The sequence below is a fragment of the Quercus lobata genome, chromosome 11 (assembly GCF_001633185.2).
Source record: "Quercus lobata isolate SW786 chromosome 11, ValleyOak3.0 Primary Assembly, whole genome shotgun sequence".
In the NCBI taxonomy this organism is placed as follows: domain Eukaryota; kingdom Viridiplantae; phylum Streptophyta; class Magnoliopsida; order Fagales; family Fagaceae; genus Quercus; species Quercus lobata.
Window position 1 is genome coordinate 55,632,701 of NC_044914.1, and position 70,997 is coordinate 55,703,697.

Genomic DNA, 70,997 nt, shown 5'->3' on the forward strand with positions numbered 1-70,997 from the left:
GAGTCTGCTCTCTGATACGTATGTGAGGAATATAATTGTGTGTGATAGGGTGTATGGGTTTTTCATTAAATGTATGACGTGGCAAACATTGATTGGTGGTGTAAATATGGCCTTTTACGCCAGCCCCTGACCGCATGTTTTCTCATTTATATAATATAATAACAAACAAAATAAATTGTAGTAACAATCATCAAATATAAAATGATAACACCTCAATGAAAAATTATCTTCTAATATACCTATTGTGCTATAATGAGACATGTAGTTACATGTATTGAATTGTTTGCATTAGAATTTTGTATTTATTGGATCAACAACATTGTTTAGAGTTTGTACTTGACTTTTGTTGATTGTCATAGCATAACAGATTTTTAAAGGAAACTAGCTTCTTTTGAGGATGAATGTTCTCTTGCACAAACATTCGATTCTTAAATAATGTTCCCCCCCCCCCCCCCCCATTTTAGAGATTGAATTTGTAGCTCTTTGTCATTGTTCATTCATAATGGATCTTCGTCTTAATCTTGTACCTCTTGTTATTTCAATGTTGTTCAACTAATTTAAGCAAAAGGAAAAGTTTATGCCAAAAAACTATTAATTATTAGGCTCAAAACACTTGAAAACAAATTTATTATGAAATAAATGTGCACAATTCAAGCAGATGAGTTTGTAATTCGCTACTAATTTATTGTGTAAAATGAATGTATGACTATATTGGTACCTTCAAATGTTTATTGCTTATATGGTCTGTTGTAAGAATAGTTTATTCTTTGTCTTTTCTTGACTGAATCTACAGATCTTGATTAAATTTATAATTGATCTTCATTTTATTCTTGTAACTCTTGTTATTTCAGCATTGTCAACTATTTAACCGAAAAAATAAAATAAAAATAAAGGCAAACAACTATAGTGTACACAACCAAACTAACCGTATGTATATTTGAAAGATAAATCAAGTGCATCTAAAGTGTAAAATATACTTGCCTATAGGTCAGTGGTGGTGGTGATGCCTCCCATGTCCTGTGTATCTCTAAAATAATCAATAAATGATTTTCTCATACTTGCATAAATAAGGTTATTCTGAAAAAATGAGAGAAGACTTAATAAAAATAAAATGAAATATAATTGTATTTGAAGACATAAATGTAATTTTATTATTTTACTTTAAAACTTACCTTCTCAGGAAGTAGCACCAAATCAAGACTCATAAGTTCATTATTTGCTTTAATATTAAGTACCTCCCACATTCTTGTGACTCTTACTCTATATTCCAATCATCTTTTACAATGTCGATTTCATGATAAAACACTATAAGCAAAAAAAAAAAAACAAAAACAAAAAAAAAAAAAAAAAAAAATCAATCCAATATCAAGTTTCAGCAATTTTTCATCAACTTAATCTTCAGGAAAAGTATGATATTTATCTAAAGAACTCTTTAATAAAACTAATAAATTTGACGATGCATTCTTGCCTTTTCTTTAGCGGTAATGGTACTCGAGGTCGCGGTAATGGTGAAAATGTGCTCAACTTGCTGAGGAAGTTCTTCAGTAGATTGTATGATAAGCTATGCTTCAGTAAAGTTTCGTGCGCCTGCAGTTGTATGTCAGTTATACCAGACCTCTTTAAACGGATTTTTTTTTTTTTTTTTTGGAGAAACCAACTATTAAAAGATGAGTTGTTGTGGTTGATTGTGTTTTCTTCTACCAAAATATCATTGAGTTGATTCTTCTAATCTAAGAGTCATGAATAATAACCGTAAAATACGATTGTCCTCTAAATCAAAATTGAGGCTAATGTGAACAATCAAAAAAAAAAAATTGTTATCAACAATTTATCATCAAATTAATGATAAAAATAAGATTGTCCTCAAAATCAAAATTAAAGGATGAAAACAACATATAACCATTGGAATTCATATATGATATACAAAATTGGAACCCACTTTATCTTTATAGTTAACTAAAACAATTAATATTAATAAAAATAAGGGAGATCGTGAGAGAAGAATTATAAAAAGAAAAATCTAACATGCATAGACTACAGTTCATAGCAAAAAAATTTATATGATATAAAAAATAATATAAAATCACCTCTCAAACTATAAGCATATAAATTGGATAAAACTTAAGGAAATTAGGTTAGCAAAAGACAAAACAAATACACAAAATGTTGAAAATAAAGGAGAGATAATACCTGAATTTTCCTTGGAAATTACACAATTTGATTTACCAAAAAGAGGTGGCAAAGATGAGGCGTGGACCAAGTCACTGTCTTGAGACAAATCGTGCCATCTATGGTATATCCGATGTAGTTAGACAAATAGTTTCTACACGTTGTCCCCAGGATACAACAGTCCAGCCACCTTTGCTGATTATCCTTACGAGCCTACACTGCTCGTAGGATATAAGCTCTCTATAGTACTTTCTTTTCCCAGAAAATTTTGTAAAAGATAGAATATTTTGTGAGTAGTAAGAAGCAATAGATGGTAAGTGTTTAAGACAAAAAATTGTTTTTGAAAAGTCTGCAACTTTCTAATTCAAAATTAAAAAAGTGTGTCATTAACTTTTTTTTCCTTTCCATATATATAGATAGCCGGACTTATAACTTATCTTTAGCCAAAGAATCAAAAGGGTTTGATATCGATTAAATGGTCATAAAGTTATTGAAATTAATAATATAATCAATGGCTTTCTTAATATATATATATATATATATATATAATATAATATTATATAGACCGGATACAAGTCTTTGCCAGCCTTTTGTACGTTGAGAATAAGAAAAGGAAGAATCATGATCTATGCATTTAATGTCTCATAAAGTGGCTAAAGACTAAAAGCCAACCGTGTAATACAATTTTCAAATATGCATAAATATTGCCATTTGTTTTTTACTTTCCTTAAACCAAATAGTAAACACTTGTTTATATATGGTAACATAAAATAATTTAGCACTAGCTGTACATTTAAGTGCTGAAATTCTTCCATATATAACGTTATTATGTCATATTCAATTAAGAACGTTTGAATACAAAACGTTTAGAATGGAAAGTATATATTTGTAATAAAACCAAATATGCTGGCAATTGTGGTATTAATATCACGTTAATGTTCATAAATTTTCTGATTAAAACCATTGATAAAAACTATTCAAATTTAGCAATCAACGTATCTGACATTAAGGGATAATTGATACACATAAATGAGTATTAAATTAAATATAATATTTTTTTATAAAAATATCCAACACAAAATCTATTCAATTTGATGAAAAATACATACCCCTGCAAGGTTGTTGTAGGTAGAAAATTGTATGGTTGGTAGTAAAATATCATAATTTTATCATATATATATATATATATATATATGCACACACTCCAAGTCGAAGAAGCTAATATGAACAAAAAGTCTCCACATTGAAGAAGTTCATATGAAAAAAAAAAAAAATTGTGCCGTGATGAGAGGAAATAGCAAAATCTAAATTAATGTCTATCATAAAATTTGTAGATAAAAACAAAAAATTGTATTCCACACAAGTCAATATTATTTATTATTCAATCTATAAACTTATATGAATATAAGTTTAACATGCAAAATATATATATATATATATATATATTTTATAATGAGATATTTATTAATTTATAATAATTTTGAAACTTCACAAGTATAAAGTGTATAAACTATAAAAATAAAATGTAATCTTACAATGGATTTGTCAAAATACACGTTTAATAAAAAAGTATTGGATTGTATAACATTATCAAAAAATATAACAAGTATATATAACTTGAATTCAACCCATATACATATACGATTAGAATCATCTAGAATTCTTAAGCTAACTCTATTATGGAGTTCTTAAAATCATATTTATTCATTTTGAAAAGAGTGGATTGGACTTACTCATATCATCAATAATTTAAATAGATACTAAAATGATAATAGTCAACATTTTTTTAAATATTAAGTAGAGTTAATATTACACCTGAATCCTAATTTTAAAGTTTTTATTTATTACAATACTGGATAATGCACGTGCGCTTTTGATGGTTGGATAATAAATAATGAAATCATATACTATTTTTGATGGTTGGATAATGAATGTTCATTTTTTTTCTTTTCCTTTTTTTGATAGGAATAATTTTTTTTTTTTTTTTTGAGAATCTGACTGAAATTTTATTGGATGTTTGTGGCTAAATCAGCCTGAACTACATGTGAAATGTCTGGTGGTACTTCTTCCATCCAGATAGTTAAAGAGGGCGAGTTAATAGCCCACCTAACCAATGCATGAGCGACCCTGTTGCCTTGTCGGCGTACATGAATAAAACTGAAACTATTGAAAAAAGAAGTTAAGACTTTAACTTCTTCAATCAAATGTCCATGGAGTGCTAAAGATTGTTCAGGGTTGTTTAGTTCCTTTGAGATTGTGTCTGAGTCCCCTTCGAAAACAGCTGAGGTAATACCAATCTCTAAAGCAAATTCAACTACTCGTCTTGCTGCAAGTGCTTCCACTTGTGCCACAGTAGTTGGTTGAGGGATTTGTTGCGACAAAGAGGCCATAACCGCTCCTTCAGAGTTGCGAATAACCACTCCGATACCAGCTTTCCCTGTTCCTGCAAATGTTGCACCATCGTAGTTCACCTTAAAAGCTCCCAGGTCTAGCGGTTTCCACTTCGTGTGCATTGCCTCTTGCTGTTTCAATCTGATGGGGTGGAGATTTTGGAACTCAGCTTTCTTCTCTTTTGACAGCTGGTCGATGCGATGTACTGGATATGTTGCTTCGCTCAATCGGATCTTGTTTCGTCTATTCCAAATAGACCAAGCCATGAAAGCAAGTAGTGATGGATCTCTATTTTCATTGAATGAATGCTCAAAGATCTCCATTGCTGTTTTCCCATTCATTGTTGCCAGCCAGCTCCACTGAGGATCCACAGTCCAAGCGACCTGCAATTCAGAACAAAAAAAATAGAGCATGTGAGCAGTCTTCATCCATCACCTTGCAACTCTCACAAGTTGCCTCGGTGATGATTTTCCTTCTACAGAGGCTGGATTTTGTTGGAAGAGCTTCTCTGCAAGCCTGCCACACGAAGTTTTTCACCTTGCTAGGGACTTCCAAACTCCATATGTTTCTCCAAAACCTAGGATTTACAGCTGCCACCTGATTCGTATTCTCCCTTTCATACAGAAACCGATATCCCGACTTGACTGAATATTGCCCTGAAGGCGTAAATGGCCAAATGAGAGTGTCTTGTTGCTGCGAGGAACTGAGAGGGATGCTCTTAATTGCTTCTGCATTGTCATTACTGAAGACATGATCAATCACATCAGTTCTCCATTGTTTGGTTGGCTAATCAATCAAAGCAGCTACGCATGAATTCTCCTGCCCATACAGTACTGGTGAGGTGATTTTGGCATTGTTTTTAATAGGCAACCAATTATCCTCCCAAATTCTGATCTGTTTACCATCCCCAACTCTCCAAAGAGCCCCTCTAGAAATCACATCTCTCCCTTTTAGAATACTTTTCCACGCATAGGATGCTTGGGGTGATTCTTTTGCACCGAGGAGTGTACCATTAGGAAAAAACCGAGCTTTAAAGACTTTATAAAAGAGAGACTTATCGTCATTAAGGAGTTGCCAAGCTAACTTGGCAAGCATCGCGTCGTTGAACAATGTTAAGTCTTTGAATCCCATACCACCTACATCCTTGTGTTTACACAACTCCCCCCATCTCACCCAATGGATTTTTCTTCTCCCACCCCTTTGTCCCCACCAAAATTTTCTGGTGAGTGATTCAATCTCTTGACACAAAGTAACCGGAAGCTTGAAACAGCTCATGGTAAAAGTTGGGATTGATTGGATGACCGATTTTATAAGGACTTCTCTACCAGCTTGAGACAACAACTTCCCTTCCCACCCTTGGAGTCTCTTCCAAACTCGTTGTTTCAACTTGTCAAAGCTTGCTCTTTTATTCCTTCCCACCAATGTTGTAAACCCAAGATATTCCTCATAATGCTTCACTTCGGCTACTCCAAATTCAGCCATAATATGATTTTGCATGTCACTAGCCGTTGATTTGCTGAAAAAGAGAGATGTCTTCTCTCTATTTAATTTTTGCCCCGAAACCTTCTCATAAGAAGAGCAAATCTCCAACACCTTTGGCAATCTTGCTTAGTAGCTCTACAAAATAAAAGGCAAATAGCAAGTGTGTTAGCTTAGGACCATTACGACATATGGAAACTCCTTGGATCTCACCCAAATTTGCTGCTCTCTAGATAAGTCTATGCAGCCCCTCAAAGCATAAAAGAAAGAGGTATGGTGAAAGTGGATCCCCTTGGCGAATACCTCTACTAGGTTTGATATTGCCTTAGGGCTCCCCATTTACCAAGAGTGAATATGAGACCGTTGTGACACATTCCATGACTAGGGCTATCCATTTATCACTAAAACCCATTTGCTTCATAATGTCTCTGAGAAAAAACCACTCAACCCGATCATAGGCTTTACTCATGTCTAACTTGAGCGCCATAAAACTTGATTTTCCAGAGTTGTGATTTTTCATGTAATGAAGAGTCTCAAAAGCCACTAATATATTATCAGTTATCAAACGACCTTTCAAAAAAGCACTTTGATGTTCTGAAATAATGTGAGGAAGGACTATCTTCAATCTATTTGCTAAAACTTTTGAAAAAATCTTGTAAAGTACATTGCAAAGACTAATGGGTCTATATTCAGTCACAAACTCCGGGTTCTTTTTTTTTGGGATTAAAGTAATAAAAGTGTGATTTAGAGAATTAGGCAAAGTTCCTTGGTTCAAAAAAAGCAACACAGTACTAGTAACATCAGAGCTTACCAAATTCCAGAAGTTTTGGTAGAAAAGCAGAGGCATTCCGTCAAGACCAGGGGCTTTTAATGGGGCCATTTGTTTCAAAGCAACCTCAACTTCCCAAGCTTGAAAATCACCTGTCAAAATGGTATTCATCTCCGCAGTCACCACCTGAGGAATAGACTCCAGCTCTCCTACTAAGGGATCGGGATTTGAAGAGGTAAACAACTCAGAAAAATACTTCAGGAAAGAATCTGTAATCTGGTCTTTTTGTGTACACCACTCATTAGAATGGTTACGAACACTGGGGATAAAGTTTTTCTGCTTCCTTTGAGTTGCACGGCAGTGAAAAAACTTGGTGTTACGGTCACCATCTTTTAAGTATAGAGTTCGGGATCTCTGTCTCCATAGTCGTTCCTACTTATCCATGAGAGCATTAACTTCTTTTTTTATTTGCCACATCTTGTCTGAACCGCCCCCCTGAACAGCCACACGCTCTGCTTTAGCTAACTCTTTTCTTTTTTTTTTCCAAATCTCTTTTTATATTCCCAAAGTGGTCACGGCTCCACTTGTTCAACTCAACCCCACAGACTTCAATTTTCCTAATCACCCTTGTGTCTTCATTCCCTTCATACGTGGCTAACCATACACTCTCAACCGTATCCCCACAACCTTTATCTGATAGCCAAACTTCTTCAAAGCGGAATATCTTTTTCTTTTGCTGAAAGTCTAGATCAGCCAGTTCAATCCACAGCATCTTATGGTCCGAAGTAGTACTGTTAATATGAGTAACTCGAGTGCCCAAAAATTCTATAAACCATTCATGCGAAGCTACCGCTCTATCGAACCTCTCCCAAACCGAAAAACCATCTCGAAAGTGCTTACTCCATGTGAAAGGAAAGCCTTTAAAACCTAAGTCCATTAATTCGCATTCATCCAACACCTATCTAAACTCTTATATCAATTTTTTTTTTTTTTTTTTTTTATATGTGACTTTGTTATATCAATTGGTAGCACATAATAATGAAAAAAAGGAAAAGACAAGAAAGAAAACTTTTTAAATATTTAGTAACAGTTTTAGTTTTCTATTTTCAAAAACTTGTTCTTGGAAATATAAATAAAAAATAATTTTCTTGTATTTTTGAAATTAAAAACATGTTTGGTTAGTTGAAATTAAAAAAAAAATAGTTTTTGAAGAAAAAAATAGAAAATACTAAATATGTTGTTACTAGGATTTAAACTCTAATGCTAACTCATTAAATGAGATAAATTCATTAAATTAAATGTGTATTTTCATTAACTTTTGAAAGTTACAAACTAAAAACAGCATTTTGCATGTTTTCAGTTTCTTTCACAAATTGAATTTTGAGAACAGTTTTTAATTTCTGTCCGTTTTTGGTTACCAAACAAGTTTTTTCATCTCAAAAATAGAATGTTGTTTTTGAAAACATAAAATAAGGAGAAAAACAGTTACCAAACATACCCTTAGTATCTAGTTCACAAATCATAGGCATGCTTTGCAATTTCCAAACCTACCAATTGATAAATCTTTTAATTTCATCACCTTAGAAAAATTACTTTGCCATTTCATATATTAACGTGTCATTAAGTAAAAAAAATGAGTGGTCATAAATTTAAAACTCAAGGCCTTAGCCAACTCAGGTGGAAAAGCTAAGGAAACATAATATTCAGAAACAAAACTTAACCCCAAAGGACAGAGAAAGGTTGGAGAAAATGTAAATGTTAAAAAAATGAGTACAATTTTATTTTAAATAAAATATTATATGTTTAATTTTTTTAAATAAAAAATTAGAGAAAATATAAAAAAATTTAATTATATGGAGGATGCGGTTGAGTTTAAATATTGAATAAAGTAAGATGAAAAGAAATATATATATATATATATATATATATATAACAATAAACACCAAATTACCCAAATCATGTTATGTAATAGAATAATATATATTATATTCTTATATATTATTTTTAATTTTTTATTACGCAATAGAATAATATTTAACAATCAAAGAAAACAAAAATACTTAAAACACAAAATTAAATTGCATCAACCCAAAGTAGATGCAATTTTGAAATCTTACATATGCGGTCTACTATTTTTGTTTTTGCTCACCCTCATAAGTGACAAAAAGCATTGAAGGATCCTCCTAGCATCTCTCAACATGCTATCTTGCTGGGCAACTCTTCGTGTTGTTGCACTATAGTACCCTTGTAATCCAAAGCATTATTGGTCAAATTACATATATTTTAAAAGAAAATTTATAGGTAAATATTCTTTATAAGTTTGGAAGCAGGATTAATAATTTAATAGATGAATTAATAAAAATTTTGGCAAAGTGACCAAGTGAATGGTGGAAATTTTCCAATCACCAAACCATAAAGGACATGGATATTTTGACTAACACTCTTGTTCTCTTTAAGGAATATGTTGCTTCTTACTTAGGAGTTGGGGCACATGACAAGTATTGTTTGATTTATATTTGATTTTAGTCATGAGCAATAGTTAATATAAACAAACATGGACACCCACACAAGCATGCATATTGGCCAAATTCCTTGCAGTACAATGGTGCAGTTACAATGTCTATAGGATGAAGCCCTAGACAATATTTAAACTTCTTTAATAACAACTATTTTGCAACCCGATCATAACCATCACAAGAAATCAAAAATCTTCTACTATATATATATATATATATATATATAGTCATACATTACCTTCACTATCTAGAGTAAATCATGGAACATTTAAATTTAATTATCATCAAATCAATACTTAAAAAAAAGAAGGAATGCATCTAGGAGTAGCAAACCAGTTAGGTGACACTAAAAAAGAAGTCAGCTCATGGCATTAGCAAACCATGGTTTAGTTTGAAACCAATACTCGCACTTGATTTTCACAAAGCTAGATTACTCCATTTGACAACTACTTAATTGAATTGGTACAAGTACATCAATGTCTTGCCCACATATAAGTGGATTGACAGCACTGTTAAAAGCAGCTCATCCACAATGGAGTCCAAGCGCAATCAAATCTGCCCTAATGACTACTGCCTACACTCAAGACAACACCAAATCCCCTTTCCAAGATGCTGCAAGAGGAGCACTTTCCAACCCATGGGCTCATGGGGCCGGTTCTGTAGATTCACATGAAGCCCTTTCTCCAAGCCTTATATACGATATCTCAACTGAGGATTACATCCCCTTCTTGTGCTCCTTGGACTACACTGTCAATCAAGTCCAAACCATTGTCAAACGCTCCAATGTTACGTGCTCGAGAAAATTTTCCAACCCTGGTGAACTCAATTACCCATCATTCTTCGTCTTTTTTGAAAACAATGGGGTTGTTCGATACACCCAAGTGTTGATGAATGTCGATGTTGCTTGGTCTGTCTGTCACGTGACTATTAATGTGCCATCATCGGTGGCTGTGATAGTAGAGTCTCCAATGCTTTTTTTTTTTGGAAAAGTAAGGGACAAACAGAATTACACTGTTACGTTTGTGGTAGAGGGAGCAAGAGATGCATCCATGTCCGAATTTGGGTCAATTGTTTGGAGCGACGGTCAACACCAAGTTAAGAGCCCAGTTGCTTTTCAATGGACAGTTGTCAGATCAAACTCAAAGTCTATGACGTTTTGGGGTTTGTTTTTCCTTCACCTTTAGGTTCCACTAAAGTCATTGGGTTTGTTGATCTATTCTAGGTGTGTCCATGGCCATGGTAATAGGCTGCTAGCAAGGCCCCTTCTTTGCTTGCCCGATTTATAGGCGGTTTACCTTTGTTTTTGGAGGGAGTATAAGCGGTTTACTTTTATTTTTTGAGGGAGTATAGGTGGTTCACTTTTGTTTTTTGAGGGAGTATAGGTGGTTTACTAGGGAGTATAGGCGGTACACTTTTGTTTTTTGAGGGAGTATAGGTGGTTTACTAGGGAGTATAGGCGGTTCACTTTTGTTTTTTGAGAGAGTATAGGCGGTTTACTTACTTTTGTTTTTTAATTCCCACTTTTTATTTAGTTAATGAGTGATGTGGCAGTCTCTCATCATCAGTTATAACAATATAATATGAACAGAGTTTAGTTCCAAAATTAGTTGTAGTCTAATGCTACAACTTTACTCAATAAAATAAATATTACTACATATTTTGAAAATCTAATAGTTAAACTATATGCTTTTTACACTTTAATACCTTTCCAATTTTAACGGATGTCCCCGAAGGGACATCCGATAAAATTAGATATTATTTAGTATATGATCATTAAGCTTGTATTTTATGCATAATTTTAAACTACAAAAACTTGCAATTTAAACAATTTATTGATGACATAATTATTGATTCTAAATTTTCTAAAAAATTTGCAAGCATGGAAAATGTAAAGACACGATTCCTTTGCGGCCCACTAACATTTTTGGGCTCACACAATAAAGGTCTCTCACAATATGATTTGTAGAGAATGGGCTTGAAAAGCTAGCCGCTGGTCAAGGGGCGATGCCCGGTCATGGCTTTAGAGGAATTCATGTAAAAAAAAGGAGTTGGGCTTGAACATTTAAGCCCTAAGGTGTCGCGCCCTATGGCATGGGTCTCCTCGGAGTTGATCCGAGGACCATTGAGGCCTTATCCCGGTTACCCAACGACGGACTTTCTTCAGTGAAGTCCGGAGTCGTTGAGAGGTTCTTCCCCATGTAGTCTCTCTCTTTTTGAGGTGGGATGGGCTCCCCCTGTGATTTACTTACTTCCTTATTTTATACTAGCTTGCATTCGCTATCCTTCGTCCACGTGTAGGGTCAGTCTTTATAAACACTGACATTTGTCCCATCAGTCCAATCCCGGAATTGTTGGGGATGGTTTGATAAAGCTGCAGAGTACGGCTCTGTCAGGCGCTGGGTCTTATCTGGAAGGGTAGTAAGGATAACCTCCCCCAGGTATCTTGGATTTCCTTATGAATTCGTCCCTATTCCAGTTTCACCCCTTTGTTCTGGTGGGACTATGGATCTGCCGAGGACTACACTGTCCTCGGCAGCCTCCCAAAATTCTTTTGTGCTCTGCGTTGTAGAGCTTGGGCCACAGCTCTCCTCGGATTGGACCTTCGGACTCTCTAAGGGCAAATGGGCCTGGTCCACGAATTGTTGGGCCCCACAATAGCCCCTCAAAACCCTTCTGTCCGACTTCCGGGTTGGAAAGGAGGGTTTTGGCAAACCCGGGCCCTCAATATGGCCCATTTAGTTTGACCCCGCATTTATGTGAGCGGTTTCCCAGGAAGTCAGCCGGTTTTCAAGGGATTCCGTTTAATCCGCTCGTGATCTACTCCTGCCGCTCGGATGTCCCAGACGCACCCTTAAATGAATTCCCTTTACGAGGCACATTTATGTCCGGCGGCTCATCTGATAAGGTGGGGAAACGGAGCGGGCGGCTCTTTTCTCTTCAGATTCTTTTGGAAGCTCTGAACGCATTTAATTCCATCCGTTTTGCCCTTCCTATGAGAAGGCAAGCAGGTGGCAGTGACTTTCGTACAGACTCCTCTCCTTCCTTCTGAAATCTGAAATCCGCATCCCCCTTTAGCGTCCACTTAGCCCGTTTGTTATACATCATATCTGCATACGCCCTCCATAACGAATGATGAAGGAAACACGCTCCTCCTCAAAACACCATATTCTGACAAAACTTGAAATGGCTCGGTCAGGGCAAGGGTGGCGCAGACTGAAGATCTGTCCCGCCTCTCTTTTAGCCAAAATCCGAAGCAGGGGCTCGTCATGTCGACTTCTCGGCGTGACTGAGTCGAGAACAACCAAGACCAGCACCACCCGGCTCCTCACGAGCGTACCTAATATGGCACCAGCGTGTTAGGAGTCAGGGCTGAGGCAGGGGCTAAGTGCTTCTGCTTCTCCCTCTTTTGCTCCTTTTCTTTCTTTTTATCTCTTCTCTCTTCTTCTCCTCCTTCCTTACTCATGTCCTCCATCTTCTTCATTCATCTCCTCCATCTTCTTCATTGATTTCTTCCTTACTATTTCCTTCTTCTTCGTTTTTTTTTTTAAAGTGAGTTCTTCTCTTAGCATGAGCAACAATGTGGCAGAGATTGGAGAGACTTCGAAGACAAGTTTAAAAGGCGCTTGACCGTTTGTTTATCTGTACTGTGGATGTTAGTGCTGCTTCGGCAGCCCCTTTTTTGTATAGGCTTATAGAAGCCCCTTTTTGTACGTTGTAATAATTTTTCATATTAATAAAAGTTGTTTCTATTTCACTCTGCATGTTCTGTCTCTTTGCTTTTATAAATTTGCAAATGTTGTTCGGCTCAATAATATCGCATTTAAATCAATGACAACTAAGACCAAAATACTTAATAATAAAAAGGTGTTGCCATAATTTTAATAGAAATGCTCGGCATAATAAAGCAGACCAGTAAAAAGTAATACTTACCCCCTGCTAGCCGAGGAGAGAAACGAAGGCTTGATGCCGTGTGAGGAATAACCGTTTCAAAACATACCACCCACTAAGTGAACAGACCTCTTAGGTCATTGTATACTGGGGCGTTCCACCATCTTCCTTGCTCCTTCGTTGGGCCTAACCCTTTAGGGTGTTTAAGCCGTGGATGAAATGACCTGACCTTTTTATCCAGTAGCCCATATTGCGAAGTCCAAACCTTTTTTTTTTTTTTATCCGAGCAGTCGGTTTCCCCGTAGGCTTGGGTCCGAGGAAAGTACAACGCCCTGGTTCTGTCCAGAACTTGTAATAATTAAAATTTTTGTACTTAGTTTCCCCATAGGCTTGAGTCCGAGAACCATACAAGGCCTTGATTCTGTCCAGAACTTGTAATAATTAAAATTTTTGTACTTGGTTTCCCCATAGGCTTGAGTCCGAGGACCATACAAGGCCTTGGTTCTGTCCAGAGCTTGTAAAAATTAAAATTTTTGTACTTGGTTTCCCCATAGGCTTGAGTCCGAGGACCATACAAGGCCTTGGTTCTGTCCAGAACTTGTAATAATTAAAATTTTTGTACTTGGTTTCCCCATAGGCTTGAGTCCGAGGACCATACAAGGCCTTGGTTCTGTCCAGAGCTTGTACTTGTAATAGTTAAACTTGTAATAATTAAAATTTTTGTACTTGGTTTCCCCATAGGCTTGAGTCCGAGGACCATACAAGGCCTTGGTTCTGTCCAGAGCTTGTAAAAATTAAAATTTTTGTACTTGGTTTCCCCATAGGCTTGAGTCCGAGGACCATACAAGGCCTTGGTTCTGTCCAGAACTTGTAATAATTAAAATTTTTGTACTTGTTTCCCCATAGGCTTGAGTCCAGGACCATACAAGGCCTTGGTTCTGTCCAGAACTTGTAATAATTAAAATTTTTGTACTTGGTTTCCCCATAGGTTTGAGTCCGAGGACCATACAAGGCCTTGGTTCTGTCCAAAACTTGTAATACTAATAATTTTTGTACTTGGTTTCCCCATAGGCTTGAGTCCGAGGACCATACAAGGCCTTGGTTCTGTCCAAAACTTTATGCTCTTTCCTCAGGTGTCTCATAAGCTGCCGAGCAGGAAGTTGTCCTCGGCAAAGGTTATTCCTTGGTGTGGGCCATAGTCCGTGGGCTTCCATGCAGAACGGGCCTGGGCCGCGAATTTATTAGGCCCACAGATTTTAGAGGCATTTCCGTAGTCTTTGGTCACGCGGTACTTTTTGGCGTCCCAGTGTTCGAGGTGCGCCTTCACGAGGCTCCTTTAATCTCAGGGTTGCAGACGGCATTGGAAATCGAGCCGGAGACATTTTGTCTGTAGCGTTCCTTGGGACGCTGCGTGAATTAAATGCCATCACCTCATCTTTTAAATAAATAGGAGAGAAAGTTGCTTTGCCTTCGCACAAATTCTTCAGTCTCCTCTCCTAGTACATCATGTTTGAGGCGAGGATTGGGGCAAAGGAGCTCTCTCCGCCACAAAAGCGCCGTGTCTTCCTGAGACTCCAGATAGTGAGGTACGGGCCAAGGAGGCGTAGACTCAAGAGAATATTTCAGTTCGAGAGAGGGGAAAGGATGTTTCTCCCTCTTTTAGTCAAAATCCGAAGCAGGTTCTGGTCATGCCAGATTTTTGGTATGTCCGAAGAAGGAATTTCCGCCATCAGCGCCGTCTGCCTTGTAGCAGGCAAATTTATGCGGGGGCTTCCCAACTTCTGGCTCCCTGCATCTTTTCTGTAGATGGTGTTAGCCTGAGGTCAGGTTCTTTGGCTGCCTGAGTTATGGGCATGTAGAAGCGTCGAGGAATAGTTTCCTTAGACGACATCTTGGAACAGTAGCCAACCTCTCCTCTGAGATATCTCCTCGGCATCATCCTCACTCTTTTGTACTTTTCTTTTGCTTACGCAGTTAACTCTAATGTAAGCTTGTTTCAGCTTTTATTGTACACTGTACTGTTCTTTTGTCTTAATAAAAGATGTGTTTATTTCTTTATACATACTTTTTTGCAACAACCATTTTGGGTCTGAATATTAAGTCTAAGCCTGCCTTTAACAATATTCTGGGCAGAGGAATACCTTAACGCAAATCCTTATTAGTTTAAACTCGCAAATATTATCAAGTATAACAATGGTAATCCTCAATAGATTAAATCCATGGAACTAACCGAGATAGCTGTTGAGTGTTGTGCGACGCACGCTAGACCCATTCCCGAGAACGATAAACTCTAAACAATTCGTCCGAGATGATAGTTGAGTAGCGAAGGACTTTGTGCTTTTTGGGTAATATGCTGTACCGTATCGCATCATTCCCTTTGGCACGGGGGATCCAAGGGCAGACCGGGGAACCCGTGCAATTAAGGATTTACCCAACCGTTAACGAGAAGTTCTCTTCGGATGGATCTTGAGGTTTATGATTTTTTTATGTACTCGGTTTCCCCATAGGCTTGAATCCGAGGACCATGCAAGGCCTTGGTTCTGTCCAAAACTTACGATCTTTTTAAGTACTTGGTTTCCCCATAGGCTTGAGTCCGAGGACCATGCAAGGCCTTGGTTCTGTCCAAAACTTATGATCTTTTTATGTACTTGGTTTCCCTATAGACTTGAGTCTGTGGACCATGCAAGGCCTTGGTTCTGTCCAAAACTTATGATCTTTTTAAGTACTTGGTTTCCCCATAGGCTTGAGTCCGAGGACCATGCAAGGCCTTGGTTCTGTCCAAAACTTACGATCTTTTTATGTACTTGGTTTCCCCATAGGCTTGAGTCCGAGGACCATGCAAGGCCTTGGTTCTGTCCAAAACTTACGATCTTTTTATGTACTTGGTTTCCCCATAGGCTTGAGTCCGAGGACCATGCAAGGCCTTGGTTCTGTCCAAAACTTACGATCTTTTTTGTACTTGGTTTCCCCATAGGCTTGAGTCCGAGGACCATGCAAGGTCTTTTTTGTACTTGGTTTCCCCATAGGCTTGAGTCCGAGGACCATGCAAGGCCTTGGTTCTGTCCAAAACTTACGATCTTTTAATGTACTTGGTTTCCCCATAGGCTTGAGTCCGAGGACCATGCAAGGCCTTGGTTCTGTCCAAAACTTATGATCTTTTTTATGTACTTGGTTTCCCCATAGGCTTGAGTCCGAGGACCATGCAAGGCCTTGGTTCTGTCCAAAACTTATGATCTTTTTTATGTACTTGGTTTCCCCATAGGCTTGAGTCCGAGGACCATGCAAGGCCTTGGTTCTGTCCAAAACTTATGATCTTTTTATGTACTTGGTTTCCCCATAGGCTTGAGTCCGTGGACATGCAAGGCTTGGTTCTGTCCAAAACTTATGATCTTTTTAATGTACTTGGTTTCCCCATAGGCTTGAGTCCGTGGACCATGCAAGGCCTTGGTTCTGTCCAAAACTTACGATCTTTTTAATGTACTTGGTTTCCCCATAGGCTTGAGTCCGAGGACCATGCAAGGCCTTGGTTCTGTCCAAACTTATGATCTTTTAGGTACTTGGTTTCCCCATAGGCTTGAGTCCGTGGACCATGCAAGGCCTGGTTCTGTCCAAAACTTATGATCTTTTTATGTACTTGGTTTCCCCATAGGCTTGAGTCCGTGGACCATGCGAGGCCTTGGTTCTGTCCAAAACTTACGATCTTTTTATGTACTTGGTTTCCCCATAGGCTTGAGTCCGAGGACCATGCAAGGCCTTGGTTCTGTCCAAAACTTACGATCTTTTTATGTACTTGGTTTCCCCATAGGCTTGAGTCCGTGAACCATGCAAGGCCTTGGTTCTGTCCAAAACTTACGATCTTTTTAATGTACTTGGTTTCCCCATAGGCTTGAGTCCGAGGACCATGCAAGGCCTTGGTTCTGTCCAAAACTTGGAAGATTTTTTTTATGTTTCGACCACAAGCTCCTACACCAGGACGGGGAAAGTTAGTCTGAGGTTGGAAGCCCCTAGAGACATTCGCGCCCTCAGCACTGCGAGACGTAGCCCCTAGCAGAAGCTTACGTCGGAGCAACAACTAGATGTCGTCGGAGACGGAGGAGATCCCAGAAACTTCTGCTTGCCCATGAGTCGATTCCACCGCCACCTGCGCCAGCGCGCAAGCTCCCCACAGACGGCGCCAATTGTAAGGACACGATTCCTTTGCGGCCCACTAACATTTTTGGGCTCACACAATAAAGGTCCCTCACAATATGATTCGTAAAGAGTGGGCTTAAAAAGCTAGCCGCTGGTCAAGGGGCGATGCCCGGTCATGGCTTTAGAGGAATTCATGTAAAAAAAAGGAGTTGGGCTTGAACATTTAAGCCCTAAGGTGTCGCGCCCTATGGCATGGGTCTCCTCGGAGTTGATCCGAGGACCATTGAGGCCTTATCCCGGTTACCCAACGATGGACTTTCTTCAGTGAAGTCCGGAGTCGTTGAGAGGTTCTTCCCCATGTAGTCTCTCTCTTTTTTAGGTGGGATGGGCTCCCCCTGTGATTTACTTACTTCCTTATTTTATACTAGCTTGCATTCGCTATCCTTCGTCCACGTGTAGGGTCAGTCTTTTTTGGGGATGGTTTGATAAAGCTACAGAGTACGGCTCTGTCAGGCGCTGGGTCTTATCTGGAAGGGTAGTAAGGATAACCTCCCCCAGGTATCTTGGATTTCCTTATGAATTCGTCCCTATTCCAGTTTCACCCCTTTGTTCTGATGGGACTATAGATCTGCCGAGGACTACACTGTCCTCGGCAGCCTCCCAAAATTCTTTTGTGCTCTGCGTTGTAGAGTTTGGGCCACAGCTCTCCTCGGATTGGGCCTTCGGACTCTCTAAGGGCAAATGGGCCTGGTCCACGAATTGTTGGGCCCCACAGAAAATATAAGAAGAAAATGTAATACTTTTTTTTTTTAGAGAGCCAGAAAATGTAATACTTAAGAATTTTGAGTAAAGTTGTAGTTTAAGGCTACAACCAATTTTGTAGCTAAAAGTTGTCCATATAATAAAACTTAAGATTTATTTTAGGAAACATCTTACTCATACAATTATATTTAATTATTTTTTATTATTTTAATATTTGTTATGTGTATATGGAAAATTTATTTATATGGAAATATATTAATTTTAGAATAACTATTTAAGGAATAGTTTACAGTATACCAAACATGCCCTTAATATTTGGTTTTGCCGTGAGAAAGACAATTAAGAGTTTAGAGTGTCAATTTGTCATGAAATTTGGTGTGTTTTTTATTTTATTTTGATAAAAACAAAAGTGTGTTAGTCAGTTAATTTAGTCACAAGGCGAAGTTTTATAGTTAGTGTACTGAAACAATTATTATTTTTTTTTGGGATAAAGTTTAGATTTAAAATTGGTTGTAGCCTAAGACTACAATTTTACTCGATATCTTTTTATTGGAGATGAATTTTAACAAATCCACCATGGGATTATATCTTCATCTTATATCCTCTATGCTTGTAAAATTTTTAGAAAATTAAAAATTAATAGCTATCTCATTAATAAATTGTTTAAATTGCAAGTTTTTATAGTTTCAAATTATCCATAAAATATAAACTTATAGATTATATAGTAAATAATATCCAATTAATACAAAATTTGACATGTGTATTAAGAACACAAAAAACATATAATTTAATAGTTAGATTTTCAAAATATATAATAATATTTATTTCATTAGGTAAGATTGTAGCCTTGGACTACAACCAATTTTGTAGCTAAATTTTGTTTCTTTCTTTTTTCTTTTTTTTTTCTTTTTTTTTTCTTTTTTTTGGTTTGATAAACTGTAGGAAACTTGTACAAAGTAAAGATACTTGGGCAAAGCCCAACCATATGAGAAAAGAAAAAAGAAAAAACTATAACAGGTAAAAAGAGCTATAACTTTCCAAGCTTATGGTTTTCTGTGAGCAGCCATTAGCTTTGGTACTCTTTACAAAAATCCAAGGGCGCTATCCAAGATGCATTTTATATGCACATGTGAGAGAGAGAGAGAGATGCATCTTAGACCCAAATTGTTTTGGGCCTGAAGAAACCAGATGGAGTTTTAATAAGGCCCTTTAGGAATGTCTTGGACCCAAATTGTTTTACACATAGCAAGCTCAAACTAAAGGCCCGAATATAAATAAGGCCCTTTGCTATAGCAAGAAAAAGAGGCCCTTGTGTCCAAATTTTGACTGAGCCTGCTAGACATTGTCTACAAATATATCCTCTTGATAACATTTGAACCCATGAGTCCATGACTTTAACTTCAACCCCTGTACAAACTTTGTGCTATACTATATAGTATAAACGCTCCTCTGACTCCCTAATATATCAATCTGCAGCTGCCAATCATACGAATTTATGGCTTTTCATTGGAAGCACAAGCACTTCCTTTTCCTTGTCCATGCCATCAAATGTACCATGTGGCAGTCTATAGTGGTTTTGCATCAGAATTTTTAAATTTACTTGTGAATTGCATGTCATTTGTATACATTATATGCACATTTTGATACATGCACATGAGAGAGAGAGAGAGATGGGACATTTTATTGTAGAAGAAATATGTTAGAGAACATCAAGAAGTGAAAATTTGTCCTAGTAGGAAAGTTTATAATTCCGAAACATACATATTTAGCCCCATCTATTTTCTTGGCAAGTCTAAGCCCTTCAAATTTGTATTCTTATCTCCTAAGCTACTAAATCAAGTAATTCAATGCATGTTGCAAGGAACCCACCTATATGTATATATATTCACACTAGCATTAACAAGATCCCTCATTTCCAAGTCTCATCATCACATGGAGAACAACCCTCTTGTGCAATATCAGTGAATTGAACCCCTGAGTCATATGTCACCCCTGACTTCCAGTCAACAGGAAGGACATGTTGTGCCCAAATATACTTCCCGTCATACCCTGCTGTGATCACAAACCGGAATTGCAATGCCCCTGATGGCACTCTGCTTGTGTCCCAAACTGCCCCATAGTTGTGGCTCATGAAGCCCCAGTTTGAAGAACCAACCTATGAAGATTGCAATAACAATATTACATCAGTATGGACCTTAATATGAACATTTATTTAAAAAGTTAGGTAAATATAATATAAGCTTTTGGCTCACCTGAGCTACATCAACACCAACTATTTCTGTTTGACCTCCTTGATATAGAAATTTCACTGCCAAGTAATTTGGTTTTTGGCTTGATTCTTCCACTCGTACAGCCAAATTCTGATTTTTGTATTGACAAGGTACCCTGGTTTATGCAACCAAGAAGATCATATTATTGCCCAATGAAAGAAATTGAAAAAATATATATTTATTTTGAGTGATGCAAGGTTATTACAACTTTTACTATATTAATTTTATAAATTTGTGTGTCAATTTTTTAAACACAAGACAATTAAAAGAAAAAAAAAAAAGACATTTATGTAATATATAGTTTTTTTTTTTTTTGAATAAATTATGTAATATATAGTTGTTTTACCACAATTATGTTAATTTATAAGTATTTTATAGTGAAATTGAAAAATATGTACGGGTAGTATTTTTTATTTTCATGTACGGGTAGTATTTTTTATTTTCATAAGAATTGGACCGTTACTAACATTTAAAGTACTGATTTTTGTCCAAGGGGACAATGGCTGGGGCGCTGAGCCCATATTATTATTTAAGGTTGGTCCACATCTGGACTTTGATACATGGGGTAGGTGTAACACAACCACACACTAGAAGAAACTTTTTTAAAAAGTCAAATTGATTAATGTTTATGATTATGGCCTGAGAGTGAGAGCTAATATTAAAATTCAGTAGTATAGATAAGCTCAAATCTCTCAAAATTTGCTTACCTCTTGTATTCTACGTCGACAATCCCCAGTTTCAAAATGTCTTTGCCCATACCCTTCTGAGCCATGGCCATGAATGCTCTGCTGCTGACAACAAAGGCTGTTTGGTTATTCCGATTGAGATCAGTCAAAGTCACTATAGTTCCTTCTTTGGTACAATGACTTGTGTTCTTGCATCTTATCTGCCAAAAATGCCCCAATCAAAACAGAGTTTCCACAATCAGTAAGTCCACAAAGCTTTTCTCTGTAAGTTGTAACCACTTAAGTGTCAATGTGTCATGTAGTGATTAGTACCCATAAAAATAGCGTTTATGTTATGTTCATGTAAAAGTGATGTGAACAACATTACTCTAATCAGAATTTGACACATCAACCTTTCTTAAAAAAAGTTATGAGAAAAAGGAAAGTTTGTATAGGCACCTGAAAGCATGCACCACAGCCAGCTCCATCTTTGTAAAGAGAAGCCACACCAGCAGCAAGGTGTCCACTGTTGAAGCCTAATGCCAAGGAACCATACCCACAAGCCCCAGCTGCATTAAATCCACAAAACAAAAATTACCCACTTATTATTTCACAAAAATATCATCTGGGTCAATGCCAAATTTTGCTTTTCAAGATGAACAATCATCTGGGTATTAATCAAAACAACCAAACAAAAATTGGAAAAAATAGAAACAGAAGTAAAAGGATGGAACAATTTGAAGCTTACATGAAAGTGTTGAAGCTTTGGAGAAATAGGCAACCTTAGTTTTGTGGACACAACGATCACAAGCAGTTGAAGTTGAAATAAGAAAGAAGAGGAAGAAGCAAACAAAGAAAGCCATTGAGTTAGATATGTGTCAGGGATAAGAAAGGCATATAGCATATATAGGTGTATATATAGCTAGAGTCAACACAGTAGTAGTGTGGACTACAGGTCAGCATTTCCAAATAAAAAAGTTTGTCTATCTCTTTTTGTTTTTGTTAAAGACGTTTCTAATGCGTGGGGATGGGAATTAGGCTGTAGATAGGAAGAAAAACACGCGTTTTGCGGTGAGACAAAAAGAAAACAAATGGGATGGGGTCTCCCACCGACTCTCTTTCTATGGCTTAAAACAGCTGTGCTGTGAGAAGTGAGAACCTGAGAGTTGAGACTTTTGTGCTGTGTGAGATGCACCATTTATTTGTGTCTAACTGTAGTCTGTATATGAATGGTGAAATATGGATTCATGTTTATGAGGGACCGGACACACTTTTTGCACTTTGATATGTTTCCTCTTCCCAAATTTCTATTCCTCGGATCCTCACACTTGGTATTTGGGAAATGAAAATTGCAAACTATTCATGTAAAAGATGAATTACTTCTATATTACTTGATTACCCTTAAATTTGTTTACTTCTTTCTATCATTTTTTTAACATGTTTTTTCATAAACCTATCATGATTAGTGTATCTAATTAAAGGAGCGTAAATGATGGGCTCATAAGAAAGTAACGTTACTCTAATCATAATTTATTATTTTAACAAATTGTAAATAAATGTTATATAATTGTCTTTATCATTATTCAATTTTGATAGTTGCTCTTACAACTTAATAAGTAGGTGGGATTCGGTGTAGGATATTCAGATGTGAATTGTTTTTGGTGGATGAACTATTATTTTGAGAACATTGGTAATGATTATATTGAGATTTTATTTTTATTTTTTAAAAATATTTTCTATTTAAATAACAATTGGGAAGCTTATACATGACTCAAACCTATAGGCTAGATATAATTTAGCTAGGGAAAGAGTCTTCAAAGCTAAGTGTGGGTAGGAAGGTCAATTAAAAACATGGCATTTGGTGGTGCCTTTCTTTTGGGTGCTTACACGTTGGTTCAAGAACCAAAAGGAAAAAACATTTAAGGTGATCAAGTTTGGTGAATGTGATGATTCTTTTTTGTAAGTGGAAAGATAAGAACAAAGTCTACACAAATCCCATATGCAAAGCAAGAATATTGCCAAACGTGAACAGCTTTGGTGGTGAGAACATTCTCTGTTATTTATAATATTATTTAGGTCATCCTTCATTTTTTTTTTTCCCCGTTATTCTTATCATCCGTATAATTTTTCACTAACCGTATCTCAAGCTTTTCCATAGCCAATGCCAAGGTTTCAAATATTGCTTAAATTCATGCGTACGTATTAATACAGTGTCACTTACTCCAACAAAAAATAATCCTTTTGTGGCAAAAATAGAGAAATACTCAAAATTTCCCACTTTTACAAAATGTTAGCTATATATCTATAATGTCAAAACCTCCACCTTAGAAAAAAAGAAAAAAAAAGATAAAGTCAAATGTATTAAATAATTCACATATATTAATCCACATGATTCATTAAATTATTTTAAAAAGTCACATAACTATTAAATAGGTCATATAAATTAACATTTAATTCTTCATATAATGAGTTGCAAAATTTTTCCTTCAAATTGGTTTTGAGAAAAATTATATTTAGAAGAAATAATTATGATTATTATAAGGACGTACATATTCAATTGAATCAATCCTTTATTACAGGCATAATTATAGAAAAATTATGCAATCAAATCCATAGTAAAGTCTAGCCATGTTTCTTTACCACCATAATTTCCTCTCAATTTATAAGAGCAAAAGTTAAAGTTAATAAATGCGAAATGATTCTTACATGCACACACTAACACAATGGTACAGAAACACATTTTGTATTGAAATCGTGATTTAAAGTCAATTCTAAATTGTGATTTGAAGTCACGATTTCAGTGCAAAATGTGTGTATACAGCTGGGTGTCATAAACATGGCCCTTAATTAGAAGTTGAAATTCAACCATTGTTGATGGTTCTTTCCTCATCAGTCATCACTACCTCTCCTCACAAGCTGTTTTCTTTGTTCTTATCTTTGGTGTTTTTTCCAGATCTAGTCAAAGCTATTGGCGTTTTCAAAACTTACTCAAAAACAGGCTGCAGTTGCCATCATCATTCATCACTTGCGCCAATGGACTCTTGGGTGTATGCCACTATATGTGGTGGCAATATGCATCATCAACCAAAGCTTTAGGAGCCAGCTGCCTCACCAGGAAGGTGTGTTAACTTTTGTGTCAATCCAAAGAAGACGTGTTTGAGTTTTGTTGCGCACTTTATTAATAGCTCATTTGTTAAATTTTAATTGAAGTATGGTTGTACTTAAAAATATTACACTTTAAAAAAAGTATACATAAACAAATGAGTTATCTAAAAGAAAGAACAGCTAGCAAATAGATACCAAGTGAACCCACCATGCCTATAAATTTGCTGATATTAGTGTGTGTTTGGTTTAATCATTTGCTTATATAGTTTTTTAAAGTTTCTTTTTCTAACCTATAATAATATTTATCTTCTTCTTTTTTAGGAAAATAATAATATTTTATCTACTTTCAACAATCAAGTAAATAATTAAAGGATAAAGTTTTCCTTTAGAAATTTTTCTCTTTTTGTATTATGTGACCATTTATAAAACTATTTTATGTATATTAAACCATATGATTAGTTGATTTAAAAAAAAAATTATATGATTTGTTGAATTATTTTTACTTTAATCTAAGTATATATGTGTGTGAAGTTTCCTCTTAGAGACTTAAATCTCGGTCCTTTCTTCCCATCCTACAAGAACTTTATATTTATGGAGTGACTATCACGCCAATGGTGCACGATGGTAACTATTCACGTGACTATTTAAGAAATTTTCCTCAAAAGTGATGTAGAAGAAAACTTTATACATAATTAAGTCCAAACCAATACTTAATTAAACAAACCCCAAACCGAATATATATAGAGCAAGAAATATTCTAGCAATGATCATTTTTTTAGTTTTTACAAGCATTGAACGAACTTCATCAAAAGTTTGCATAACGGTCTAATTATAAAGAAGCTTATATATCTTGAGGAATACAAGGTAGAGCTTTAACATAGCAATAGATATGTGGGGACACTCAGACTAGCTTCTCTCTAACCCATGAGCAAGATCCTATGGTTATGACTCCCTTAATTTTTTTATTATTATTATTTTTTAAATCCTATGGTTATGACAAAAATGTCGGCTTTATTATTCTTTAAAAATAAAAATAAAAACTTATAACCCTTATTTCTCAAGAGTCAAGAAGGTCCCAATTGGCAGTAGAGGTTCTAGAAGAGCAAGATCCTATGGTTATGACTTCCATAATTTTTATTTATTTATTTTTTAAATCCTATGGTTATGACAAAAATATCAGCTTTATTATTATTTTAAAAAAGATTATAATTAATAACCCTTATTTATTTCTCAAGAGGGTCCCAGTTGGCTGTAGCAAGTGTATTACCAGGAAAAATCAGTGGGAGGTTTTTAGGGAGCTCTAACAATCATGATCCATGTGCAAGATATCACTTAGAAAATAGTCATTATGCTGCATTATCATCAAACTACCCTAATTTATCTAGTATTATTATTTAAATGCCCACTACATACATTGTCTCTAATCTATATATATATCAAATAATATGTGAAGCAGAGAGAAACTCAAATTGCAATTCTAAATTAGAACTCTAATTTTGTGCCATGTGTCTACAAATTATGTCATCATAATTACCTTTCTAATTGTTCAATTAAAATCAGAAATTGAAATTCAATTTTGTTTCATTTGGCTAAATATATGTGGCCCATTCTCATTAAAACCACTTCTATGCATCGGGTCAAGCTTTTTTTTTTTCTTGATTTTGCTGTCAAATGTGAAAACCAAATAGCCTATTTTTATAGCCGATGAAATCACTTATTTCACAAGAGACGGGGAGGGAGAGAGTCATAAGACACTGTGAAGGAGAGATTGAGGGCCACCACCATGTCAGATCATCTCCCACCTTCAACCCAGCCTCTTACCACCAATATATACTGCTTGAACCACTACTAATACAGGTATCTTTAAACAATAAAAATTGGTATCAAATATGATTTAGGTTTCGTTATTTTGGGTTGATTTTTATTAATTTAGGTATTTGAATGTCAATAGAGCTCAAACTTTCCCGTGCAAGTCGTATCTATCACCCTTCGGTAACTCATCTCTCTCTTTCATTCTCTATATACACAGATACCTACTATTTCTGTCTCTCTCTCTCTCTCTATTCTCTCAAAAGATGAGTATTGGAATTTCAGGAACCTCTGGAGGGAAAAATCATAGTAAAATCTTCTTCTTCCATTTCTCACTATGGTGTTCGTCTCACTGTCAATGGATCCGTCAATTTGCAGGTGGGTTTGAATCAGTCCTCCATTTGGTTTCCCAGAAAAAATGACGGAAAATATTGTTTTTAAACGAGATTTGTATTTTTTTCCTTCTTTCTCAGCAACCAAACAGAGCTACTTCTCTTTTCGTTTCTCTATCATAGTAAAATCTCAACTGAAATGCTTTTGTTTGTTTGAAGATTCGTGGAGGATCGACTAGAATTATTGAGTCCTTATATGGTGTTGTCGAGCCTATCTCCATTTTGTAAGTTCAATCTTTGAGAAGCCCTAATTTTGCAAAGTTCATATTTTGAAAGCATAACTCAATTATACCTTTCAGTTTATGTGAATTATGGTTCCTATATAATGTGTAATTGCGGTTTCTGTGTTTGTTTTTGGTCTAAGTTAATTGTGTTTGTGATGATTTGTGATGTAATAAACTATTAATATTAATAGCTATTCCATTGAGCTACTTAGTTGATTGTTTCTTTTATGATAGTTAGCTTTTATGTTTGCCTCATATGGAGATTTGTACAGATAATTTGTTTTCTCTTACTTCGAAACAGAAACAAGAGTACAGAGGTTAGACCTTCCGGGAAGATTGGTTCGGGTACAATAGAGGTACTACATCTCCGGAGAACTATTCTTTCTTTTTTTTTACAATTCTTTACTTTGAAATTGATAAATTACCAATTGTCACAAAAGTTTAAACAATTAGGAAATGGAAAATTCAATTACTTGACCATTATTTTCACACTCTCTCTTACATATGAACCATATTCTCTCTTGATAATTGGGGTCCAACACGAGATTTTTAAAAAAATTTAAATGAGTGGTAGAGTGGAGACAGGGTTCGAACTTAAGACCATGATGAATTATTGATTCTCCCAAAAACTTAAGTTATTAGGACATTGTGAATTTAGTCGTCTAATTAATATTCTACTAGACACAATATTATGATTACAAAAATGGTGCAGGAGAAGCACTACTGATGAAAGAGTTTAACTTTAAGGTCTTCTTTAATTGGCCTTTTCTATAGTTTATCTCTAGAAATGTGCAATGTTGTATCATTGGGTATTGGGACTCAAGTATTAGTTATAAGTCTCCTAGGTTCTACTATGGAAGCTCTCTCCTCCTCATGTGTGGTGCGAACTTCCCTTTTTACTCCCACCATGAATTTTGAATGCTTCTGTATAATTCTAAAATTTACTTAGTAACATATTTTCTAGCTTAAATGTTCTATCAGCCTCTCATAAAAAAAAAATAATAATTAAAGGGTTGAGTTACTTTTCTTCTCCTGTCTGGTTTACGTCTTTAGTAGCCTTATCTTTTCCACTCTCTTTCAAAGTCATGCTAAATGCATTTTGGTTTTGATCTTTGGTTTAGTTTGTTATTTGTTACAGATTTGTGAAATGCAAATTCCTATTGTATCCTCTGTAATTTATAATTGTTCATGTCTTGTGGTAGATACCATTTTCCATGTTTTTGAGACAACCAGAAAAAGACAACCTAGAAAGATTTTATGAGACCTTCCATGGAGCCAATATCAGTGCTCAAGTGAGTGTTTTTGTCTTGATAGAATCTCTGCAAGTTCACCTTTGTGTTGAAAGTACCATTTGTGTTTGTCTCTCTTTTTCCTCCCTTATTTAGGCATTGTTTTTCTTATACATTTAAGTGACAGTGGATGATTAACAACACTTTTGATAGTATCTGGTAACTGTAGATATAATAAGAGGATACCTACATAAAACATTATCTGCAACAGTGGTGTTCATAGTCGAAAGTGATAAAGGTATGATTCAGTCTTAGTCTTTCTTTTATGTTATCTAGATAATAAAATTAAATGTTTATCTTCTTTTTTTTCATGCATTTAAAAGGCCACATACTTGAATCTACTTCGGCATGATATTATATAAATATATATATATATATATATGTATGTATGTATATATGTATATATGTATTGTATATATATGTATATATGTATATATTTATATGTATATGTATGTATGTATGTATGTACTTTTTTTTCCTTACAAATAGCTCTGTTAAGTGCCTAATCTTAAATAAAAATAATGTGAATAACTAAACTCATGTTCAATCACTTCAGGTGTTGGATGACAGTGTGATTTGCACACAAGCGTGAAAACAACTTGGATCTTGGGTACAATCATTTTCTCTTTGCATCCACTTAATTAAGTAATTAGATAGAATAGTTATGAAAATCACAATTTCCTCTTATTCCATTGTCTAATTTTTGTTGTTTGAGCATTTAATTCCTAATTTTTTTTTTTTTTTTTGAATAATCCTTAATAGGTTGTTGCTGTTGCACTAAAGTGTGAAACAACCTAGGCATAATTTGACAACATGGCCACTAGGTAATGCCTTAGGCCGTGTAATATCTAATATTATCATTTTCATCATTTGCTATTTCCTCTATTATAGTGAATTGAAAAATTACATGAGTCTGCCTTTGTCTTCCTTGGTTCCCTCATCTTCTCAATTGGCAAAAGATAATGATTTTGCATTTATTAGAATATTAAATCTACACTTTCAAATTTAGCTTTCTATTAAGCATTATTCACCCCAGTTTGGATGTTATACTTATTTCTCATTTTCTTCAATGTCCTTGCAGTGAATTAATTATTGCTCCTTTTTTTCCCCTCTAATCTAGGTGCTCCTAGAACTCTTTTTGGTCTAAATTTCTACATAGATCTGCCAATTTGGTATGTCAAGACTTCATTTACACATTCTTCCTTTTTTATCTAAATTTTAATAACTATTACATGAACCATGTATGAGATAGAAAATGCTTTGCTCGATTGTGGAGCTTGGGTGATTTAGATATTGTCAAAAAGGCAATTGAAAGGCTTGAGTTTTTTGTTATGAAAACTAACAAACAACCCAAATACCATCTAGAGTCACAAAACTAACAAACCAGATAACACTAACCATAAAACATCTTTATGTTCTTTAACTATCAACTTAAGAATAAAAATTCTAATGATAAGCCTAGGAAATTAAATTATGAAAATAAGTTTAAAAAAAATTCACAATGGACTGTTTAGGCAGCACACTAGGAAGGTCTAATTGCACTAGAAGGAGGCCAGTAATAAACTTTTCAATTGTACTCCAACTTAGTTTTAACAATTTAACCTTCCATTATTGTATTGATAATTGCAATTTGGATAGCCAATTTTTTATCAGTAATATAATTTAACGTGAATTGGCGCATTGTAGATCCAGAAGGTATCCCAAATGCCTAAAAGTCGTTAAGGATGGGATAAAGAGAAAGCTCATGGCATTCAGGAAAAAAAAAACATTATTGGAAATTTTTAGTTTAAATTATTTGGTTTATGACATTGTCTATAACTATTTTATGTGGTTTATTACATTGTCAAGAACTATTTTATGTATTTTATGATTTCTAAATATTGAAAAGGTAATCTGAAAAATCAATATATTCATATTAGTTTAATGGATCACATGACCTATGAGCAAGGTTTTAGTAAGTTCACTAATAAGCTTGTGTAATATTTGATAGCATGTGCATCCTTTATTGCTGATTTTGGTATACTAAACTTTGGCTGAAACAAAAAGACTTAGGTTATGTAGCACAACAAAGGTTCACTATTATATGCTTGAAAAAAATTGATGATTATTGAATTTTTTTTATGGGTGATTATTAAAGCTTAATTTTTCTCACTAGAGGGCTTAAATATAGTCAACTAATTTTGATCATTTCATTTTCCTAACCTTTTGTATATTTTTTTACTTGCTTAAATTGCATGACATGTGTTCAAAATATTTTTCATTGCATACAAAAAATGATTGAAATTCAGTTGGATCTCAATTAGTTGAACCAATTAATAACCGCTTATTTTTTTAAGAGGTATTTTTTTTTTTTTACCCTATCCCTTCAACATTTACGTAATTTAGTTGTCTACATATTATTGGACGAAAATGGTCTTAGTCAATGGATTATGAAATTTTAGAGAATGTTTAGAATGTCAACCGATTAATAGCTAAAAAAGGTAAAATAATAATAATTAAATTTTATGTACGGATTTAATCTTTTGAAGGATTGAGAAGAATTATCAAAGAAACAAGATAATGAAATTACTTTCGTTGTGTACATATGTAATGTGAAAATATTTTTTAATCTTTTTAAGTACATTCTCATATTTTATTATAAAACATAATTATCCATAGGACAAAAACTAATATCCTATATGTTTAATAAACCATTATTAACATGAATAGGAACAATTGAATATTTCCTTGTGTAATAATATCATGAAAATTATTAAATAATCCAAGCTTAATATCAATAGCATCACTACAATTCAATTCCACGATTTGATCTAACCGAACACTTCACATGTCCAAATTCATTAAGAACCATTATCAATACAAAAAACTAGATACGTTTAACCATTTGCCTATCAAAATTCATGTATACTCAATTAAAGAGTCTAAAAACACATTATTATCATTTATTGTAATTTAATATGATCCTATGAATCTTTAAAAATCATTTTATTATAAATAGGGAATGAAATATTAGAACACTATTTCAAACCAAAAAGAAAAATATGAGTATTTTACAAAATCTTCCAAATGACATGTTGGTGGAAATATTTTCAAAGGTGGGAAATGATTCAGCAACACTATAATTGGGAAATATCAAGTTAAGGTATAACAAAACAAATTTTTTAGTGTATATATACTAATTATTTCCCTTTATATAAGTTATGAAATCTATTAATTCAATTCTTTCCTTTTTCTTAATCAGATGCAAAAGCTTCAACAAATTAACAAAAAAACAGATTAGTACTCCAAAGAATTCGACTCACTCCATATTTCAGTCACCCAATCCTACTAGATAACAAAGCAAAAAATTTGATTTTTTTCATGTTATGAAGCAAAGAATCCCCATGCACTACTCATAATGGGTACAAAAAAATACTTCCTGAATGAAGAAGTCGTTGAAGGAAAAATATTGATTGAAGAAGTTGTTGCATGTGGTGATTTTATTGCAACATATATTCATGGAGTCATGCTGCTTTGTGAATCGAATCCTAAAGGCATAAGTAACCTTTTGAAAGTTTTGAATGATGAACATGGAAATCATAGGCTTCTAAAATGCCAAAGAATACTTCGACTACTTGCTGCAAGAACCGCCATGTATCAAAGTCCAAACTTTCAAGCTTGCCAAAAATCTAAAATGGAACATTGGAACCGTGATGAACCGTATCCTTATGGTTATGAAGAATTTGTGGTTATGTGCAAGAGATGCTTGATCGACCTTGAAATGTTTAAGTTGGTGAATAGGTTTATTTAAGTTTGACAAAAAAAAAAAAAAATTAGTGTCCCTTTATATATTTTTAATAATAAAATGCAATATTCTCTTCTTCTTTTTTTCATTGTAGCATCACTTAAATAATAAAATGCAATATTCGTTTTTTTTTATTCACTGTTTTATCTAATGCTATCCTCCGTATGATAAACCAAAAAGAAAAAAAAAAAAGAAGACCAATTGCATCACTTAAATAATAAAATGCAATATATTTTTTTTCATTGTTTTATCTAATTCTATCCTCCATGTGATAAACCCAAAAAAACAAAAAAAATTGACCAACATTATTACTACAATTAACCATTCCCGTGCAGCACGGGTTACATACTAAATATATAGTCTATCAAATCAAATTGTATTCAAAATATTGAAAACAATGCTAACTCTTGGCCATGATGTGGCAACAATGCGACCACACTTACTGACGGCGCAGTGAGGACATTACAAAAAGAGAGAGTAATTTGCAGGAAAGTTGAATGTTTTGGAGGTGGAGAGGATATAATCATAGTAAAATGCTAAAGCTATCATCAAATACCAATTTTATTACAAACTACTTACAAGTTCACTAAGTAATTGTTAGAAACTTAGAATTGGCTAAAGAATTAAATTAACAATTTTCTAATAGTTAATATTTTGGGACGATCGGTAATTTATTATGGTATTAGGGTAGATAAATTTAGGTCTAAGAGTTTAAGATTTTTGAACAATTTAAAATTTATCACCATGTTTTCACATCAATAATATAATAAGTAAATTACCTTTTTCGTCTTATGTATAAAAGTTGATACATTTGTAATACTTATGTACAAAATTTGTTATATTCTTTTATATCACTAGTAATCAAATGGGATTTAAAAGATAAATGGTTGAACTCATATTATCCATAAGTAAAATTGTAAACGAGCCCAGTTTTGTCATATAATAAATGTTCAAATTTAGCTTGACAACAAAAGTCTAAAAGCTTGAGATTAGTTTGATTAATTAGTCAAGTCCAATTCGATCTCAACATCAAGTTCAAACTCGAACTTTATATCAAACTTTTAAAATTGAGATCTAACACAAGTATATTATCAAGTCCATATCAAGTTATCAAACCTATTTGGTTTGGATGAGGGGTCCAAACTCCCAATTGATTAAAGTTTTAGTGAGATATAGGTTTATTTGTTAAGCTTATATCAAGTATATTACTAAACCCATAAATGAGCCTAAACTTAGCTTGTTTTTTATTGAGCCCTAATGTTCACGAGCACTATTATTTAGAACCCTACTTAACTTGAAGTCAGAAAAGTGTCCCGTCAGACTACTCCAAAAACATATGTATTTATCTGATTTCATTCTATGTCCCACTTCTGTCATTCATCTTAGGAGTGTGCACAAACCGACTGATGTCGGCCCAACCAACCGGCGCCAACAATACCGCACCACTGCTAGAGCCAACCGATGGAGCTGAGGTCGGTGAAAGGAGGGGAAGTTCCGACGCCGATGTGGTACAGAAGTCTGAACGCAAGTCTAAAATCGATTCAAAAAACCGAACCGACTGATTAAAAAAAAAAAAATGAAAATGGCGACGTTTTGTGCACAACCTTAACCCTAACTCCCAGGTATAAATTCGTTATTTTCTCAGTCTTCCTCCTTAACTCTCTCAGTCTCTCTTTCGCCTTTGGGCTTTGCTGGGCAATGACTCTCCCTGAGTCATTGTCTGACATGTCTCTCTCTCATCGCCTAACCAGTCAAATATATGTATATATATTCACACTAGCATTAACAAGATCCCTCATTTCCAAGTCTCATAATCACATGGAGAACAACCCTCTTGTGCAATATCAGTGAATTGAACCCCCGAGTCATATATCACCCCCGACTTCCAGTCAGCAGGAAGGACATGTTGTGCCCAAATATACTTCCCATCATACCCTGCTGTGATCACAAACCGGAATTGCAATGCCCCTGATGGCACTCTACTTGTGTCCCAAACTGCCCCATAGTTGTGGCTCATGAAGCCCCAGTTTGAAGAACCAACCTATGAAGATTGCAATAACAATATTACATCAGTGTGGACCTTAATGTGAACATTTATTTTAAAAGTTTGGTAAATATAATATAAGCTTTTGGCTCACCTGAGCTACATCAACACCTACTATTTCTGTTTGACCTCCTTGATATAGAAATTTCACTGCCAAGTAATTTGGTTTTTGGCTTGATTCTTCCACTCGTACAGCCAAATTCTGATTTTTGTATTGACAAGGTACCCTGGTTTATGCAACCAAGAAGTTCATATTATTGCCAAATGAAAGAAATTGAAAAAATATATATTTATTTTGAGTGATGCAGCAATGCTAGGTTATTACAACTTTCACTATATTAATTTTATAAATTTATGTGTCAATTTTTTAAACACAAGGCAATTATAAAAATTAAAAATTTTAAAAAAAGACATTTATGTAATATATAGTTTTTTTTTTTTTTGAGTAAATTATGTAATATATAGTTGATTTACCACAATTATGTTAATTTATAAGTATTTTATAGTGAAATTGAAAAATATGTACGGGACAGCCTTCGGGACTTTGGGCTCTCCGGGACGGCCTTTGCCTCTGTCTACAAATTCAAGCACAGGCTGTTTGTATTGAATTAGATGCGAAAGCCGTAGTTGACGCCTTAAGCTCACAAAGCTGCATTAACACTGTTATCTACTCTATCATGGAAGATTGCAGGCACCTGGTTACTCAAATTCCCCAAACGAGAGTCAGACATGTGTACAGAGAAACCAATAGATGTGCAGACTTCTTAGCTAAAATAGGCACGGGCCTTCAGAATGATTTTGTTATATTTTCTAATCCACCTGTGGATCTGCTTTCTATTTTGGAGGATGATGTCTGTGGTGTTTCTGTAAACAGACTTTGTCCGGTTGTGTTGGCTGCTGTTTAGTTTTTAATATATTCCTTTTCTACAAAAATATATATATATATATATGTACGGGTAGTATTTTTTATTTTCATAAGAATTGGACCGTTACTAACATGTAATGTACTGGTTTTTGTCCAAGGGGACAATGGCTGAGGCGCTGAGCCCATATTATTATTTAAGGTTGGTCCACATCTGGACTTTGATACATGGGGTAGGGGTAACATAACCACACACTAGAAGAAACTTTTTTAAAAAGTCAAATTGATTAGTGTTTATGATTATGGCCTAAGAGTGAGAGCTAATATTAAAATTCAGTAGCGTCACTAAGCTCAAATCTCTCAATATTTGCTTACCTCTTGTATTCCACGTCGACAATCCCAAGTTTCAAAATGTCTTGGCCCATACCCTTCTGAGCCATGGCCATGAATGCTCTGCTGCTGATAACAAAGTCTATTTGGTTATTCCGATTGAGATCAGTCAAAGTCACTATAGTTCCTTTTTTGGTACAATGACTTGTGTTCTTGCATCTTATCTGCCAAACATGCCCCAATCAAAACAGAGTTTCCACAATCAGTAAGTCCAAAAAAGTTTTTCTTTGTATGTTGTAACCACTTGAGTGTCATGTAGTGATTAGTACCCATAAAAATAGCGTTTATGTTAGGTTCATGTTAAAGTGATGTGAACAACATTACTCTAATCACAATTTGACACATCAACCTTTCTTAAAAAAAGTTATGAAAAAAAGGAAAGTTTGTATAGGCACCTGAAAGCATGCACCACAACCAGCTCCATCTTTGTAAAGGGAAGCCACACCACCAGCAAGGTGCCCACTGTTAAAGCCTAATGCCAAGGAACCATACCCACAAGCCCCAGCTGCATTAAATCCACAAAACAAAAATTACCCACTTATTATTTCACAAAAATAACATCTGGGTCAATGCCAAATTTTGCTTTTCATGATGAACAATCATCTGGGTATTAATCAAAACAACCAAATAAAAATTGGAAAAAATAGAAAAAGAAGTAAAAGGACGGAACAATCTGAAGCTTACATGAAAGTGCTGAATCTTGGGAGAAATAGGCAACCTTAGTTTGGTGAACACATCGATCACAAGCAGTTGAAGATGAAACAAGAAGGAAGAGGAAGAAGAAGCAAACAAAGAAAGCCATTGAGTTAGATATGTGTCAAGGATGATTAAGGCATATAGCATATATAGGTGTATATATAGCTAGAGTCAAGTAGTAGTGTGCACTACAGGTCAGCATTTCCAAATAAAAAAGTTTGTCTATCTCTTTTTGTTTTTGTTAAAGACGTTTCTAATGCGTGGGAATGGGAATTAGGCTTTAGATAAGAAGAAAAACACGCGTTTTGCGGTGAGACAAAGAGAAAACAAATGGGATGGGGTCTTCCACCGACTCTCTGTCTATGACTTAAACAGTTGTGCTGTGAGAATTGAGAACCTGAGAGTTGAGACTTTTGTGCTGTGTGAGATACACCATTTATTTGTGTCTAACTGTCTATGAATGGTGAAATATGGATTCATGTTTATGAGGGGACACACTTTTTGCACTTTGATAAGTTTCCTCTTCCCAAATTTCTATTCCTCGGATCCTCACACTTGGTATTTGGGAAATGAAAATTGTAAACTATTCATGTAAAAGATGAATTTCTTCTATATTACTTAATAACCCTTAAATTTGTTTACTTCTTTCTATCATTTTTTTTAACATGTTTTTTCATAAACCTATCATGATTAGTGTGTATAATTAAAGGAGGGTAAATGATGGGCTCATAAGAAAGTGATGTTACTCTAATTACAGCTTATTATTTTAACGAATTGTAAATAAATGTTATATAATTGTCTCTATTATTATTCAATTTTGATGGTTGCTCTTACAACTTAATAAGTAAGTGGGATCCGGTGTAGGATATTTAGATGTGAATTGTTTTTGGTGGATGAACCATTGTTTTGATAACATTGGTAATGATTATATTGAGATTTTTTTTTTTTTAAAATATTTTCTATTTAAATAACAATTGGGAAGCTTACACATGATTCAAACCTATAGGCTAGATATAATTTATCTAGGGAAAGAGTCTTCAAAGCTAAGTGTGGGTAGGAAGGTCAATTAAAAACATGGCATTTGGTGGTGCCTTTCTTTTGGGTGCTTACACGTTGGTTCAAGAACCAAAAGGAAAAAACATTTAAGGTGATCAAGTTTGGTGAATGTGATGATTCTTTTTTGTAAGTGGAAACTACACAAATCCCATATGCAAAGCAAGAATATTGCCAAACTTGAACAGCTTTGGTGGTGAGAACATTCTCTGTTATTTATAATATTATTTAGGACATCCTTCATTTTTTTTTTTTTTTTTGTTATTATTATCATCCCTATAATTTTTCACTAACCGTGTCTCAAGCTTTTCCATAGGCATAGCCAATGCCAAGGTTTCAAATATTGCTTGAATTCATGCGTATTAATACAGTGTCACTTACTCCAACAAAAGATAATCCTTCTGTGGCAAAAATAGAGAAATACACAAAATTTCCCACTTTTACAAAATGTTAGCTACATGTCTATAATGTCAAAACCTCCACCTTAGAAAAAAAAGAAAAAGATAAGATAAAGTCAAATGTATTAAATAATTCATATATATTAATCCACATTAATTATTCATTAAATTATTTTAAAAAGTCACATAACTATTAAATAGGTCATATAAATTAACATTTAATTCATCATATAATGAGTTGCAAAATTTTTCCTTCAAATTGGTTTTGAGAAAAATTATATTTAAAAATAATAATTATGATTATTATAAGGAGGTACATGTTCAATTGAATCAATCCTTTACTGGCATAATTATAGAAAAATTATGCAATCAAATCCATAGTAAAATCCAACCATCTTTCCTTACCACCATAATTTCCTCTCAATTTAGGAGAGCAAAAGTTAAAGTTAATTAATGGGAAATGATTCTTACATATACATTTTGCATTGAAATTGTGACTTCATGTCACAATTCTAAATTGTGATTTGAGGTTAAATTGTAACTTGAAGTCACGATTTCAGTGCAAAATGTATGTATACAGTGGTGTGTCTTAAACATGGCCCTTAATTAATTAGAAGTTGAAATTCAACCATTGTTGATGGTTCTTTCATCATTAGTCATCACTACCTCTCTTTCACAAGCTGTTTTCTTTGTTCTTATCTTTGTCTTTGGTGTTTTTTCCAGATCTAGTCAAAGCTATAGGCGTTTTCAAAACTTAAAAACGGCTGCAGTTGCCATCATCATTCATCACTTGCGCCAATGGACTCTTGGGTGTATGCCACTATATGTGGTGGCAATATGCAGCATCAATCAAAGCTTTAGGAGCCAGCTGCCCTCACCAAGAAGGTGTTGTAACTTTTGTGTCAATCCAAAGAAGACGTGTGTGAGTTTTGTTGCGCACTTTATTAATAGCTCATTTGTTAAATTTTAATTGAAGTATGGTTGTACTTAAAAATATTACACTCTAAATAAAGTACACATAAACAAATGAGTTATCTAAAAGAAAGAACAGCTAGCAACAATTAAGTAAATAATTAAAGGATAAAGCTTTCCTCTTAAAAAAAAATTCTCTTTTTCTAATTTTCTCTTTTGTATTATGTGACGGTTTATAAAATCATTTTATGTATATTAAATCATATGATTAGTTGATTCTTAAAAAAATTCATATAATTCGTTAAATCATTTTTATCTTAATCTAAATGTGTATGTATGTAAAGCTCTCTGGCCTCTTGAAAACTTGAAGCTCGACACTTGCCTCTCACCATACAATAACTTCTTCTTTTTTTTAGAGATAATTACAACATGCTGCTAACCTCGCAGCTCGAACCCTTTCCTCCCTAGACCCCCAATTCAGCTACAAGGCCTTTGGCCACCATACAAGAACTTTATATTTGTGGAGTGACTACCATACCAATGGCGCACAGTGATAAAAGAAAACTTTATACATAATTAAGTCCAAACAAACACTTAATTAAACACAAACCCCAAACCGAATATATATAGAGCAAGAAAAATTCTAGCAATGATCGTTTTTTTAGTTTTTACAAGCATTGAATGAACATCATCAAAAGTTTGCATAACGGTCTAATTATAAAGAAGCTTATATATCTTGAGGAATACAAGGTAGAGCTTTAACATAGCAATAGATATGTGGGGACACTCGGACTAGCTTTTCTCTAACCTATAAGAGCAAGATCCTATGGTTATGACTCCCTTAATTTTTTTTTTTTTTTTTTAAATCCTATGGCAATGACAAAAATGTCGGGTTTATTATTCTTTAAAAATAAATAAAAATAAAAACAAAAACTTATAACCCTTATTTCTCAAGAGTCAAGAAGGTCCGGCCAATTGGCAGTAGAGGTTCTAGAAGAGCAAGATCCTATGGTTATGACTCCCATAATTTTTTTTTTTTTTTTTAAATCCTATGGTTTTGACAAAAATATCAACTTTATTATTATTTTAAAAAAGATTATAACTTATAACCCTTATTTATTTCTCAAGAGGGTCCCAGTTGGCTGCAGCAAGTGTATTACCAGGAAAAATCAGTAGGAGGTTTTTAGGGAGCTCTAACAATCATGATCCATGTGCAAGATATCACTTAGAAAATAGTCATTATGCTGCATGATCATTAAACTACCCTAATTTGTCTAAAATTATTATTTAAATGCCCACTAAATACATTGTCTCTAATAATATATAGTCGACCAAATCAAATTGTATTCAAAATATTGAAAACAATGTTCCTCTTGGCCATGATGTGGCAACAACTAAGTGCAAGTTTATGCGACCACACTCACTGACGGTGCAGTGAGGGCATTACAAAAAGAGTGAGTAATGGAAAGTTGAATGTTTTGGACGTGGAGAGGATATAATCATAGTAAAATGCTAAAGCTATCATCAAAACCAATTTTATTACAAAAAAAAAAAACTTAGAATTGGCTAAAGAATTAAATTAACAATTTCCTAATAGTTAATATTTTAGGATAATCGGTAATTTATCATGGTATTAGGGTAGATAAATTTAGGTCTAAGAGTTTAAGCTTTGTGAACAATTTAAAATTTATCATCCATGTTTTCACATCAATAATATAATAAATAAATTACCTTTTTCATCTTGTGTATAAAAGTTGATACATTTGTAATGCTTATGTACAAAATTTGTTATATTCTTTTATATCACTAGTAATCAAATGGGATTTAAAAGATAAATGGTTGAACTTATATTACCCAGAAGTAAGATTGTAAACAAGCCCAGTTTTGTCATGTAATAAATGTTCAAATTTAGCTCGCATGACGACAAAAGTCTAAAAGCTTGAGATCAGTTTGATTAATTAGTCAAGTCCAGTTTAATCTCAACATCAAGCTCAAACTCGAACTTAATATCAAACTTTTAAAATTGAGATCTAACACAAGTATATTAGCAAGTCCATATCAAACTATCAAACCTATTTGGTTTAGATGAGCGGTCCAAACTCCCAATTGATTAAAGTTTTAGTGAGATATAGGTTTATTTGTTAAACTCATATCAAGTTTATTACTAAACCCATAAACGAGTCTAAACTTAGCTTGTTTTTTATTGAGCCCTAATGTTCATGAGCACTATTATTTAGAACCATACTTAAATTGAAGTCAGAAAAGTGTCCCTTCAGACTACTCCAAAAACATATGTATTTATCTGATTTCATTCTATGTCCCACTTCTGTCATTCATCTTGTATCAATCCTTTGTTACATCTCCAGTATGCTGCTAATCCTAGCTAGCTAAGCTTCAACCTAAAAGCCAGCTCAACCAAAAAGTAGGTGAGATGCCATTTGTGTTCTAATCCAATTGCTAAGGTACAAACATTACAAATAAAAATCGTGAGTACAGATCCTCATTTTGAGGGAGTCTGAACTTTTAGTGGACTGATGAGGTTTTTGTCCACAACCCAGCTCAAAACAGTAAAATAGCTGGAGCAACTCTATTATTTTTCATCGAGGAAGTGAATAAATGGCAATCAGTTCAAGTATTCAATAAAGTCAAAATAGTCTCATGAAAATTTCAGTGCTGTAACGCGTGCTATTACTTGCATGCAACTAAAACCCCAACATGATAACAATACCTTCAGACTCAGTTTTAGGTTAGATTTTGATCAGTTAATTACTAAGAAAGTTGGATATCCCAAGCTAGGTGGGAAATCCCATTTTTTCACAAGTCTGCTTCAAAACCCACTTGGTGAGTTTTAGAAATATTACAGTGCTTTATCTTAATTTCAACAAGCATATATATAGGTGTTTCAGCAGTATGCACATATTGCTTTGAAGACATGCATTAGAGAGACACTAAGTGGTTTTTGAAGACATTCAGGTATAAAGTTTGTAGTAAACAGATATTATAGAAGCAGACATTAGAGAGACAATCACTTAGAGAGTGCTGAAGAAAGACATGAGGAAATTAAGTAAAATAAATAAATAAAATAAAAATACAGTACTAGTCCTCGCCAAACGTTATGCTTCTGTTTAGAATCCTGGCAATTGATATTGTGTCATCAGGCTCATTATTGATAATAAATTAGTAAGACTGATCAAATTTGCCATTGTCTGTTTCTGAATAAAAAATAAACCGACATTGTCTAATTAATTAGAACAAAACCATGCTCAAGGACTAGTCTAAGATTATTTTTGTAAATGCCCTAAGGTATTACACTTTCTCAAACACATTCATAATAAAACATTTATGGAAGAAGCTCAGTAGAACTATTGGCCATTAATTTTGGAAACAGTTTATAATTAAAACTTCGAAGAAATTAATTCAAACCTTTTGTATCAACTGGCACAAACAATGATCATCTCGGTCCAAGGTAATAGGGGCTAAGTTTTTAAGTTATATAAGATTAAGAGTTTTGTGATTCAATGATAATTTTTTTTTTTTTCATGAAGAAAAATTTGTGTACAAATCCCCTTCCCAACATGCATGTTCTAAAAAAAATTAAATCACTAAAAATTAAGACTAAGCAATATTTGTTGATTTAATAAGTTTAGTTTTTTTATCATTAAATAAGAGATTCATGATAAAATTTTGTTGGCAGCATGAGAAAATAATTTTTAAGAAAATGGAAATCGTTAATGGACAAAAATAATAATAATAATAATATCGGAATCTATATACACAGAAGTATAACAATCCCAATCCCATTTATTTGTTTCATTTTTCGTGAAGAAGATGAAAAATATTTAAATGCTAATTCAATATTCAGAATTGGATGCCTTCAATTTTTCAAGTTCTCCAATTTTCCTGTATATGTGGCAACTGTTAATCTCATCATTAATTTGACATATTTTTGAGATGTATGCAGTATCCTAGTCACATAATTATTGTACATGTGTTATATTTTGATTATTTTCTACATGATTGTTTATCACGTACTTGTTATGTCCTAAACATTATTTTTTTAATGTTACAGACTCCGGTTGTTGCTCTTGGTTAACGACTAAGTGGTTATTATGTCAAAAATATCAAATGTAATCTTACTTTTTAAAATCAACTAAGGCACATTTCATTCTCAAAAAAAAAAAAAAAAAAAAAAAAAAAAAAAAAACTAATGCACATTTAAACCTGTGTTTTGCTCTAATTTTTTTTTTACTATATATTGTCTTAATGAGCTTCCCCTTTGGCATTCAAACCTTCAAATTGGTCCTACTCCTAGTATAATTGTTGATTTTTATCCCGAGAATAACTAGCAGTTCCCTGCGCAACAAATTCCCACCATGAGGCAATCCCTCTTTGACAAGGTTTTCCTCTTCTGAATTTTTTTTTTTTTTTTTTTACCCAAATAAACATTGTAGTAATTTTTACTTCATATGGTTAACCCATCTTATGTATTTGGCTCCATTTTTTTTTTCTTTCTTTTTGTTTTATTTTTATTTTTTTACATCTTATTGACTATATAGGAAATAAGGTTTTTTTTTTTTATACTTTGCTAGCCACATCAGTTGGTACTCTCATAAACTTTGAAGAAATTATTTCAACAGTATGTCCTTCTTGATACCATTGTGATCTGTAAGCAAGTGTTTCAATTTATTAAAATATTCTTTTCCTTTTGATTTAAATCTTCACGCCTGAATGGTAACTTTCATAATTGCTATATATAGTATATTATTAATGTCATTTCATCTTGATAAGAATTTCGTGCAGTTTGAAAATTAGTTCTAACTAGTCACAAACCCGTGCTATGCACGGGAACCTACCTATTTGTAAGGTAGATTAAAATAATTTTATAAAAAATTTAAGAAACTACACTCTTGCATGATTTGCTCTTGTATGACTTCAATTTGTGTTACAATTTAATGAAGAAGCTATTACTTGAACGTGCAATGAATTATAAAAAATTTGTCAGAAAATTTCAAATACTGCAAAAAATAACTCAAAAATCTAGATATTAAAACTTCTGAAAGACCAAAAAATATTAAAGAATCAAATGATTCACTACTTAGAAATTATTGAAACAAAACAAAATATATGTGACTAAACAATAGAGAAATATAAGAGAAGGATGGGGTACATTTGAAATAATAATTTCAATTATTGCAAGATTTTTTATCTCGTAAAAAACACTTAAAGAGAGTTTGTGATTCATTTACGAAAATTACATTTTAAAAAATACATGAAAAACCATAAAATAAAATTTTTTTTAACAAAATAAAGGAGAAGAAAATAATATAAGAAGAGCTTATACCTCTACTCAACTTTAAAAAAAAAAAGTGTATATATATATTGTAAGGACACGATTCCTGCGCGGCCCAGTGACATTTTTGGGTTCACGCGGGAGAGATCCCTCACAATACAATTTGTAGAGAGTGGGCTTGAAAAGCTTGGACTTGGTCACGGGGCGATGGTCCGGTCTGGATTTCAGAAAGGTCCCTGTGGAAAATGGACTGGGCCTAAACGTTTAAAGCCCTGCCATGCTGCCACTTCTGAGAATGGGCTCCTCGGACTTGATCCGAGGACCCTTGTGATCCTTTCCGGCTGTCCAACGGAGGACCTTCTCTGTTCTGTGCATGGATCGTTCCGGCGATCTTATTCATGAAGTCTTTCTTTTTTCTCCCCCCCCCTCTAGATTCACTTACTTTTCCTTTTATACTAGCGTGCATTCGATATCCTTCGTCCACGTGTAGGGTCAGTTTTTACAAATACTGACATTGGTCCCATCAGTCTAATCCCGGAATTGTTGGGGATGACTTGATAAAGCTGCAGAGTACGGTTCTGTCAGGCATTGGGCCTTATCTAGAAGGGTATTTAGGGTAATCGCCCCAAGGTATTTTGGATTTCCTTACGAATTTATCCCTTTATTCTGGGCGGATTATGGGCCTGCCGAGGACTAGACTGTCCTCGGCTGCCTCCCAAAATTGGTCTGTGCTCTGCGTCATGGAGCTTGGGCCACAGTTCTCCTCGGATTGGGCCCTCGGACTCTCTAAGGGCAAATGGGCCTGGTCCACGAATTGTTGGGCCCCACAATAGCCCCTCAAAACCCTTCTATCCGAATTCCGGATTGGAAAGGAGGGTTTTGGCAAACCCGGGCCCTTAATATGGCCCATTTAGCTTGATCCCGCATTTATGTGAGCGGTTTCCCAGGAAGTTAGGCAGTTTTTGAGGGATTCCTTTTAATCCGCTCGGAATCTGCTCCTGCCGCTTGGATGTCCCAGACGCGCCCTTAATGAATCCCCTTAACGAGGCTCATTTATATCCGGCGGCTCGTTTGATAAGGTGGAGAAGTGGAACGGACGCCTCTTTTTTCTTCAGATTCTTTGGGAAGGTTGAATGCATTTAATGCCATCCGTTCTGCTCTTCCTATAAGAAGGCAGGCAGGAGGCCATCACCTTCGTACTAACTCCCTTCTATTCTTCTGAGATCGCAACAAATGATGAAGAAATCGTGCCCCTCCTCTAGACACCATATTCTGATAAAGCTTGAAATGGCTCAATCAGGGCAAGGGTGGCGCAGACTTAAGATCCGTCCCGCCTCTCTTTTAGCCAAAATCCGAAGCAGGGGCTCACCACGCCGAACTCTTGGCGTGACTGAGTCGAGAATACCCAATATCAGCACCACCCGGCTCCTCACGAGCGTACCTAATATGGCACCAACGTGTTAGGAGTCAGGGCTGAGGCAGGGGCTAAGTGCTTCTGCTTCTCCCTCTTTTGCTCCTTGGTGCCCTCCTCCACCTTCCTCTTATAGTCTTCCCAGCACCAGTTCCGCCTTGGTGCCTTCTCTTTTCCCTCTTTTGCTCCTTTTCTTTCTTTTCATCTCTTCTCTCTTCTTCTCTTCCTTCTTTACTCATGTCCTCCATCTTCCTCATCCATCTCCTCCATCTTCTTCATTGATTTCTTCCTTACTATTTCCTTCTCCTTCAATTCTTCTTCCTTCTCCTTCGATTCCTTTCCCTTGTTCTTCATCCTTTTCCGAAGAAGGTTCTTATCATGATATGAGCAATATTGAGGCAGAGACTGAAGAGACCTTGAAGATGAGTTTAAAAGAAGCCTGACTGCTTACTTCTCTGTACTGCGAATGTTATCGTTGCTTCAGCAGTCCTCCTTTTGTATAGGCTTGTTTGAGCCCTTTTTTGTACATTGTAATAATCTCTTATATTAATAAAAGTGTTTATTATTTCATTTTGCATATTCCGTTTATGTTTTTGTATATTGGTAAATGCTGCTCGGCTCAATGAGAAAGTATCTAAACCGATGACAACTAAGACCAAAATACTTGATAATAAAAAGATGTTGCCATAACTCTAATATAAGTGTTTGGCCCAATAAGGCCGACCAGTGAAAAGTAATGATTACCCATGCTGGCCGAGGAGAGAACTGGAGGCTTGATGCCGTGTTTGGGTCCGAGGACCATACAAGGCCTTGATTCTATCCAAAACTCGTAATAATAATAATTTTTATACTTGGTTTCCCCATAGGCTTGAGTCCGAGGACCATGCAAGGCCTTGGTTCAGTCCATAACTTGTAATAATAATAGTTTTTATACTTGGTTTCCCCATAGGCTTGAGTCCGAGGACCATGCAAGGCCTTGGTTCAGTCCATAACTTGTAATAATAATAGTTTTATACTTGGTTTCCCCATAGGCTTGAGTCCGAGGACCATGCAAGGCCTTGGTTCAGTCCATAACTTGTAATAATAATAGTTTTATACTTGGTTTCCCCATAGGCTTGAGTCCGAGGACCATGCAAGGCCTTGGTTCAGTCCATAACTTGTAATAATAATAGTTTTATACTTGGTTTCCCCATAGGCTTGAGTCCGAGGACCATGCAAGGCCTTGGTTCTGTTTTATTCCCTCTCCTTAGGTATCCCGTACGCGGCCGGGCAGGAGGTTGTCCTCGGCATTAGTTATTACCCGGCGTGGGCCGTAGTCCGTGGGCCATCATGTAGCAAGGGCATGGGCCGCGAATTTACTAGGCCCACAGATCAGGAGATATTTCCATAGTCTTTGGCCACGCGGTACTTTTGGGTGTCCCGATGTTCGAGGTGCACCTCCACGAGGCTCCTTTAGTCTTGTCGTTGCAGAGGTTTGTTGGAAGTCGAGCTGGAGACGTTTTGTCTGTAGCGTTCCTTGGGAAGCTGCGCTAATTAAATGCCACCACCCTATCTCCTCAAATAAATAAGAGAGCAAGTTTCTTTGCCTAGGCACCAGCTCCTTAGTCTCCCCCTTCAGCTTCCTCCCGCAGTAAGTCATGTTTGAGACGAGGGTCGGGGAAGAAAAACTCTCTCCGCCGCAAAGGCGCCACGTTCTCCTCAGGCTCAGAAGAGTGATATACGGGCAACGAAGGCATAGATTCAAAGACATATTCCCTTATGATAGAGGGGAAAGGGTGTTTCCCATGCTTTTAGTCAAAATCCGAAGCAGGTTCTGGCCATGCCAGATTTTTGGTATGTCCGAAGAAGGAATTTCCACCATCAGCACTGTCTACCTTGTAGCCGGCAAATTTCTGCGGGGGCTTCCCAACTTCCGGCTCCCTGCATCTTCTTTGTAGATGGTGTTAGCCTGAGGTCAGGTTCTTTTGCTGCCTGAGTTTCGGGCACGTGAAAGCGTTGAGGATGAAACGAGGTCTCGAAGCAGTAGCCAACCTCTCGTCTGTGCTACCTCCTCGGCCTTCTCTTGCTTCCTTGTAACTTTCCTTTCTATCATGTAGCAAGTTTTATCACAAGTTGATTTCAGCTTTTTGTTGTATGCTGTACTGTTTCTTTGTTTTAATAAAAAAGGAAATTTTGCCTACTTATTTTGAATACTACTCTTTTTGCAACATTATTTTGTGGAAGGGTGTGCTCCCTGTGTTTGTTTCTTCAATGATACTTAGAGCAGGAAGTTTTGAAACATAATCCAATCAATTCTAATGTACCAACACTACCAAACATTACGGCGATAATTCATAACAAGTTTAACTCAGGAAACTAGCAAAAATAACAATTGAATATTCTGTGATAAGTATGAGAGTACCGTCCGAGGAGTTGACGGAGGGTAAAGAACTCATATCGTTTCTCAGGTGACGTATTGCCCTACGTCGCATCGATTCCCTTGGTGCTGTAGATCTAAGAGCAGACTTGCGAATCCCCGCAATTTGGGAACTGACCCCATGGCGAGTGGAGAGTTTTCCTCGGATGAATCCAAACTCTACGTAATGTAGTTTTTCCTTACGAGTAGTTGGTTTTCCCATAGGTTTGAGTCCGAAGACCATACAAGACCTTGGTTCTGTCCAAAACTTGTGATATTTATCTCTTGTACTTGGTTTCCCCATAGGTTTGAGTCTGAGGACCATGCAAGACCTTGGTTCTGTCCAAAGCTTATGAGATTTGTTTTTTGTGCTTGGTTTCCCCACAGGCTTGAGTCCGTGGACCATGCAAGACCTTGGTTCTGTCCAAAGCTTTTGATTTTCATCTCTTGTACTTGGTTTCCCCATAGGTTTGAGTCCGAGGACCATGCAAGACCTTGGTTCTGTCCAAAGCTTACGAGATTTGTTTTTTTGTGTTTGGTTTCCCCACAGGCTTGAGTCCGTGGACCATGCAAGACCTTGGTTCTGTCCAAAGCCTTTTGATTTTGATCTCTTGTACTTGGTTTCCCCATAGGTTTGAGTCCGAGGACCATGCAAGACCTTGGTTCTGTCCAAAACTTACGAGATTTGTTTTTTGTGTTTGGTTTCCCCACAGGCTTGAGTCCGTGGACCATGCAAGACCTTGGTTCTGTCCAAAACTTTTGATTTTGATCTCTTGTACTTGGTTTCCCCATAGGTTTGAGTCCGAGGACCATGCAAGACCTTGGTTCTGTCCAAAACTTGTGAGATTTATTTTTTGTATTGGTTTCCCCACAGGCTTGAGTCCGTGGACCATGCAAGCCTTGGTTCTGTCCAAAACTTTTGAGTTTCATCTCTTGTACTTGGTTTCCCCATAGGTTTGAGTCCGAGGACCATGCAAGACCTTGGTTCTGTCCAAAACTTATGAGATTTGTTTTTTTGTGCTTGGTTTCCCCACAGGCTTGAGTCCGTGGACCATGCAAGGCCTTGGTTCTGTCCAAAACTTTTGATTTTCATCTCTTGTACTTGGTTTCCCCATAGGTTTGAGTCCGAGGACCATGCAAGACCTTGGTTCTGTCCAAAACTTACGAGATTTGTTTTTTGTGTTTGGTTTCCCCACAGGCTTGAGTCCGTGGACCATGCAAGGCCTTGGTTCTTCCAAACTTTTGATTTTCATCTCTTGTACTTGGTTTCCCCATAGGTTTTAGTCCGAGGACCATGCAAGACCTTGGTTCTGTCCAAAACTTACGAGATTTGTTTTTTGTGTTTGGTTTCCCCACAGGCTTGAGTCCGTGGACCATGCAAGACCTTGGTTCTGTCCAAAACTTTTGATTTTCATCTCTTGTCTTGGTTTCCCATAGGTTTGAGTCCGAGGACCATGCAAGACCTTGGTTCTGTCCAAAACTTACGAGATTTGTTTTTTGTGTTTGGTTTCCCCACAGGCTTGAGTCCGTGGACCATGCAAGACCTTGGTTCTGTCCAAAACTTTTGATTTTCATCTCTTGTACTTGGTTTCCCCATAGGTTTGAGTCCGAGGACCATGCAAGACCTTGGTTCTGTCCAAAACTTACAAGATTTGTTTTTTGTGTTTGGTTTCCCCACAGGCTTGAGTCCGTGGACCATGCAAGACCTTGGTTCTGTCCAAAACTTTTGATTTTCATCTCTTGTACTTGGTTTCCCCATAGGTTTGAGTCCGAGGACCATGCAAGACCTTGGTTCTGTCCAAAACTTACGAGATTTGTTTTTTGTGTTTGGTTTCCCCACAGGCTTGAGTCCGTGGACCATGCAAGACCTTGGTTCTGTCCAAAGCTTTTGATTTTCATCTCTTGTACTTGGTTTCCCCATAGGTTTGAGTCCGAGGACCATGCAAGACCTTGGTTCTGTCCAAAACTTACGAGATTTGTTTTTTGTGTTTGGTTTCCCCACAGGCTTGAGTCCGTGGACCATGCAAGACCTTGGTTCTGTCCAAAACTTTTGATTTTCATCTCTTGTACTTGGTTTCCCCATAGGTTTGAGTCCGAGGACCATGCAAGACCTTGGTTCTGTCCAAAGCTTATGAGATTTGTTTTTTGTATTTGTTTGTTTTTCGGATGTAAGCCCCTAGATCAGGGCGGGGAGAGCCGGCTTGAGGCCAAGAGCCCCTAGGGCTGCCTACGCCATGGGCGCTGCAAGGCGTAGCCCCTAGCAGAAGTTTATGTCGGAACAACAGCTGCACGTTAAAGGAGACGGAGGAAGCTCCGTGAATTTTTGCTTAGTAGAGAGTTGACTCCACCGCCACCTGCGCCAAGCGCGCATGCTTTTCCCACAGACGGCGCCAATTGTAAGGACACGATTCCTGCGCGGCCCAGTGACATTTTTGGGTTCACGCGGGAGAGATCCCTCACAATACGATTTGTAGAGAGTGGGCTTGAAAAGCTTGGACTTGGTCACGGGGCGATGGTCCGGTCTGGATTTCAGAAAGGTCCCTGTGGAAAATGGACTGGGCCTAAACGTTTAAAGCCCCGCCATGCTGCCACTTCTGAGAATGGGCTCCTCGAACTTGATCCGAGGACCCTTGTGATCCTTTCCGGCTGTCCAACGGAGGACCTTCTCCGTTCTGTGCATGGATCGTTCCGGCGATCTTATTCATGAAGTCTTTCTTTTTCCTCCCCCCCCTTACTAGATTCACTTACTTCTCCTTTTATACTAGCGTGCATTCGATGTCCTTCGTCCACGTGTAGGGTCAGTCTTTACAAATACTGACATTGGTCCCATCAGTCTAATCCCGGAATTGTTGGGGATGACTTGATAAAGCTGCAGAGTACGGTTCTGTCAGGCATTGGGCCTTATCCAGAAGGGTATTTAGGGTAATCACCCCAAGGTATTTTGGATTTCCTTACGAATTTATCCCTTTATTCTGGGCGGATTATGGGCCTGCCGAGGACTAGACCGTCCTCGGCTGCCTCCCAAAATTGGTCTGTGCTCTGCGTCATGGAGCTTGGGCCACAGTTCTCCTCGGATTGGGCCCTCGGACTCTAAGGGCAAATGGGCCTGGTCCACGAATTGTTGGGCCCCACATATATATATATATATATATATATATATTGGGGTTTGCTTTGCTTTTATAGTGTTCATCATTAACCTTGCAAATTTGGAGATATATTATCAATGTTTGAGTTTGAGTTTAAGTTAGACTTGTTAGAAAGATAGAGTTTCACTTCTTGTTAAGTTTGGATTGAGCAAAAATAATTTTGTTTTAAAAAATTGATAATGATGAGTTTGAGTTTGGGTTTAATTTGGACTTGTTAAAGAGATAAAGTTTCACTCCTTATTAAGTTTGGATTATATAAAAATAATTTTATTTAAATATTATGCTGATGTGAAAAATTGTGAGAACTTCATAGTGTTCGGTTTTATATATATATATATATATATGGATTACATGCAATGCTCAAAATTTTCCATTTCCACCAAGTTCATATATGCTATCTTTATTTGTATTTTTTTTTGGTTGTGCAAGGTACACTCATAGTTAACACATCTCCAATACAAAGCTACAAAAATTCACATCAACACTTTTGATATAGCATTCAGATACAAATAGTGGACTAAATATTGCTAAAATAATCCTAATGAGTTTAATAACTAACTAACCATGAGCATTTTTTCCTATCCTTGGGAAGTGACAGCAAATTTTGGCACTATTTCCAAAACAAAAAAAAAAATAAAAAAAAAATGCTTCACAGATCAACCACACGAGACAGCTTCTAGATCCGGTTCAATAGGAAGTCCCCTCGCTTGATAGTTGCTTGGTAAAGAGCATTCTTTGCCTTTGGACGATTAGTCTCAAGAACTCCTGCAACTTTATCAATCTTGCAATGAAGCTTCACAGCTGCAATAAAACGTGAGAGCTCCAGATCAATGAACTCCACAGTTCGGAAGAAAATACTTAAACTTGTCCATTTTCTATCCTTTTCCAGCAGTTTCTTATCTACCAAACAAAAATTAAAACAAAAGGGTCTCAAAGTGTAGAATTACCTTCCAACGCTCCCACTGATTCTAAGTCAAAAATTCAGGCACTATCTCAATCCTAAACCGTTCCGACTCACGCCAACCTTTGCTAACCCCTTCCAAGCAAACCCAGTTTCCTTCTTCCCTAACTCGCCGAGTTTCGACCATAGCCGGTCTGAGCCATACCGGACCGATCGAGTCAGACTCAGCCATGAAAACCCATCAGACCCATTTGGGTTTGCAGAAGCTAGAACACGAAAATTGGGTCTGTGGTGGGAATTTTGGGACCTGGGGTTCTTAGGAAGCTTGAGAAGAATGAGAGTTTGAGAGTTGTGTGTGAGTGGAGCTGAAGAAAATAAAAGTGGATTTGGTTTGTATGCGATGCAATGCTTTGCTGTAGGTTTGCCGTGGGTCTGATTGAGGAGGAGATGGTAGGGGATGGCAGAGAGCATCGAGGAGGAGCTGGTAGAGTATCGTGGTTTGCTGTAGTTTTATTACTTTTTTTTTTTGTTTTTTGTTTTTTTTTTTTTAATAAGTGCTGACGTGAAAAATTGTGAGAGCTTCAAAGGCTTCGGTTTTATATATATATATATATATATATATATATATATAGATTAGGAGTGTCAATGTTCGACCCAACTCGTGAACAAAACACAAACCCGACACGGATTTTTTCGGGTTAGGGTTGGGCCTTAATGGGTTTGGGTCATAAACGGGTCGACCTGAAAACGATACGATAAGAAATGTGTCGTAAGTGAGTCAACCCGCGTAACCCGCAATAGACACGTTTGACACGCCAATTTATTTGTATCAACCTGAAATGACCCATTTAACACAACCCGTTTAACTCATATAACAAATAAATATTTATTTTATTTTAAATTTATCAAATACCTTTTATATCCAACATATATTTTAAATTTAAAAAGAAAAGTGAATTACAAAAATTTACAAATGATATAATTGGAAATTGAAAATTTATAGACCCTAGAACTACTAATACTTTTTTCTTTTCTTTTCTTTTTTTGGCATAGAACTTGCACAAATGAAATTGGATGAGCTTGTGGAAGATGTTATGAATTTGGACATCAACAAAGAATCTATGAATGGTAATCGTAGTCATAGTCAGGATTAGTCTACTGTTTACTCAAATTCTTTCAATATTGATACTTAGCATTTGGCAAGTTATAAGATTATTATATTTTTGTTGAACTATGGTATTTTATTTTTGTTAAATTTTGTTATTTTGAATTTGGATTGAAGTGTATGCACTTCTTTTGGAGTGTAAAGAACTTATTTTTAGATGAATGTTATATTTTTGTTGAACTATATTATTTTGAATATGGGTTGAAAACTTGAAGTGTATGCACTACTTTTTGGGATGTAAAAAAAATTATTTCTAGATGGATGTTATATTTAATATTATGCAGGTTGAAATGGGTTGTGTTACATTTGTGTCAACTCAACATGACTTGTTTATTAAGCGTGTCAAATAGGTTGGGTTAGGTCAACCTGCCTTATTAACAAGTCGGGTTAGAATTGAAGGATCATGACACGATTATTAAATGGGTCGAGTTAGAGTTGAGTTATTTAGTCAAATACCCCTACCTCGACACGACACGAACCCGACATACTAACCCGAATTGACACCCCTAGTTCTAATGGGTTCACCACTAACTATTGATGTAACAAATTCTTATTAGTTCTAATATGGGTTCACCACTAATATCACATTTATGTTTACTAATAATTATTTGAAAATTATTCTACAGCTACAAACTATTTTAGAACATTTTTACAAACTATTGATGTGGCAAATTCTTATTAATTCTAATATGAGTCCACCACTAACATCACATTTATGTTTATTAATAATTATTTGAAAATTACTAAAAGCACATCAGCAATTTGTAAAAATGTTATAAATTAGTTTGTGTTTGTAACATTACTCTTATAAAAAGTATTTCAATTAGATGTAACAAAGATTCAAATAATTTTGATAAAGAGTAATTATTATGAGCCAACGTTATAGGTTGATATTGTCTTTTAAAAAAATACATTTAAATAATCTTTAAAACTAACCCCCCCCCCCCCCCCCCCCCTCCCAACCTTCACACATACAAGAAAGTATACCATATTCGGTAATATCAACTCAGCATCTGTTTTGGTATTTCCTACCCAAAAAATGAGTGATACCTGTTTCAAAAAACTACATCAAACTACTCCAATAAATGATTAATTTATCTTCCCGATAGTATAGAAGATTGTGATTAATTTATTAGAGTAGTCTGATGTGGTTTTTTGAAACAGGTGTCACTCATTTATTGGGTAGAAAATACCAAAACAGATGCTGAGTTGGTATTACCAAAACATAGTATACTTTCTCCACACACAAACTTGGTCAATAGCAAAATAATAATAATAATAATAATTTCTAAAATTTCATATTCAAGTCCTATCTTGTGCATTGTACAAGTCAACAATTAGTATATTATATAAACAAAGATCGTACTTTTGCCAATTAAATGTAAGATCATATTTTAAATAATAAAAATCTTCTAAAATGAAAAATACTTCTTAATGAAAAAAAAGTCATTGTATAATGGATACAACTTAATTAACTATAGAACTTAGAATCTAAATTTGATAAGAATGCGGTGCAAAACTAGGTCTTACACCCTCCAATCTTAGCATGCCACATTAGGTAGTGCCACACACAATCAATCCTCATCAACCCACCAAATCACAAATCTGCTTCTTTCTCAAATCTGACCAGCCACCAACCTCCACCCATCACTAATAGTCATCGGCAACTCTAGCACCAAGCTTTGCTCCTCCCCTAACCTATATTCTTCTAAAACTCTCTCTCTCTCTCTCTCTCTCTAAAACTAAACCTCCATGGTTGAAGCTCTATTTGAGCTTTTTACCGTTTTTCTTTTTTGAAATCCACTTTACCCAACAACACCAATGTAGGAAATCAACAAAAGCAACACCAGATGCAAAAATCTTGACCAAAAATCACAATTAATTAAAAAAAAAAAAAAAACAACAACAACTACATAATTTATAACCCCATAAAATCCATATGGTGGAGAAGTTCATTGAGAGAGAGAGAGAACAATGGTGCGACTTTTTGGTTAGATGGCCGGGTATCTAACAACATCCAGGCTAGATGGCTCTATGGTGGCTACCTAAGGTGTTTGGGTTCTACAATAAACTTAGTTTAGAGTTTTAATTTTCTAAAATAAAAAGTGTATTATGGTTTAATTTTTTATGTTCAATTAGTAGGGGTGGCAAAATTGGACACGACCCGCGAACCTGACACAACACGAAATTTGCAGGTTATGGGTTGAGATTTAATTGGTTCGTGTCATATTTGAGTTGACATGTCTAACCCGTTTGATAAATGGATTGGGTTAGTGTTCAACCTATAGAACTTGTTTGACCCGTCTGACTCGTTTAATTAAATGACATTTTACTAATATACCTTTCATACCTTAGGTTTATTAACTTATTAGTTGTTTTGGTTTATTTTCTTTGACATAATGTAATTGATTATTTGTGATATTGAAATATGCTTTAGTTTTGAATGATTATTGGTGATGCAATTATTTGTTAGTTTTGAATTTTATATTAAAAATATTTATTTGTTTGTTTTTTTCATAATTTTTTTTTTTCATTTCGATAAAATCTGATAAACAGATCGACACAACTGATCTGTTTAATAAATGGATCGTGTTAGGGTTGAGGAATCTTGACCCGTTTAATAAATATGTCAGGTTAGTGTTGACCCATATAGTCAGATACTCATGAGTTGATACGACACAAACCCAATATGTGAATACAAATTGCCACCCCTAGCAGTTAGTTGTAAAAATCAGACATGACACAGTATTATTGGATGGTGTAAATATAGGCTTTTGTACTAAATTCTTATTGAATTTAATCTATAAAATTTATCTCTCTTTCATCTGTGAAAATTTTCATTATGCATTTATCCTTTAAAAAAAAAAAAAAAAGTTTTCCTCTTTTACATATGAATCTATATTTCAAACAATTTTTTTCATTTATTTTATAACCTATCTATATTTAATACTAATCTGAGTTCATTTATAAATTTTTTCTTTTAAAAAAAAAAGTTTAAATGCAAATTGCATCCTTTAAATTTAACTAAAATTAATTTCATCAATTTAACTTTACTTCCATTCAATTGAATAATCTAAATTTCAAATTTATTCAATTTAGGACTTTTGTTCAATTCCACTAAAAATTTACCGTTATGTATACAAATAACTAATGGAAAAATATTTTTTGGAAAAAAAATTTTATAAAATATTTTTATTTATTGGCTAAATTTTTTTCATATATGAGAAAGATATTTTCTGCAATTTTTTAACAAATTTGGACGAAATGATTAAATTAAATTATTTTTTTATCTTAGAGGGTGTAATTCCCATTTTAGCCCCCAAAAAACCCTAATCCTTATCCTATTTTATAAGACCGATGAGTTTGATAGTCTTTTTAAACTCTTACAAAAGAGACGAAGCCTTTATTCCTACAAACGGAGAAAGCACGCAATACATGCAAAAGCAACAACAAACCTCAAACAATAATTAAAGAGAGAGAGAGCTCTGCAAATCTTTTGATAGTCTATTTTTCAGTGCCTACAAACAGAAAAACATAATGAAATCATCTTAATGCATACAGAACAAACAATAAACCTCAAAGAGAGAGAGAGCCGCAAATCTGAAAATAGGTATGATGCCTTCAACTCTATCTTGTGAATAATCTCTTTTATTTTTATGTCAATTTTCTTTTTCTTTTTTTTATAAAATATTTCCTACTATTCCATTCTTTTTAAATTCAAGATTTTTATTTAAAAAATGATAGATAAAAGAAAAGGGAAAATAAAGAAGAAACCTTTTAATTCAAGAGTACAAAAAAAAATGCTATGAAAAAATATTGTTACCTTTCAATAGTGTTGTGAGTTTAAATTATCTATGTAGTAATTATTTCTTCATAAAAATGTATATAAAATCAAGAAATAATTAATTATATAATAATAAACTTCATAATTTAATATTGTTTTAAAGTTAAGAAATTTAAAGTTTAGACTTTAGAGTCTTTAGACCCCCAAATAGTTATTGTATGGCTTTAAATTATTATAGAGTAATCATCTTATGAGTTGAACAAAAAAACCAATATTAATTGCACAAAAAGCCTAACAAGTAAACACAATATAATTGTTTTATGGGGTTTTCTTTTTTGTGTTGACAATAAAATATTGTTAGAATTCACTAGCATTTTAATATCCAGATTAGTCTTAAGAATTATGTGTATATAAATTTTTTATTTTGCTTTTGATTTTGATTTCATTTTTTTAATGATATATATGTGTGTATGTATATATATAACTCCTATAAGAAATTACAGCTTCGATCAGGTTCCTCGGACCCAGTTTAATTTGTGGATTGTGAGCAAGAAACCTCTTAAGGGAGAATGGAACTACAAAGGAAACAAAGCAAACAAGAAGATGAACAAATGTGTGATTTGCCTGAACCCATTATTCACAAAATACTCTTTCTCCTCAACACTAAAGATGCAGCCAGAACTAGTGTTTTGTCCAAGACTTGGCAACGTGCATGGACTTCATTCCCGCGCATTTCTTTTGAGGAATTGGATTTTAATGCTGGAGGCATTGAACAACCCAATTATTATCCAAAAACCAACAAAGCAATCAAGATGAAGAAGGAGAGTTTCATGGCTTACATAGATAAAACCCTTCAAAGCTTCCTTGAACACAACTCAAACATAGAGGAATTCACTCTCAAGTTGACCTACCATGACAAAGAGTTTGTGTTGCCTCGTGTTGTCAAATGGTTAACCTTTGCAACTGAGAGAAAAGTCAAGGTACTGAGTCTTTGCTTGTCAATAATAGATTTTATTGATGAACATAAATTATTAGGAAAACAAGTATATTACAGTTTACCTCAGGTTGTGCTTGAGGCCAAAACAATATCTGAGCTCCAGTTATCACATTGCAAGTTGGAGCCCTGTAATGAGTTTAAGTTCTGTCATTTGAAAACTTTGAATTTGAATGATGTCCATCTAGATGAACAGGTAATTCTGAATCTGACACTTAGCTGTCCCTTGATCGAGGATTTTCGACTAAATAATTGTCAAGGGTTCGAACATTTAATGGTGTCAAGTCTTCCTCGACTTAATTTGTTTCATGTAGTAGCTAATACAAAGGTCTTGAGGATTGAAATTGATGGGCCAAGTTTACAAACTTTTCACTACTGGAGTCGTTATTCATATGGGTTGGACAATGAGCATTGTGATATTTACTTGGAAGCATGCAAAAATTTGAAAAGACTATTTTTCCATAATATCATGGCAGTTGAGTTGCTTGAAAATATAGGATCAAAGTTTCCCACTCTTGAGGTCTTGGAAATCTCAGAATGGAAGATGACAGATATCGAAATCTCTTGTCAAACGCTTAGGGTGCTCACCTTAGAGAATTGTAGAGATCTTGAGGTGGTGGAAGTTGATACCCCCAATTTAGTTTCACTTCATTGCAGGATGAATAAATTGCCTTTCTATTCTTTTGATGCTCCAAGTTTGCTAGAAGTCGAGCTTAAATTCTATCTTCGAAGTTGTTCCAATCTTTGGTTTGATGAATTGAAAAAACTTGTTGGAAAGTTTAATAATTCTGAAGGTTTGAACTTGGTCATCCACTCCAAGGTACCTTATTTTCTCTTTTCTTTTGAATTTTTTAAGGGTGTTATAGATATAAATATATCCTTAATTTTGTCACATTCCTTTTTTCCTACCAGTGCAATGGCATTCTACTAGATGGATTGAATGAGCGTGTACTTTCTTGGCTAATTGATCTCACGGAATTGAGGCCAACAATAGCCATATCTTCAATGGGTTTATCCAATTTGGTAGAAAGATTTTTGCTTGATAGTCATGTAGAGACCCTATCGATATTGTCAAGTTCCAGCAAATTACTAGAGGTATTTTAATTAATCCTCTCTCTCACATCATGCTTATGCAAAATTATTGTACAATATTAGTTGAATTCTTATGAACATTATTTTGTGTTTGCTTGTTACCTTCTTATAGGTCCTGAATGAGAAGCTAATCAATAGACTATTCAAATCAAGGTGTCTACACGATTCCTTATCTGGTGTAAAGGTTGTGAACTTAGATAGGGAAGAAGATCTTGAATTTTCCAAGTGGATTGCTTTGTCGAAGTCACATGAAACTATGGACTACAAGATAACTAGTTTTAAACTTGAATGGATGTGATTGATGTGGTAGAAAGACTTAGATAACATCTTGATCACAATAGTTTATGCTAGATCTTTTTGTATTAATTTATTGTATTTTCTATTTGGTTATTGCCAATTTCAATAACTTAGGAAACCCATCATTTATGGTCCCACCAAGTATGGTGATCAATCCAAAGTCTTGTTTCTCAACAAAACAAAAACAATTACATCTGTAAAATAAAATCCAAGTCCATTGCTTTTTTATGATGATGTTAGCTCCATAGGGACGACCCTTTGATTTTTATTTTTCTTTGCTATTTGCTGTTCCAAGTGGGAGATGTGATCAGTGGTGAGTTGTTGGTGAGTCCCACTTATGAGTACTAGTGGTTGTGCTTGTGTTTGAGGATGTTTGGTTCAGCTTGGGGAGGCTGAGTGGTGATAGTGTCTGTTTGAATCAATCCTTTGTTTTAGAATTCGATAATAAGGCTAATAAGCTAATCCTAGCATGAACCTAAGCTAGCTAAAAAAAAAAAAAAAAAATATAGTAGGATAAGGTACAACCATTACAAAATGAAGGGTTGTGTTAACAGGCACCGGAATTAACTTTTTTGAAATTTTTCTGACAATTTTTTGTCTTTTTTACAACTTTATCTCTTTTTTTCAGTTTTATAAATACTACTTGACATCTTTTCTGACTTTTTTTTTTTTTTGGTCTTTTTTGCACCTTAACAAGCATCAGTCCATTTGAAGGAAGTCTTGAACTTTTAGTGGACTGAAGTTTTTGTCCACAACCCTGCTCAAAATCGTCCAATATCTAGTTTAACTATCATTTTTCATCGAGGAAGTGAACAAACGGCAATGAATCCAAGTTAAAGTCTCTAAAGATATCAGTACTGTAAGGCTTGGCTATTACTTGCAACTAGAACCAACATGTTAACAATACCACCAGAGTCAGTTTTAGGTAATATTATCAGTTTACTAAAAAGTAGGATATCCCAAGATAGGTGGGAAATGAAAATCCCCATTTTCTCACAAGCATGCTTCACAACCCACTTAGTGACTTTTAGAAATATTATAGTGCTTTATCTCAATGTCAACAAAGTATGTTGGTGAAGCTACTATAAGAAGGAATGACCCTATCTTCGTGGTATAGGTGTTTCAGCATGCACATACTGCTTTAAAGCTATAATGTTTCTCATAAGCTTAGAGGTTGATTTCTTCCTTTACATTTTGTGAATTCTTTTTTGGTGGGTTTCAACCTGAGTAAGCGTGAATGCGTGATTTAGATCAACACATCAGAGAAGTATGATTCAAACTGATCACAAGTTAAAATGGAAACAATGTTTGTCAAAGTCAGCTGTAATCCATTCTCCAAACTAAATATATTTCACATATAAGTACAAGAAGACCCAGATTTTGAGGACCTACAAAATGGAGTATTTCTATAGAACTATAAGATAATGGAGTTGGAAGCAGGGTTGGCTTGCTTAAGGCCATGCCCTCTCCCTAGAATCTAATTCTGGAACCAATGAAGCAAATCTATATGTGCTTGTCTTTGTATCTTTTTTCCCAAAGAAAGGGTATAGTCACAATCTACAGGCTTGTCTTTGTGAGACGTAAGTTTGCATACCCTTAGCAGCTATGAGCAAAGAATTGCAGACTTTGAGGAACAAAATTCTTGTCGTGTAAACAAGCCAGTAAGAAATATAATCCAAATAGATGTAGATCTCAGCTTGCCTTCTCAGTTAGAATTGTGACAAGCTCAGACCGGGCCTTTTCCAGAGCACTAGACAAATTCTCAGGCTTCCTCCCACCTGCCTGAGCAAAATTAGGCCTGCCACCCCCCCCACCGCCGCACAACTTAGCTATAGGTCCTATGAACTTCCCTGCCTGTATTCCTAAATCAACCACTCCAGGAGTGAATGCAGCAACCAAACTAACCTTCCCTTCACCTGGACATGAGCCCAATACCACAGCTGCTGGATCTTGTAGTGCATCCACCAGATACTCAGCTGCACTTCTTAGTGAATCAGCATCGGTATCATCCATGCACTCAACTAATACCCTGGTATAAATTTTTTTCAAAGAAAATAAAAATAAAATTCATGACGCTTTCAATATGTAAATATTAGTGTAATATTTTTGAGATTATATATTAAATTTAACTTCAAAAAGAAGAAGAGATAAGGACGCATTTGACGTATCTGGCTACTTCATACCTGTAGTTTTTATTAAAAATATATAAATGATGATTATATAATTAATAGTACCTCAAGCATGTAAAGTTTCTTGGGCTATAACATGCACCCTTTAATAAAGTATTTTCTTATGAATTCCTTCACTGCATATCATTATATCTAGGTGAGAACCCCTGTTGAAAATTGATTAGAAAGCTAAGATCTTCTCTTAATGGAGAGCCTTCTTTTTTATATATTATTCTTTTTAATTTGAGAATGGGGGGATTTGAGGAATTCACCATAGATGTACAACCGTGACCATCTTAGCATGGAGGCAGATACTTGCCTTATCTTATTTGACGCTCCCACTGGGAATGCATTGCTTGCAATAATTGATGCTTTGTATTCTGCTGCTTTAACCCGCAAAGTAGAAACTTCATTTCTTGCCATCCGTAACTCCTCTAAGAGATTTTCTACCCTGGTTGTTACATCTTCAGCTTTGACCTACAAAAAGAAACTTCAAAATATTTTACAAATTCTTGTTCTACTCACAAAGGGATGTTTTAAGCAAGGAAAACATTCAAAAACTGGGGAAAAAAAGAGAAGCTAACAGAAAACCAATCCACAGAATCCCTGGTACAATAAATTACAATAAGAGAAGTGAACAGAGAGGATAGGGGTAAGTTTTATGTTTAATATCAAGAGTATAGAAGGACACATACTTTGAGAGTAGTACATAGATTTTTCATATGGTAATCTCTGGCATTGACATATTCAATGAAAGCTTCACCAGCCACAGCTTCTATACGTCTGATTCCAGATGCAATACCCTGCTCTGAGATTATTTTGAAGCCACGAATTTCAGAGGTATTGCTGACATGGGTTCCTCCACAAAGTTCCATAGATACACCAGGGACCTCTACAACACGTACCTATAACACACCAAAGGATTAGAAAAATGTAAACTAATCAACCGTTTTGTATTACATGTCAAATATTTATGGATGTGCAAAATGTCCTGTTGAATGTTGAAATAAAGATGTCTTCAGAGTTTTTGGGTATAAAATTTATAGTAAACAGATATTATAGAAGAAGACATTAGAGAGACAATCACTTGAAAAGAGTGTTGAAGAAATTCACGAGGAAGGAAAAAAAAAGCCCTTGCCAAAAAGGAAAGCTTCTGTTTAGAATCCTGACTGTTGATATTGTGTCATCAGGCTCATTTATTGATATTAAACTGGTAGGTTTGATCAATTTGACCTTGTCTAATTGAAATATTAAGAAAAACTAAACCAAGCTCAAGGACAAGTCTTAGATTATTTTTTTAAATGTCCTAAGATGTCAGCCTTTCTCAACACATTCCAAATATGATATTTATGGAAGAAGCTCAGTAGAACTAGTACACAGGTAAGCCATTAATGTTGGCAACAGTTTGTAATTAAAACTTTGAAGAAATTAATTCAAACCTGTTCCCCATATTTTTCCCCAAACATTGCAATAGCCCCAGCTTTTTTTGCATCAGCAAGAAGCATGACTTTAGTTTGAAGAATTGTTGAAGCCCCAATCCAACTGTTGATTAATCCTTCAATTTCCACAAGCTCACTGTCAAGAAGTGGTCGGGGGAAGTTGAAATCAAACCTGAGACGATCAAAAGCAACCAAGGAACCCGCTTGTGATGTTTCCTGGCCTACAACTTTCTTAAGTGCAGCTTGTAGCAAATGAGTAGCAGTATGATGAACCTGCAAAATACCAAAGAATTTTAGATATCAAGCTGGAAGAGTTTCAAAAACAGATGTACAATTCCAGTTCTATGCGTAGCAAGTTCCATTTAATAAACTTGTAATATTCAATTCTCTAATTTCTAAATCATTTTGAGCTTGAAATAAGCATGAGATTATAATTATCAGGACTAGCTTTTGGGCCCTCCAAAATATGAAGATTGTGTAATAAACTTCACAATTTTGGGGAAAGAAAAGGTTAAACCCAAGCCTGTACCTTAGCCCGCTGTCTCAGTTTTGGATCTACTGCTGCTTCCACTTCTCTACCAACCTCTAGAACTCCCTCTCTAATAGTACCCTTATGAACATATATGTTACCAAAATATTTTTGAACGTCTTTAATCTCCACAACAGCTTTCTGTTGGTTTTCACCATCGTTAAAATATAGAAAACCATTATCTCCAATTTGACCACCTGATTCAGCATAAAATGGAGTCTTGTTCAGCAGAACTTCTACATTACTTCCTTCAGAAACCTGTATCACTGGGCTCCCATTCACCAGCAGGCTTTCCACTACTGCTTTAGCATAAAGGGAGTTATAGCCAAGAAATTCAGTGTCAGCTACATTTTCAGCAAGATCTGCACCATTTCCAACATCAAGTTTAACAGCACTATGTGCAGCCTGAGATTGACGCCTTTGGTTCTCCATTTCAATATCAAAACCATTCATATCTATACTTGCGCCACGTTCTTCAGCCACTTCTTTTGTTATCTCAACTGGAAACCCATATGTGTCATACAAAAGAAAAGCATCTTTGCCAGATAAGCAAGGTGCAGTTCCATTTTCTTTTGCACGTGATAATGCATCAACGAGCATTTCATCCAGCAACTTTTCTCCTCTCTCTAACGTCTGTACGAAACGAAGTTCTTCCCTCTTTAACTCCTCAAGTATGCGGGGTGACCTGTCTTTTACATCCACATCAATATGGGTGCTTAATTCTATCACTTTCTCCGCAATGACTGGTAAAAATGCTCCTTCAAGGTTACCCCTGCCATCCCCCTTTATTCCAAGTAACCTGCCAGTACGGACAGCCCTTCTGATAAGCCTCCGAACTACATAGCCTCTACCAATATTTGATGGGAACACCCCATCTGATATGAGATATACAATTGCACGCAAATGATCTCCTATAATCTGACAAGTAAATAAAGGAGTCATGCACATTTGTCACAAAAGAGAAATAAGTTTTATGTTGAAACAACAACTAAAAATATTTTGCAGTTGCTGAAAAAATGGCATACTTTAAGGTTCATCTTTATATGATCATCAGCAAGAGCATACAACACATTTGCCAATTCAGAGGTCTTCTCTATAATGGGATAAATCAAGTCAGTCTCATAATTGCTTGAAACCTGCACAAAAAACATGATTGTTAGTTTTGAAGCATATGGCATGATACTTGTCTTGCTATGCATGTGCAATGTTGGTAACAAGCTATGTTGAAAATTGATTCTCCCACTGAGTCAGTAATTGCATTGATATGATGAGAAAGAATATAGTGCATTATTTCTGCGATGAGGCAAGCCTATGAATACCTTCTGAAGGATACGAGCCACACGCTCTAGGCCAAGCCCAGTGTCTATATTCCTCTGTTTTAAGGGTTCAAGTGAACCATCCCCCTTTTTGTTGTATTGCATGAAAACCAGATTGTAGAATTCTATGAACCTAGTATCATCTCCAAGATCCTGCAAATTTAAAACATCCAATAATTTAAATTATAAAAGAGAGAGAGAGAGAGAGAGAGAGAGAGAGAGAGAGAGGTAAAGACACCAACATTAACTAAATCATCACTTTTCACCACTCAGGGAAAACAAAAGACAAAAAGAAGAAGAGTAGGAGCTATATATTGAACTAGAATCACTTGGACTTATCCAAAACGCACAGTGTCTAGAATTCCTCTTTCAGGATGGAAATCATAATAAATCTCTGAGCACGGACCACAGGGACCAGTAACTCCACTGGTCCAGAAGTTGTCATCTTCACCCATCCTCTTTATACGCTCTGTAGGAACGCCCACCTGATGCAAGATCCATGTTTATAGAGTTCAGATAATCGTAATAGCACTTGGTTATATTCATTTATTTTTTCAAGTTTTACCGTGAAATAAATTATGGAAAACTGCCTTATATAGAAGACAAGTTCATATAAAAAGAATAATCCAAGGTCTCATACGCAAGTTCAGGACTAAAGTTCATGTGAATATGTCGGCATTTATAAGACCAATCACATCCAAGCACAACAAAAACAATGACAACGAGAGTTTATTGTGTCACCTTGTAGAAAGATACAGATTTAGACACATAAAGATGTACATGGAAGAGTATATGTATACCAAAGAAAAATGTAAGTGCATAAGTAGTGAAAACTGAATAGAATGTAATCAAACATGCAAATTAACATATAACTAATTATGAGCTTTTGTTGAGCAGACCTCATCATGCCAGATTTTAAAAGCTTCATCATCGTTTTCATAAACACTAATCCATAGTCTGTTCGCTGGCAATCCAAATCTGTAAGCAAAATTAGCATGTAATTAGTAAGTTTCTTGCCTAGCAAAACAAAATACAGGGAAAAAATATACTAAATTTTCTTCTTCTTTTTTATCAAAAAAATAATAAATAAATGACCATAGACACACGCATGCAAGTAGCCTGGATAATGTTTTTGTTGCCTTCAGCCTAACAACTAGAACGTTTGTTTCAAACAAGGAGCACAATGTATAAATATAAATTAATGGCCCAATTACAGCACAAAACTCCATGCTTACTCTATGGTTGAAAGCTCCCATGCCCAATTAATTGCTTCCTTCTTGAAGTAGTCTCCAAAACTGAAGTTTCCAAGCATCTCAAAGAATGTATGATGTCGAGCTGTTCGCCCTACATTCTCCACATCATTGGTACGTATGCACCTTTGTGCAGTTGTAGCGCGAGGTACCTGTCTGGGAACCTGAACAGGATATTCAAAAGTTGTGAAAAAAAATTAATTAATTAAAAAGCACCATTCAAGAGTCTTTCATGCCATCTAAAGCATATTCTTAGAGTTAATTCACCTTCTGAGATTATGCCTTTATTCATGATTTCACTGGAAATATTTAACAAACTTGCCATAGTTTTAACAATAACTTTTTGCTATACCTTTCCAAGGAATATAGGCTTAAATTGAAGCATTCCTGCAATTGTTAGTAGAACTGTTGGATCATCTGGCACTAGAGAAGCACTTGGAAGAACCTTGTGACCACGGGAAGCATAAAAACTAAGAAATCGACGGCGAATAGAATCCCCACTTACAGGGAGATCCTTGGATTTATCCCCAATCAGTTCCTCATTCATGGGCTGTATTGATGCTGAAAAGTCATACGGTAAATTCCACAATCTTGAAGTCAGAAACTGAAGGAGAATTTATAAGCTCTTACTAAAAGTTTATACACTTAAATACAGAAACCTGATGTACTGCTCATGCTAAATTGCATGCGACGTGCTTCTTTTAGATCACAATGACCGCAGGGCAAAATACTAGGAGAAAAAAGGGTAATGGTTCTTGTAAAAAGACCTGCATAATCCCAAAGATCATTATTGCCTGAAGAGCATAGCACAATGGTTCAAAGTTCACATCAATATTTTTATAATGTAGCATTGCAAATTATTTAGAGTGAAAGAATTATAGCGTAAAAGTACATCTGTAACAATCAAGCAAGGAAAATGAAGATACAATATAAATAGAGAGAAATTCTACCAAGTTTATAAAGTATGGCCACATGATTTGCATCCTAAGTGTCATGACCATGTCAACACTTAATACATTGACAGAAGTCACTCAAGAAATATAACAGAAGTCACTTAAGAAATATAACAAGGCATTTTATATGAAAATGTTTCAGAATTATCTGTAAGCCCAAAGCAAGGACCTAATACAGGCTTGTGAAAGTTAAACTGAAGTAACAGAAAGTTGTTAAAAGAAAAGAAACAAAGCAAAGCCTTCAGCTCGAAAATCTCCATAATCCAATGGGAGCTATTGAAGATAAAAAACTTAATGATACAACAGGAAAATGAAAGAAAAATGTTAAGACTTTAAATCCTATTTATATTCCTAGTAAGTCGTATCAAACAATTGTAATAAAAAAATAAAAATAAAAATAAAAAAACTCACAAAATTTCTCTTCAGCTTCTTTTCAGATTTTCATTCTTCCTGCAAAGTCCAAACTAAGAATCTGGGTTTTTCTTTTTCCTTTTTCTATTATGAATATATAAATTAACTACTTCTCCATAAATTTATAGTGGGAACAATATATAGTTTACATAAGAGAAATCCAATCTTAACAAACATTGGCATAGCATAAAATTTGTAGAGCAACGATTTCAAAATATGGACAAAAGACAAATTTTTTTGGGAAAAAAAATGGTATTATTAAAGAACTAAAAAGAGCACAAAACTCTTTGAGCGAACAAGTAATTCACAGTTTTTGGTCAAGTGGGTCTGCCACAAATGAATCAAATTGAAGCTGAAAGCTCAGTTATTACACTGAAAAGCTATAATTGGAATTGTCTATAATCGAAGTCAGAGAATAATAAAAGCAGAGTTGGAGAAGAAAGTACCAGTCGAAAGCGCAAGTTTTCTGTTGGGAAATGGGATGAGAGTCTTGCCTCCATGGCTGCTGTGCAGGGTGTGTGGGAGCTTCAGGCTTTTCATGGCTCTCTCTCTCTCTCTGGTTTTAGGCTTTGATTTTCAAATGGGCGTTTATATACGTTGGTGTGGCACCAGCGGATAAGCCCATTTTGAGAGGTTCACATTTTTAGAGCTAATTCAAACTCACCCACATAGACACAGAATTAGAGCTAACACAAACTTACCCACATAGACAGAGAGAAAGAAAGCTAAATGTTTGGTAACTGTTTTTCCTTTAATTTTCTGTTTTCAAAAATAATTTTTTAAATTAAAAAACCTGTTTGGCGACTCAATATATTTTAGTATATTTTAGTATACTAGTAACATGTTTTCAACTATATTTTAGTATTTTAGTATACTAGTAACAATATATTTTAGTATTTTCTATTTTTTCTTCAAAAAACTATCTTTTTAATTTCAACTAACTAAACATGTTTTTTATTTCAAAAATATAAGAAAATTGTTTTTCCTTTGTATTCCCAAAAACAAGTTTTTGAAAATTAAAAGCAAAAACTATTACCTAACATAACCTTAAATTGCTAAAATTTAATACAATTGCACCAAGGTAGACCGAAACCAGACCAAAGTAGACTGAAAGGGACCCAAATAGGCAGAATAGACCAAATTGGACCAAAATAGATATGAGAACATGTCATACAATATTTGACCATTAGAGAGAACATATAACCACCAAATGCATCCAAATATAATTTAATATTTAATTCCTAAGTGAAACCTAGTCCTCAACACCCACAAGATTAAAATGAATCTCCAAATTGTTATTCAATTGATAATGCTTTGTCCTTTAAATTGAAGTGTTTATATTTACTTATATATTTTAGGAAAGAAACAATAAATCCAAAAAAATAACTAAAAATACTTCTTCTTTTTTTAAAGAAACTCAACACTATATTGTTTTTCATGAAAATACATAAAAATGAAAAAGTACATGACTTTTTTCCTAGTTAAAATCTAACAAATTATACTGCTTTCATGTGTGTATATTATGCAGTGACAATGAGGTATATGAGAGAAAATATTGTGATATCCAAACATTTAAGACATATGGTAGAGAATCATAATGCCTACAACATCTACTGCTACAATTAGTTATCAAATACATTTAATTATTTTTTTTTGTCTTGTTTATTCATATCTCATATAATGCCTTTAAGGATAACTCTTTTCCAGTTTCTATTCCTCCAATCTTTCTTCTACAGCACAGATCTTCAATTTTTTTTTTTTTTTTTTGAGAATCAAGTCAATACTTTTATTAGTCAAAGGTACTATCAAGGATGACAAGCTGTTGCACATCACTTGGGATGTCATTCAACCAAACATGGGGGCAAGGTATGGTTTTAGACGCCTTAGCCAGCTTATCTGCTACGACATTCCCCTGCCTCTTTACATGAACAAATGAAACTGATACAAAGTTCAGCGCCAGTTTTCTCACTTCATCCAGGATATGACCAAATGAGCTAAAGCACGGAGAGCCCGAATTGATCGCTGCTGTGATGGTTTCAGAATCCCCTTCAAACACCACGTCTGTAAGTCCAAGCTGAAGCGCGAAACGGATCTTCAATTTTTAATAACACGTATGAGTTTAAATATTTCAACAATCCTATAATACATTGGATGTAGAAGAATATTATATTCTTGAGAATTGAGATTGTTTGTAGCATACCGTAGAGAATCATCAAAATATTCTACCCAACCCACAACATCTACTACTACAATTTGTTATTTTCAAATACATTTAATTTCTACTTTTTCTTATTCTTTCATCTCATACAAAATCCCTTCTTTTTTTTTTTCTTTTCTTTTTTTTTGATGAAATACAAAATCCCTTTTAAGTATAATTATATTTTTCACTAACATTTAAACACACACATTAACCAAAATGAGTCTTTTCAGTTCTCAGAATTTTATCTCGGTTTTTAAAATTATTCCTTGAAACCGTACGTGTATGGCAATGTATATTGGTATCTGGTTATTTAAAAGACTAGCAAGGTCCACGCATATGTCCTTATTATAGCTTGGGTGACTAGAAAAAGTGGAGTTTTTCATCAGATATATACCAAGTTACCAACCACAGTTCAGTTTGTTTCACTAAAACGGTTAAATCTCCTAATTTAACAAATCAGACAAATGAATTTATTAAATTGGCATTAGAATCAAACAATAAAATATATATATATATATATATATATATATTACTTTAGTGAGGCGGTCACTCTCTTAATTAACCCTAAAGACCAACCTGCTGCCCCCCTTCAAATTTCACAAACACTCTCTTTCTCACCCGATTAGACAAAAACACACACTCTCTGAAGTCTCAACCAACCAAAACGGCAAAACCTTTACTCTCTTGAGCATTGGCGGTCTACCTCCCCCATAGCGGAAGCGGATGATTGGGCTTAAGCCTACTTTATAGCCAATTTTGTTTAAGCCCACTTTAGAGCCATAAATAAAGACCTAACCTGCTTCACCTTCAGATACAAGCTCTCTTTCCCTAACCTTTTTGGCGTTTTTTTACGGTTTCCTTCACACACGCTCATACTCCCTCTAGCCCTTACCTTCTCTTTCTTAGCCAACCAAAACCTCTCTCTGTCTCTCTCTCATCCCAAAGCTCTCTCATATGGAGGAGGAGGAGAATGGTTGGGCTATGTCCGACCTAAGGGAAACTGAGATATGTGTCCTTGGAAAATACAACACTGATAGATATGTAAAGTGTTATGTGATTAAGGTCCCAGACCCTGATGCCTGTCCTCATCCTTCTTATTTTTCTTGTCCGTTATTCAAACTGAAGGAGAAGAAAAAGCAGCCAAGCTTCAGCCCCAAGGAGCTCAATCCTTTGAAATTAAATAAGGAGAAAAAACCATGGCCATCCCAATACTTCGCAGTGTTGGGGAACCATCTCTACGCTGTAGGTGGTGTAATTAAAACCCGCAAAACAGATGTTTGGATCCTGGACTTCAGCTCTCCTCACAAAGGGTGTAAGGCTGGACCACCAATGAATTTCCGTCGACGCGACCCTCAAATGGTTGTCGTCGATGGGAAACTCTTTGTATTTGGTGGTTTGCGCTTTAAACCGAAAAGTAACTCCAGCTGGATGGAGGTATTTGACCTACTTTCCCAAACTTGGGAAAGCCTCCTGTTGGAACATTTTAATATTAAATAATTAAAATGAGTAAATGTTATAAAATAAATATAAAGATGTGGAGTGAATATGGAAGATGAAGAGTTGTGAAAAATGTTTAATCCTACATTGAAAAGGAGAGAGACTTTTTTATTCTTTTTAATTGTGGTGATTAATGGGCTAACATGAATTGTCTCAGATATTGGGCTAGATACGTGCGCAAGGGGGAGGTGAAGAGTGGAGGTATCAAAAATGGAAATGAATCAGCCCCTTGAATCCTCCTACTTGACAGTCCATTCAGAATAATTACCATATCCGTTGGTGAGTAAATGGCCCGAATTAATACTCCATTTTTATTATGGACAATGAAGAGCCATTAACCCACTTAATGGACTGAGCAAGACCAAGGGCTTGAATCTCCTTAAAGAGAGCGAGTGCCGCGCCTCAGTCCAAATAGTGTTGTGTATTTCCTTTCTTTATATTAATAATATTCAGAAGTACTATTCAGTTTCTCTTTGTGTATTATTTCCATTATTATTGTGTTTGCACCAACACCTCCTAAATCCAACTTCCTATATTGATGATGAGGATGATATCGTACATGCCTCTTGGAGGCCAAACATGAAATAGTTGTAGCTAGACCTCGAGACTCTGGGTTTGGGAATCCCAATTTTTATAGCTACAATGTTGTGGGTGGTTTTTGGAAAAAATTAGAGTCCAAGCCTTCAAAACATGCATTATGTTGTGATAGAAGAGCTACACCCTACTGGCTACCTTTCTAAGCCGTGGCTACCTTTCTAAGC

The 70,997-nt window shown here is 35.2% G+C and overlaps 5 protein-coding genes and 2 long non-coding RNA genes across 11 annotated transcripts; 4 read left to right on the forward strand and 3 right to left on the reverse strand.

Moving 5' to 3' along the window:
• The first annotated feature begins 9,229 nt into the window (after positions 1-9,229).
• LOC115967200 (subtilisin-like protease SBT1.8) lies at positions 9,230-10,508 on the forward strand. Its single transcript, XM_031086259.1, has 2 exons — positions 9,230-9,306; positions 9,794-10,508. The coding sequence occupies exons 1-2, from the start codon at positions 9,230-9,232 to the stop codon at positions 10,506-10,508; spliced, it is 792 nt and encodes a 263-aa protein (XP_030942119.1).
• Positions 10,509-19,783: 9,275 nt separating this feature from the next.
• Positions 19,784-21,941, reverse strand: LOC115968995 (expansin-like A1). Its single transcript, XM_031088552.1, has 5 exons — positions 21,789-21,941; positions 21,500-21,609; positions 21,083-21,261; positions 20,358-20,490; positions 19,784-20,260 (listed from the first exon to the last, which is right to left on the reverse strand). Exons 1-5 carry the CDS (start codon positions 21,901-21,903, stop codon positions 20,015-20,017), a joined length of 783 nt encoding a protein of 260 aa, XP_030944412.1. The 5' UTR covers positions 21,904-21,941; the 3' UTR covers positions 19,784-20,014.
• A 4,145-nt stretch (positions 21,942-26,086) lies between these two features.
• LOC115968997 lies at positions 26,087-26,520 on the forward strand. The gene is made up of 3 exons (XR_004086841.1): positions 26,087-26,137; positions 26,240-26,332; positions 26,506-26,520. It is a non-coding gene; the product is annotated as an uncharacterized LOC115968997 (long non-coding RNA).
• A 1,254-nt stretch (positions 26,521-27,774) lies between these two features.
• Positions 27,775-31,662, forward strand: LOC115968996. 4 transcript variants are annotated; one of them, XR_004086839.1, is made up of 6 exons: positions 27,775-27,862; positions 28,013-28,097; positions 28,416-28,469; positions 28,622-28,683; positions 28,980-29,031; positions 29,546-29,617. It is a non-coding gene; the product is annotated as an uncharacterized LOC115968996 (long non-coding RNA). The 4 variants fall into 4 exon arrangements; XR_004086838.1 differs by lacking the exons at positions 27,775-27,862; positions 29,546-29,617 and adding an exon at positions 31,101-31,662 and having other exon boundaries at positions 27,907-28,097; XR_004086837.1 differs by lacking the exon at positions 27,775-27,862 and having other exon boundaries at positions 27,907-28,097.
• Positions 31,663-32,666: 1,004 nt separating this feature from the next.
• Positions 32,667-35,777, reverse strand: LOC115968994 (expansin-like A1). Its single transcript, XM_031088550.1, has 5 exons — positions 35,624-35,777; positions 35,335-35,444; positions 34,925-35,103; positions 33,782-33,914; positions 32,667-33,684 (listed from the first exon to the last, which is right to left on the reverse strand). Exons 1-5 carry the CDS (start codon positions 35,739-35,741, stop codon positions 33,439-33,441), a joined length of 786 nt encoding a protein of 261 aa, XP_030944410.1. The 5' UTR covers positions 35,742-35,777; the 3' UTR covers positions 32,667-33,438.
• A 19,989-nt stretch (positions 35,778-55,766) lies between these two features.
• On the forward strand, positions 55,767-58,628 carry LOC115969339 (putative F-box/LRR-repeat protein At4g15060). 2 transcript variants are annotated; one of them, XM_031088963.1, is made up of 4 exons: positions 55,767-55,916; positions 56,585-57,904; positions 57,997-58,179; positions 58,289-58,628. In XM_031088963.1, exons 2-4 carry the CDS (start codon positions 56,660-56,662, stop codon positions 58,472-58,474), a joined length of 1,614 nt encoding a protein of 537 aa, XP_030944823.1. In that variant the 5' UTR covers positions 55,767-55,916; positions 56,585-56,659; the 3' UTR covers positions 58,475-58,628. The 2 variants fall into 2 exon arrangements, with proteins under 2 accessions (XP_030944823.1, XP_030944822.1); XM_031088962.1 differs by having other exon boundaries at positions 56,594-57,904.
• A 1,152-nt stretch (positions 58,629-59,780) lies between these two features.
• LOC115968204 (alanine--tRNA ligase, chloroplastic/mitochondrial-like) lies at positions 59,781-67,191 on the reverse strand. Its single transcript, XM_031087518.1, has 13 exons — positions 66,986-67,191; positions 65,835-65,942; positions 65,528-65,736; positions 65,161-65,339; positions 64,825-64,903; positions 64,276-64,410; positions 63,929-64,078; positions 63,635-63,745; positions 62,610-63,527; positions 62,081-62,353; positions 61,337-61,546; positions 60,961-61,118; positions 59,781-60,502 (listed from the first exon to the last, which is right to left on the reverse strand). The coding sequence occupies exons 1-13, from the start codon at positions 67,077-67,079 to the stop codon at positions 60,166-60,168; spliced, it is 2,961 nt and encodes a 986-aa protein (XP_030943378.1). The 5' UTR covers positions 67,080-67,191; the 3' UTR covers positions 59,781-60,165.
• Between the last annotated feature and the right edge of the window lie 3,806 nt (positions 67,192-70,997).

Excerpts from the sequence above, each read along its gene's own strand:
- LOC115968994 (XM_031088550.1), bottom strand. The coding sequence starts at position 35,741 with ATGGCTTTCTTTGTTTGCTTCTTCTTCCTCTTCCTTCTTGTTTCATCT. Across the intron at positions 35,445-35,623 it reads CCAAGATTCAGCACTTTCAT|CTGGGGCTTGTGGGTATGGT; the intron begins GTAAGCTTCAGA and ends GATTTAATGCAG. Across the intron at positions 33,685-33,781 it reads TAGGTGTTGATGTAGCTCAG|GTTGGTTCTTCAAACTGGGG; the intron begins GTGAGCCAAAAG and ends CAATCTTCATAG.
- LOC115968204 (XM_031087518.1), bottom strand. The coding sequence starts at position 67,079 with ATGAAAAGCCTGAAGCTCCCACACACCCTGCACAGCAGCCATGGAGGC. Across the intron at positions 63,746-63,928 it reads TGGCTCGTATCCTTCAGAAG|GTTTCAAGCAATTATGAGAC; the intron begins GTATTCATAGGC and ends TTTTTTGTGCAG. Across the intron at positions 62,354-62,609 it reads AACTGAGACAGCGGGCTAAG|GTTCATCATACTGCTACTCA; the intron begins GTACAGGCTTGG and ends GGTATTTTGCAG.
- LOC115969339 (XM_031088963.1), top strand. The coding sequence starts at position 56,660 with ATGGAACTACAAAGGAAACAAAGCAAACAAGAAGATGAACAAATGTGT. Across the intron at positions 57,905-57,996 it reads ACTTGGTCATCCACTCCAAG|TGCAATGGCATTCTACTAGA; the intron begins GTACCTTATTTT and ends TTTTCCTACCAG. Across the intron at positions 58,180-58,288 it reads GTTCCAGCAAATTACTAGAG|GTCCTGAATGAGAAGCTAAT; the intron begins GTATTTTAATTA and ends ACCTTCTTATAG.
- LOC115968995 (XM_031088552.1), bottom strand. The coding sequence starts at position 21,903 with ATGGCTTTCTTTGTTTGCTTCTTCCTCTTCTTTCTTATTTCAACTTCA. Across the intron at positions 21,610-21,788 it reads CAAAGCTTCAACACTTTCAT|CTGGGGCTTGTGGGTATGGT; the intron begins GTAAGCTTCAAA and ends GATTTAATGCAG. Across the intron at positions 21,262-21,499 it reads GCTGTGGTGCATGCTTTCAG|ATAAGATGCAAGAACACAAG; the intron begins GTGCCTATACAA and ends CATTTTTGGCAG.
- LOC115967200 (XM_031086259.1), top strand. The coding sequence starts at position 9,230 with ATGGATATTTTGACTAACACTCTTGTTCTCTTTAAGGAATATGTTGCT. Across the intron at positions 9,307-9,793 it reads GGAGTTGGGGCACATGACAA|TACATCAATGTCTTGCCCAC; the intron begins GTATTGTTTGAT and ends AATTGGTACAAG.